The sequence below is a fragment of the Caloenas nicobarica genome, chromosome 2 (genome assembly GCF_036013445.1).
Source record: "Caloenas nicobarica isolate bCalNic1 chromosome 2, bCalNic1.hap1, whole genome shotgun sequence".
Classification (NCBI taxonomy): domain Eukaryota; kingdom Metazoa; phylum Chordata; class Aves; order Columbiformes; family Columbidae; genus Caloenas; species Caloenas nicobarica.
Window position 1 is genome coordinate 161,189,510 of NC_088246.1, and position 71,691 is coordinate 161,261,200.

The window sequence follows — 71,691 nt, forward strand, 5'->3', positions numbered from 1 at the left end:
TCATCCAGTGCCACCCCTGCCATGAGCAGGGACATCTTCAACAGCTCAGGTTGCTCAGAGCCCCATCCAGCCTGGCCTGGGATGTCTCCAGGGATGGGGCATCCACCACCTCTCTGGGCAACTTGTTCTCTAATGATAGAGAAAAGCTGAGTTTTAATATTTCTGAAAGATATTTTTTGAATCTGTGGTTTGAGAAGACTGTTTCTAACTTGTGAAATAATGGTGTTTTAAGACAAAGTCAGCACCTCAAAACTGAACCTCAAAGAGAAAAAAAGAAATCCCCCTTCCATCCTGCTCTATGTGACCTGCCACATAATTTTCTTCTGTGGGAAAAAAACCCCAAACCCAAAACTTTTGGGGTACTGTTTGGATGTGGAACAAAGCCAGATTCTGAAACCAAAAACTTCAAAGCAACAGCAGGTCCTGTCCACGTGGGTTTCTGGGATGGCAGGCCCAGTCTGGCCCAGGCCTCAGTGTTCCCCTGGTTTGCAGTATGGATGATGTTCCTTGTTTCGCAGAAGCACAGACAGAGGTGGAGAGCTATTATAGCAGGGATGTGGCAATGGGCAAATTTACCCACAGGTGGGTCATGCATTGTGCAGGGTAGTCACTGCTGCTGTTTACCACTCTGCTGAATGTTCTGTCACCAGTAATTAATATCCTGGGTGCTTTGGAAACTGAGCGCTCAAGATCCATTTTTATTTGTTTGGGGATTATGCCAGCTCTGGGACTGCATCAGAAGCTCGGCAACGTTGCAGCTTGCAAGTTGCTCTGCTGACATCTGCCGCTTGCTGCTTTGTTTCCTGAATGGGCTTCGGCTGGCACTGTGCGAAGGACTAGATGTGAAGGGGAATGGTCTCAATTCTGATGACCCTGCTGGTGCTTGAGCACTCCTTATTGCCAGGATGATTGCTTGCAGTGGCTAATTCATCACTACAGCTTAAGGATGCTCCTACCATGCCCCTGCTGCACATGCTGACCTTGGCAGGTTGGACCAGTGGTGCCACATGCTGGGCCACAAAAATGCCCAAGGGCTGGAACAGCTCTGCTGTGACGAAAGGCTGAGAGAGTCAGGGTTGTTCAGTCTGAAGAAGAGAAGGCTCCGGGGAGACCTTATTGTGGCCTTCTAGTACACAAAAGAGGCCAATAAGAAAGATGGAGACAAGACTTTTTAGCAGGGTCTGTTGTGATATGACAGGGTGTGATGGTTTTAAACTAAAAGACGGGAGATTCAGGCTAGACATGAGGAAGAAATTTTTACAATGAGGGTGGTAAAACACTGGCCCAGGTTGGCCAGAGAGGTGGTGGATGCCCCATCCCTGGAGACATCCCAGGCCAGGCTGGACGGGGCTCTGAGCAACCTGAGCTGGTGCAGATGTCCCTGCCCACGGCAGCAGAGTTGGACTAGTTGAGCTTTGAAGATCCCTTCCAACCCAAACTATTCTATGATTCTATGACATGCTGCCTCCTCTGAGGTGGCATGCAGGAGGCAAACATCTACCTCTGGTGATGAAACAGAAACTTGTTTCCAAAGGGAGCAAAGGCTAGTTGAGCTTTCGTGGCGTGGAAGAAATAGTATCATGGCAGGGCTGCATGTGACTGTGGGGCTGACAGGAGGAGAAATCATGTTACAGACCTCTCCAGGATGGGGCACAGAGAGCTTGTGCTCTGCTGAATGGTACTAGATGGGAAGAAGAAAGAGTTGCTGTCGTCTTAGCCCTCCTTGAGATAAATCCACACCAATGCAGTGCCAGCGAGGAGAAACAATCCCCTACACACAGCTTGGTGTGAACATACAACCCACATTTTAGTTGGTTGGTGAGAGGCACAGGAGCGTGTGTTGGTCCCAGATTTGCTCTTTGTGGGCCTGCAAGGACAAGGGACAAGGTTCAGACCGCATTGGTTCAGTTGCGGTCTGTGTGTGCCGATTCCTGTGTGGCAACATCTTTCCCCATTATGAAGATGTCGCGATGCTGTCAGCGGGAGAAGGGATTTTGTGTGTGTTGGGCAGTTATTATACACTGAGACTGGCAAGAATGGAGATTTGATGAAGATTGGTGTAGAAACACCAGAAGGGACAAACACCAGAAGGGCTGCAAAAATGGTGAGTGTAAATGTCTCCTAGATGAGGAAACTGGCAAGATTTGCATCTACATGCAGTGTCTCAGGACACCCAGGCTGGGGGACAAAAGCCATTGACTAAATCCTGGTGACTCACAAAGGTAGGACAGGATGGAGAGACCCATCACTGGCAACTCGTCCACAGGAGAAAAAAAAAAGGTACATCCAAACCCAGCACACTGTCACCAACCTGGGAGAAACCCAAGAAATGTGCTGAGGACTTGATAGTCATTGTCCTTTGTGCCTGGAGCAGAGAAAAGCTGAAGGGCAACAGACTGCCCATGGCTTAAGATGTGACATTCTGCAATATCCCAAGAGGATGCCGGAGTGGGAATGAGCCTCATTCGTTCATATTTCTATAACCAGCGAAAATCTGTCCTTGGATTTAAAATTGGATGTGAAATTGGCTTTGCCTCTGAGTCATTCCCGACATCTCTCCCATTGCTATTTGTCAGATGCAATCACTCCAGAAATAGCAAGTAGTGGCAGAAGCAGCAGCTGTGGCCCAGGGAATACACTGTAGACTTCAGGAAAATGGTGTCTGTAATGTGCCCAACTGATGCAGAATTAATCAGGTTTGAAAAAAGAACACGGCTCTCGCACCCTGGGGGACTGTAGCTAAAAATTCCTGCCTATGCGGATCTTCCCCGTGTTGTGCTCCTTGACATAACTTCTAAGAGAAATAAATGAGTTTATCTCCCACATTGCCTGGAGACCTTTCACATGGAAATAGTGGGATTAAAGAGATTAAGGTTTAGCTTCAACTTGGCTAAAGAACAACAAAGAAGGATGATTAACACTTGAAATGCTTCCCAGTCATTAGATCTGAAGTCCAGTCTCCATATATTTCCTCTAGTGAGAGTTTTTCTGTTGTGTTCATTGCTGTCACATCTGATCCCATAAGAGAGCAGGACTAAACCAAATGGTTCCCTACGCTGTGATGAGCTGGCTCTGAAACACCCATGTTTGCGTCATGGAGGATGTAGAAGGCATGGAAGAGAAAAAGTAGCTGGTGAGGTTTACAGGTTGGATGTAGGGAAGACTCTTCTTGAGGAGGACAGGGAGAACAGGGTCACATAGATGGACAGGAGAGGCTGAGGGTCAGGGCCTTGGTTTGAGGTGAGCAAGAAGAAGAAGGTAGGAGGCCATAGGCTTGGAGAGGATCTGACTTGAGATGGAAGACAAGACCACAGGAGTCTGGTGTGAGGTCAGCTGCACCTCAGTATTGGTGGGCAACACATGGGGGCTAGAAGTGGCCACAGACCATGTGCCTTGTTATCAGGCTGGTTCAGAGAGTAGATGGGAGGTTGGAGTTAAGGAGAAGAAGGGTGTGAGTCTGTAGTGATGCTGGGGAGAGGGTGTGTGTTGGGAAAGACAGTGGTGCAATGTCCAAGAAGGCTGTGTGAAACTTTGGGCAGCAGTTGTGTGACAGAGAGGGACAGAGGGAAGGACATTTCTCTGTGACCCCTGATTTTTTGTTCAAGTTCTTTTACCTTAGTTTTGATGTCAGGGGAGAATCTGAACACACAAATTTGATTTAGATGAAAGATCAACTCTTCTGAACTGTTCTCAGTGTATCTGAAACTGAACAAGGGGTTTTGCAGTGATATCTGAGACGTTTGGGTCATTTTCTGACTTTAAGAACGCACTTTCAGTACATGTGGCCGGGTGTTTGGACATCCCAGGCTGAAGACTCCAAAGCAAGGTTGTCAGAAGCAGCAGCTGGGAGTTGAGGCTGAAATGCTGTCTGGGTTTTTGGAACCCTTAAGTTCCCCAGGGCCATGAGTCTTAATACCAAACCAAATCCAACCACCAGCAGTCTGGGGAGCTTTCTACTTTTCTCACTTGAAGCACGCCACATAATTTGGGCCTTGCTAGTGCTGGAAAGATGTTCCTTTCCCCCTCAGTGTCCATCAAACTGCCTGAGGGAGACCCTTGGCTATGTTTTGCCTGTTTGCATCCATGTTGACTTGCATGTGAAGAACAAAAGCCACGACATGACACCTGTGTGTGAAACACAACATTTTGGTTGGACTCAATGATCTTAAGAGTCTCTTCCAACCAAAATGTTTCTCTGATTCTAAATAACCATGTTTAGCATGATATCCAGGCTCCCTGACTCCAAAGAGGCTCATCTGTCCCCCAGCATGGCATTTTGCTGTTAGCTGGGCCATAACCAAGCCCAGTTTCCAGGCTCACTCCCAAAGCTGGTGTGATTGAAGCCTTGCTGGAGGCTGGGAGTTCATGGCCAGCACGAGACAGCTGGATTGTGTACAGGGTTCTTATGAATTACACCCCACAGTGCAATTGCTCAAACCATGTCTCAAGGCAGATGGAGTCCTCACTACCACCAGTGGCTTTCTGAGGACAGCCCTTCCTAGTGTGACCTACGCTGTCACTTAGCTCTAAGGACATGGAGCAGGATCTCAGTGTGCTATGGTAACTCTGCCCGCTCCTCCTGCTTTCTCCATCTGAGAGAGCAAACACACGATTCTGCACACATCCAACATGTGTCGCTGCTATTTCTACTGGTAGGTTAAAAGTGGAAGATGTTCTTGCTGGCAGAATTAGGTGTGCAGAGCTTCCTGGCCTCCTTGCAGGCTTGTTACAGTGATTGTTGGGAATTCTGCCTTTCAGAGGAGAGCCTACTCCTGTCTTGCAGGATTCAATCCTTCCTACTGAATCAGGCTTGCTTCCCAACCAGCTGGCTGCTCACAAGTTGTAGCGCTCAGGATCTCTAACTTCGATGCAGCATATGAGGTCAGAAAAGGGCTTGTGATCCCTGTCCAGGTCTTGTAAATTTTAATAGTACTCTAGAGACTACAGAGCAGTGCAAACCAGATCGAAGCCTTCCTCTTCTTGACCTGATCAACAGGTCATTGTTGGTTTCTTTACAGAATAACTTGGCCCTTTTTTCTGCTGCACCATATGTGAGATGAGACACAGATGTTTGCTCTGACAATGAGTCATTACCACAGTTGTAGCTGTCAAGAAAGCTGGTGTTTTTTGCAGCTGGATCAGGGAAAGTCAATGCCTTCACCATACTCAAACCCACAGAAGTTAATGTGCTTTTTTTGGGAGTCTGAGGCCAGCCCGATCAGTCCCAGCGAAGGAATCCCTCTCTGTGGCCAGTGCAACAGTAAATTTATAGTGAAGGGGCTTTGAATCTTTTCTTCTCCTGCCCAGCTGCTCTGTCCTCTGCCCTGCCTGTTTATCCTACTTGAGGTCACGGACTTACCATGTGTCTCCATACGACAGCACAACAGGGCCTTGCTCACTTCTGAGCTCTCCAGGTGTCACTGCAATAGTGGTTCCAGGTTCACCCCTTGTGTGTGTGAGTTGTATTTTCAAATATATGGGGGGAAAGGGACTGGGATTCCCACTAGAAAAACCAGTTGTGCTTATGGCTTTTGAGATATGGTGCCTTATCTGCAGGACTTCACTTTCACAAAGGTCCCTGGATACACTTCTTGCTCACTCTCAACCTGGCTGGATTCTCATATTCCATTCCTATCTCCTCTGACACTCACTGTGGTTCTGGAGTTTACAACTGTATGTCAAAAAAAAAATAGCTTTTGCAGACAACAAGAGATTATTCATGAGCTTTTTAGCAGAGTAGATCCTGCCAGTGCAGAGAGAGTCTCTGCATTCACCACTCAGAACCAGGCGAAGCCATCAGAGAACACATGTGAAGAAATGGAAAAAGTGGTGGGAAGAAATGGGAAAAGTGGTAGGAAGAAGCAAAAAAATTGCTTGAGTAGAAGTAATTCTCCTGGTCCACTGCTGTCACACTGTTTAGCAGTTGCAGATGTGGTTGTTCCTAGGGAAAAAATGGAGCTCCTGGAGCACTTTTTCCTTCTTTTGCCCTGAAAACAACAAGCAAAGAGCCTCTGGGACTTTCAGGGGTTGTGTGTTTTTCATTTAGAAGAAAAACAGAGGACAAAAGCAATGTTGCTGCTCTCCACTATGGGCATGCACTGATTGCTCACACTCTCATATGAGTATTTAGAGCCCATTAGTAAGAAGATAAGGCTGAAGATGTTAGAAAACACAAAGAAAGGGAGAAATATTGAGTTAAAGCTGTGTACCCATAAGTAGGAATCAGAGAAAGTGAGGGAGAGTGATTTTCTGCCCTTGTAAGGAGGGCACAGAGATCTCCAGGGTGAGAGCACTTCTGCAGAGGGCAGAGGAAAATGTGACATGCTCCCAAAGGATATTTATGTTCGGTTCTCCCAGAGAAACAGCCATCATAAACCTAAAGAAGAGAAGTTATCCATAACCCAGAAAATACAGGGAAGTACTTTCCAGGCCAGTCTGGGAGACCAGGAAGTTATTTTTGGTTTCTGCAGTGCAGTGAGTGTCACTGGGAGTATGTGCAACCACAGAGTTTTCAGCAGCTCCCATTGTATTTGCTCCCATTGACCTTATCGCTAATAAGTGCAGGATGTGAATTATAACGGCAAAGATGTAATCGGAGAGGCCTGGAGACAGCTCGTCTGCCAGGAACGAGCAGTTGCCATGACAGAGGCTCTCGCGTTGCTCCTTCTTGAGTGGAACATCAGGTAAAACAAGGACTCCGCTGCTTCTGTTGACTTCAGTATAATTTAGGGGATAAGTGACTTCACTGTTTCCCTGGATGTGGGAAGTGAGGACATTTTTATGATTGTGAAGGACAGAGAAAGTAATGTTATTGCACTCCTGGTGAAATACTTCGGTATTCTGCACAGCATTCAGGCTGGGAGACTAAATGTTATTCTTAGTTATCGCTTATTAAGTCGTAACACGTGCGGTGATGCACCAGAGCCAAAAGATCCAGATCCTTCCCGATTTACAGCAGTTTAAACAACTTTGGTGGTGTTATACCCATTTATACTGCATCAGAGTCTGCCCCAGAGTTTCCATGAGCTGTAGTACCAGGAGTTTAAACCCTACAGATATTATTTCAGCTGATATCATGCTGGTTTTGTAGGGGTTAAATAAGCAGCCTACATGAGCAATGACACAAAACCTGCATTTTCCCTGTGCTGAGCAGCGCATCCAAAGTGCGATGGGAGAACTCGACCAGTTGCAGAGGGCTTCCAAAGGGCTTGGAGACACAGATCTCTTCCAGATGCCTCTGCTCGATTCTTATGCTGGTCCTAAGTGCTGTGGTCTGGGAAGGTTAGAGAAAGGAGTCTCTACATATTTCTATGAGAGTGTCTTTTTCTTCCATCCTCCTGTTTTGTCCTTGCTGCGAAATCATGTCTGGAACCGGGACTGCCACTGGCTGTGGGGCTGCACAGCAGGCTAAGGGAACGCATAATCATAGAATTGTTTTGGCTGGAAAAGACACTTAAAGTCATCGAGTCCAACCATTAACCTAACACTGTGATGTCCACCTCTAAACCGTGTCCCTAAGAAACTTGTCTGTAGGTCCTTTAAATACCTCCAGGGATAGTGACTCCACCACTGCCCTGGGCAGCCTGTTCCAATGCCTGACAACACTTTCCGGGAAGATATTGTTCCAAATATCTAATCTAAATCTCCCCTGGTGCAACTTGAGGCCATTTCCTCTTGTCCTGTCACTTGTTACCTGGGAGAAGAGACCAACCCCCTCCATGCTCTAAGCTCCTTTCAGGCAGTTCAGAGATCAGAAGGTCTCACCTCAGCTCCTGTTCTCCAGCTGAACCCCCAGCTCCCTCAGCCGCTCCCATCACACTTGTGCTCCAGCCCCTTCCCCAGCTCCGTTCCCTTCTCTCAACTCGCTCCAGCACCTCAAGGCCTTTCTTGTTGTGAGAGGCCCAAAACTGACCCCAGCATTCGAAGTTTGGCCTCCCCAGTGCCTGGGCTGGTGGCAATCTCTGGCCTCTAGAGACAGTTGAATAAGATGGTCTGAAATTTAGCAGCAGTGATGGATGCAGAAACTGTTCCCGGTCATAATGGTTTCAAAATAAAAAGGCAGAAAGCATCCCTTGCAATGATCTATGTGGCTAACTAACTGTCTGTGGGACGAATGATCAGAAGATTGGAAATCAGCATTACAATCCGCAAATGTCTGTGTGTCCAGAAGGACAGTGGGAAAGGGGACATGTTAAAGGGGATGGGACCAGCAGGCAGTAATATAATTATTGTCAAAAGTATCAACAGCAATAAGTCTTGTTTGAAAATAAGGGACACGTTGTTTTTAACAGGACAGATTGTTATTCCTTGACAGTACCTGATTCACGGCACCTGGATCCAAGAGTCAAGACTTTCAGATAGAAATGGGAATCAGGACAGAGGAGGATTTTTCCAAAGGGCTAAAGCAATGATAAAGGGATCTGGGGATTCCAGGCCTCGTACACTTAAAAAACCCACAACACAACTCTAGCCTCTCCTTTTGACCTGAGAAATGCAGTTCAACTACCAGATGTGTGGACCAGGTAAGCAAATCCCAGGCATCTCACTGTGTCTTTTGCCAAGACCCCACAGTATTTCACAAGCATCACAAGAGCTTGAAGTGGATCTGACTGCTGTTTCGTAAGGGGAAAGACAAAAGAGGATTTTGTCTGGCTGGTGACTAAGCAGACATCTGCTACAGGTCAGCCTGTGCTCCCCTCTGAGCCAGATTTCTGCCACCTCCTCCAGCCATTGTTCAGTTTGTCTTGCTTTTTTGGGCTACTCAAATTTGCACAGTGGGTATTATCCCCAAAAGAGGTCAGCAGAACTTGTTCTCCATGTAAACAACCTTCCACTTTTGGCCCGTGTCTGAATTCCTCTAGCCGGATCGCAAGGACCCCTGCCCCTTTTAGAAGTTTTGTAACACATCCCTGGTGATACCAAGTCTGTCCTTCTGCAGAGCTTCGTGGGATGAAGCACCATGTGTTGCATAGAAGAACAAAGCAAAGTCCTGGAGATACGGGGAGGCACATGGCACATGTCTATCTCTGGGTGTGTTATGGCTCTCTGTGTTTTCTTACATCTTCGCATCCCAACAAAGTATTGCTGCCAGTTTTAGGGCACTGTGGAAGATATTTGGCCATGATCTACCCATAGCTATGTTTTGCAAGAATAAAAAGTTATCGACATTGCTATTTACACAAAACCCTCCTGAAAGTTAACCATTAATTAATTTCTTTGCATGATCTGTCCTCTCCAATTCATCCAATGCCAGAAACACCATCAGGCCAGTGTTTGTGGTGCTTTATCGCTCATGATAACAGGATGGTTCATGGCCTGTGGAACATAAAAGGTCTCATCATAGTCAAGTAATGAATATAAGGATGGATGACCTGCTGGATGGGTTCTCATTCCCCATTTCCCCTGAGAAGGGATGTTCTTTCACAGCCACAGTGACAACGGCCATTATTTAATTCATGGTCTTTAGCACTGGAAACAGGCACTTAGACAACTCTTTTTCCTTTAATGAAGGCAGAGTTGACAGAGCAAACCCTAGTGATCTAGTGACCTTCAGCAGCCCTCCATACTTTGCAGCACAGAGCAAGACTAGTCCTAGTTGTTTCTATGGACCTCCTGCTGGGTCAGGCTGTGCAACTTTGAGAGGGGTTTGCACCTGCTAATACAATGAACATGCTCCTCGCAGAGCCCAACTCATTCTCAAGCACCAAAAAATACCTTAAAATGGCTTGTGTTGATCTGCACAAAACTCAAGGTCTTTGCAAACTTCAGTGTGGGAGATCTGATGTAGCAGGTCAGATGGGTCATCAGGCTCTCCTCAGCATCATGGTGCAACATGGGACAATTCCAGGAGAAAAGTTTGTATGAACAAACTGCATCATCAGCTCATGCCCTGCACCTGGTCTCAATGAGCCCAACTCCCAGGTTCTTCAGAGTACCACTGATTTTTCCATCCACCTGTTTCTCACAGTGGGGAAGGCAATGGGACTCAGTGGCTGAGGTTAGATCCAGGAACGCAGCCCCAGTGACCTCTGTGCCTCAAAATGCTGAGAATGGTGAGGGTGAAGGGGACAATTTGCAAATATTGTAACTCTTCACCTATAGTGACCATGTGTCACATGTGAATACAATCTCTATGCGCTGATAAGGTCTTGTGCTGTGAGTAGAGGGGCTCGTGAGCAGCATGATTTAATGTAGACTGGATCTGAGCTTTGCAGCAAAGCTGCAGGCTCTTATTTTTATTCCTATAGCTTTAGTAGTCTATAAATTCTGTACCTACATATTTTGACCATTTGTGCTTCCAAAGGCTGTCGGAAACACTCCTAGGCAATTTGCTGTGGAAACAGGAAGAAGAGAGGGAAGCTGATCACAAATGCTCATATATGCTTGTTCTCTGGATAGATTTTATGTGCAGTATGAGCTAAAACTCAAATGCAAATTCATGGTGCTTGATCCAGTGCCAAGGGACAGCTGGAGTTCAATTGCTTCAAGGCGCGTCTGTGTAGACACAGGGAATTTGACGTGAACTGAGATGAAGCCAGTGCTAATTTCACTTATTGTTTATAACCTTGGGTAGACTTGAACCTTCTCCCAGGACCAGAATGTCAGCTGAAACACAGTGGCTGCCTCTACTGCAGCGGGTGAACTCTCCAAGCAAATTGCCCCAGCCAAGGGGATTGAGGACAATCACAGAATCATCAAATAGTTTGGGTTGGAAGGGTCCTTCAAAGCTCATCCAATGCCCCCCCTGCCATGAGCAGGGACATCTTCACCAGCTCAGGTTGCTCAGAGCCCCGTCCAGCCTGGCCTGGGATGTCTCCAGGGATGGGGCATCCACCACTTCTCTGGGCAACCTGGGCTAGTGTTTTACCACCCTCATTGTGAAACATTTCTTCCTCATGTCTAGCATGAATCTCCTCTCTTTAATTTACTTTGTGTCTTGAGTGCACAAAGACTTCCTTCAAATGATGGAGTACTTGCTTGTTTTATTGAAGACTAGGGTTTTATGGAGATACGGATGAGCTTGGATGTTCCTGAGAATGCAAAGTTCCAAATCCATGGGAAATCTGATCTATGAGTACAAGCAGAGGCATAATTTCTGCTTAAAAAAATACAGTAGCTCCTTTCATCTTACTGGAGCTTCCCTTCACATGCTTGATAGCTCTCCTGAAGACACCCATTGTGTTCTTGTTTTGATTGTGATCTATATGCAACAGAGCCAAGCTTTCTGGCTCCTGTACTGTCAGCAAGAAAGATTATTTGGGATGTAGCTGTGCTTCTTCACAAAAGCCGCTCATGCCTTTTCCTCTTCCTTGTCTTTGGCTGGGGTCATCCTCTGCTGATGAGGTTGACTTGAATGCTGCTTCCTCTGGGAGTGAAGGAGGGCTCCCTCCCACCCTATATCTGTGTGTAGAAATAGAATCTTGGAATTGTAGAACCATACCATCATTTTGGTTGGAAGAGACCCTCAAGATCATCGAGTCCAGTCGTTAACCTAATGCTGGCACTAAACCATGTCCCTAAGAACCTTGTCTGTGCGATTTTTAAACACCTCCAGGGATGTTGACTCCACCACTTCCCTGGGCAGCCTGTTCCAATGCCTGACAACCCTTTCTGTGAAGAAATTGTTTCTAGTATCCAATCTGAACCTCCCCTGGCACAACTTGAGGCCATTTCCTCTCATCCTGTCACTTGCTACTTGGGAGAAGATGGGAAATGATGGGCTAAGAGTTTCGAATGAAGTCTGAGCTGGGATGTCCTACGCTATTGCTATCTGAGCTGTTAGTACTCCCCTCTTTTCAACCGTCAATGGTCTGAGACTTGTCAACAAACCCATAGCCTCAGGTGGACGCCCTGTCTACCTATCACCCCTGCGTCATTCATCCTGTGCCTGCCAGCTTGTGCCAGTTCCTCCGTATTTGTTCTGCTCTGCATGTCTTTCTGCCCTCCCATCCTACGTCTTTGGTATTAACTCAGATCTAAAGGGTTAGGCTCAGCTCACCACATGGGCATGACTGGGAAGAGGATTAGGTAGATCCTAGGTTAGCAAATGCAAGGGAGAGTAGGCACAGTCAACATTCATGTTGAAATCACCTCCAGCTAGGATGTAGATAGCACCCTATCAATACTAGACAGGTTAATCCTTCCTGCTGGGGATTTCAGAGCTTCCACTTCCAAAACCAGACTAAACTGAAGTGCAGAGAAGCCTGTGATGTGTAACAAAGAAATATTATGGAGCAATTATGGGGGAGCTCTTCTCTGCAGATACATGTTTGCAAGTTAAACTGCACAATCCAAAGGGGTGAATTTAAAGCGTGCTCGTTAAACCAGGTCAAAGTGAATGAAGCTACATAGAAATAAAGTTGCTTCGATCCTCATGGTGTCAACACAGAGGTTTAATGTGATTTAAGCAAGAATGTGGTAGTATACTGATAAAACTGTAAGATCTATAAGGGTAGGGTTAATGTTTTAGGGCAGAGGGTATAAACGGCACCAGGGTCCTGATGGGTGACAGTGACAAGTTGATATCGTTTCTCCATATAGGCGTTTAGCCAGATGCAGCCACTCACTGTGCTTCCTCTATGGAGTCAAAAATTCATCTGCAAGGCTGGGGACTCTCCTACCTCTGAAACAGTAGCAGCCCCTGGGATACAACCCTGCTTTGCTAAAAGGGAAAAGGGGAAAGAAGGCAGTTTCTGGAGTTGTGTGGCTGCTGCGTGAAACTCTTTCTGCCTGTGATGCATCACCACATTTTTCTGCATTGACTTGTCACTCAGAAACAGATTGAATCACCAGCCAGGTGAGCTTTCCACCTCAGTAGGCTGGGTTGTAGAAGATGCTGCTTATGTCAGAGCCTTGCTCTGTTTTGGGCTTGTGCGAACTGCTGTGTCACCGTCTCATCGTGGCTCTGTGTTTTCAAACAGGCTCTGCAGCTGCCGTTCCTTCTCCTGTTTTATTTGGAGCGAAGCAGCGGAGAGTCATCGTGGGCCATTTTGAATGTTCTTCCTTTGTGGCAGCTCGCCCGAGAACGAGATGAGTCACAGGCAGGTTACATGCTCTGTCCGCGTGAGTGTGAATTAGAGGGAAGGCTCCAGGATTACTGGTGATTGTCTCCCCGAGCCGCCCACAGAATTGTGCATTTCACAGGGCTGGAGGCTGCGATGGCCTCCTCGTCCTTTGGGTCCTGCTTAAAGGGGATGAACTATTCTGTTCTGCTTTGCCAGCTGGTAGCAAAACCTGTTAGGTCTGCCTGACCTGTCAAATTGTTAGGGTTCAAACAGATTAGGAAAGGAACATCAAAAAATGTTCCCAGCATATGGATGTCTCATGGCCTTGCAGCCATGGGCTGTGTGTCATGGAGAGAGGTATGTGCAACCAGGGATAGCAGGTGGATAAGAGAAATATTGGCTGCCTTGCTGCATTTTGAGCCATGAATGTTTCTAGGTATTATAAAACCAAGGAGAAATTAAGTATTTTGGGTTAGAAGCCAGTCCCCAGAGGGGTGCACGCAGCCTTCAGGATGTTCAGATTTTGGATGATCAGAGAAAGGGGGAGTGTATTTCATGAGAAGAGCAGATGGATCCCTTAGTCAACCAAAGGTGAAAGATGCTCTTCGTAAGCAAAGCAAAAGAAATTTTGGGGCAAAAGAAGTGTTAATGTTAAATATATTGGGGCAAAAGAGGTATTTATGTTAAAAGATAGTATTAATGGAGAATCAAATGGGAATAAATTGGACATGGGCTTCTTCAGCTTGGGAAGGAGAATAATATTTCTAAGCCTCAGAGACATTTTAGGAAACCTTTCCAAAGAAAGCCACCAAATCTGTTCTGGTGTGCAAGAGGTGAAGTTAAGGAAAGGACTGCACAGGAGAGGTGTCATCCTGTAGGCAGAGGTGACAAGCGTGTGGGATTTGTTGATATCCTCAGGACGGCATTGAAAGGAGGTGGCCATTGCTGTTCTCAGTTTGTTACATGCCATTTTGACTGTGTTGAATTATCCCTATGTGTCAGGGTTTCTGCCAGGAGGAAGGAAACTTTTCTTCCTTGATGCAGAACTTGGGTTTGGGTTTGATTTGTTCTGGGGGCTTTTTTCTCCCCTTTCCCAGTTAGCACTGGGCTGGATCAAGTAAAAATCAGCTTGGGGAGGCGGAGGGCACTCCACTTGTGCTTTTAGAAGGAGAAAGAAATGTTTTGTGTGCCCATCTCATCCACGCACCCAAAATTTATCCCAGAGTCAGACCTAACGTCAGAGAGGAACTGGGTTGGGTCCTTCCTTCTCTGTAATGCAGAGGGTGGGTGACATCATTTGATGCGTACCCATGACTTCAGCTGGCTGTCTCTTGCCTTTTTGCAATGGCACATTGTCCTTGGATGATTTTAAAGTCCTTAGTATTTCAAGTCTCTCCTTGATTGTGAACTGCTTGTGATGCACATGGAGGGTGGTGGTTGAGCAAGACTCTTTTTGGGCACTTTTTCAGACACGCAGCTAATGCTTGGGAAAATGGATAAGGTGACCATGCTGGTGTGGTCTGGAGCTCTGCACTCCAAATGAAGTGGTTCACAAGACTGATGTGTGGTGACTTATTTCCATTAGGACCTTTTCCTTCCGTAGTGACTTGGTAACCCAAAGGAAATTCCTGATGCAGGCATTGCCTAACCAGGAGCACTTTGTGTTTGAGAATGGAAGGGATAAGTCATAGCTTTTTTTTTTGCCTATGAAGTACTAGAAATCCGAGAAGGTGACAAATAAAACAGCTTCAGACAGGAAACTGTTAGAATCTAGAGCAGTGTGTGAGTGTGCAGGTTTGTACTGGAGCTGAAGCATTCCCACACGTGTTGTCTGTGATATGACCGACCCAGAGCATTTCAAAGTCCTGGATCCAGCAGTGCACCCAGGCCAGATACTAACTGCATAGAATCATAGAATTGTTTGGTTGGAAGAGACCCTTAAGATCACCCAGTCCAACCATAACGTAACTATAGCACTAAACCATGTCCCTAAGAGCCTCATCTATACATCTTTTAAACACCTTCAGGGATGGTGACTCTATCACTGCCCTGGGCAGCCTGTTCCAGTGCTTCATAACCCTTTCTGTGAAGAAATGTTTCCTAATGTCCAATCTGAACTTTCCCTGGTGCAACTTGAGGCCATTTCCTGCAGTTCATTTGGAGGCCTGGGCTTGGACCAGTTGTCCCTGGAGTGGACGAGTTGCAGACCATCACAGCAGCTCTAGCCAGGTGTTTCTAGGACACTAAATACAGCCTGGAAAACAAGTCAAGACACAGACAGTGACTCCCTCCATGTATCTACAGGATGGCAGGGGTCATTTAGACTGAACCAGGGCTACAGCAAGTACAGAGGAGGGACCTGGAGTGAGAAAGGTTATCCCAGAGTGATTCATACAACTGTTTGCCAGGGCAAGAACAGGGGAACCCTTCTTATAAAGATGCCAGCATCACCCAAAGATGAGCAGGGTCTGTATCAGGCCGATAACCCTTCCACGTGCTTAGCTAGAGAAGCTGCCCCTGCACAGCATCATAACAGAATCACAGACTGGTTGGGGTTAGAAGGGACCTCTGGAGATCATCCAGTCCAACCCACCTGCTAAAGCAGGTTCACCTGAGCAGATCACACAGGAATGTGTCCAGGTGGGTTTGAATGTCTCCAGAGAAGGAGACTCCACAACCTCTCTGGGCAGCCTGTTCCAGGGCTCTGGCACCTCAAAGGAAAGAAGTTTCTCCTCATGTTCAGATGGAACCTCCTGTGCTTCAGTCTGTGCCCATTGCCCCTCATCCTGTCATTGGGCACCACTGAACAGAGTCTGGTCCATCCTCTTGACACCCACCCTGGAGATATTTATAAACATCGATGAGATCCCCTCTCAGCTTCTCTTCTCCAGGCTGGACAGCCCCAGCTCTCTCAGTCTCTCCTCCTAAGAAAGATGCTCTAGGCCCTTCCAAAGACAATTTCCAGCAGTGACCTTGTCCCATGCCTGGTCACTGCTGGCTTTGGGAGCATTTGGGCAGTTCAGTGCCTGGAACGGCTATGCAGATGGGGCCAAACCTTGGCTACGTTACATGTTGGGGTGGGCGAAAGAGAGGAGCATGTCCCCTTTCCCCACCTCGCAGACTGAGGGAAGCAGGGGGATACCTGGAGCAATCTTTGGGCTCCCTCCGTTGCTGAACCCGAGTCTCTTTCTACAGCCATATGGAGGGTACGGGTTCTGCCTGCGAGGAGACGAGGTCAGAGCCCCGCCACCGAAGCGCCGGGGGTCCTGTCGCTGAGGGGACGCTGAGCTCCCGCTGCCACCGCAGCCCCGGGCCGGCCGGGCGCCATGGCGGCCTTTCCCGCAGCGACATCTGGCGGCGGCACGCGGGGCGGCCATGGCGGGCGGCGGCGCAAATCCCCTCTCTCCCTTCTGTTTCCTCTCTGCCTTCTGTTTCCTCTCTCCTCTCTCTCTCCACTTTCTCCTCTCTCCTCTCTCTCTTCTATTAGGACAGGGAACTGCTGGAGAGAGTCCAGCGCAGCCACGGAGATGCTGCAGGGAGTGGAGCATCTCCCGTGTGAGGAAAGGCTGAGGAGCTGGGGCTCTGGAGCTGGAGAAGAGGAGACTGAGGGGCGACCTCATTAATGGTTATAAATGTGTAAAGGGTGAGTGTCAGGAGGATGGAGCCAGGCTCTTCTCAGTGACAACCAGTGATAGGACAAGGGGCAATGGGTGCAAACTGGAACACAGGAGGTTCCACTTAAATTTGAGAAGAAACTTGTTCCCGGTGAGGGTGGCAGAGCCTGGCCCAGGCTGCCCAGGGAGGTTGTGGAGTCTCCTTCTCTGCAGACATTCCAACCCGCCTGGACACCTTCCTGTGTAACCTCATCTGGGTGTTCCTGCTCCGGCGGGGGGATCGGACTGGGTGAGCTTGCGAGGTCCCTTCCAACCCCTGACATTCTGTGATTTTGTGATTCTGTGATTCTTCTATCCTCTTTTCTCTCCTCTCAGCCTCTTCAGCGGCCGCCGGGCTTGAGGTGGCCGCCCAGTGCGGCCCAGAGGTGGAGCCAGAAATGAGATCTGAGCTCACAGCTCGGGCAAGGGCTGAGGAGAATAAAGAGGGAGGATGGTGTTTGTGGCCCTGACAAGGGTGCTGAGGAGACCCAGGGGAGGACATGCAGGTCTCTGCTACTGCCCTCATAGAATCAGAGAATTGTTTTGGTTGGAAAATGCCTTTAAGATCATGGAGTCCAACCATTAACCTGTCACTGCCAAGTCTACCTCTAAACTGTGTCCCTAAGAACCTCATCTATGCATCTTTTAAACACCTCCAGGGATGGTGACTCCACCACTGCCCTGGGCAGCCTGTTCCAATGCCCGACAACCCTTTCTGGGAAGAAATTTTTTCTAATATCCAATCTAAACCTCCCCTGGTGCAACTTGAGGCCATTTCCTCCCATCCTGTCACTTGTTACCTGGGAGCAGAGACCAACCCCCTCCATGCTCCAGGCTCCTCTCAGGCAGGTCAGAGATCAGAAGGTCTCCCCTCAGCTCCTGTTCTCCAGCTGAACCCCCAGCTCCCTCAGCCGCTCCCATCACACTTGTGCTCCAGCCCCTTCCCCAGCTCCGTTCCCTCCTCTCAACTCGCTCCAGCACCTCAAGGCCTTTCTTGGTGTGAGGGGCCCAAAACTGACCCCAGCATTCGAGGTTTGGCCTCCCCAGGCCCAGCACAGGGGGACGGTCACTGCCCTGGCACTGCTGGCCACACTATTCCTGACACCAGCCAGGATGCTGGTGGCCTCTTGGCCACCTGGGCACACACTGGCTCATGTTCAGCCGCTGTCACCAACACCCCCAGGTCCTTTTCCCCCAGGCCCTTTCCAGCCACTCTTCCCCAGCCTGTAGCGCTGCCTGGGGTTGTTGATCCATCCAGTCCAGATCCCCCTGTATGGCCTTCCTACCCTCCAGCAGATCAACATTCCCGCCCAATTTGGTGTCATCTGCAAACTTACTGAGGGTGCGCTCGATCCCCTCATCCAGATCACCGATAAAGAGACGAAACAGAACTGGCCCCAATGCCGAGCCCTGGGGACACCACTGGTGACCGGCCGCCAGCTGGATTTGGCTCCATTCACCACAACTCTTGGGGCCCAGCCCTCCAGCCAGTTCTGTATCCACGGCAGAGAACACCCATCCAGGCCATGAGCAACCAGTTTCCTCAGGAGAATGCTGTGGGAAACAGTGTCAAAGGCTTTACTGAAGACTAAGTAGACAACGTCCACAGCCTTTCTCCCTCATCCAGTAAATGGATGGCCTTGTCCTAGAAGAAGATCACGTTAGTCAAGCAGGACTTGCCTTTCATAAGCCCATGCTGACTGGGCCTGATCACCTGGTTGTCCTGTACGTGCCACATGATGTCACTCAGGATAATCTGCTCCATAACCTTCCCTGGCACCCAGATCAGGCTGACAGGCCTGTAATTACCCGGATCATCTTTCTGGCCATTTTTGTAGATGAGTGTCATGTTTTCCAGCTTCCAGTCAACTGGCACCTCCCCGTTTAGCCAGGACTGCTGATAAATGATTGAAAGTGGCTTAGTGACCGCTTCTGCCAGCTCCCTCACAACCCTTGGGTAGCTACTCTGAGACAAGGGCAAACATCAATTCCCTCCACCAGTGCTGCCCTAAAGATGCTTTGCCATGAGTTCCGACACAGTGTTTTCCTCATCTTCAGCTAAAAGCAGCACCAGGGACCATCTTCAACCATCTTGTGTATGTGAAGCTCCAGGACCAGATGGTCTGAAACAGGGGCTGCCCTGCCAGTACCCCCACACTGGCCTTCAGAGATTTGGGGACAGGTGTACAACAAGCTCTGGAGGAGACAAGAAATCCTTGCTGTCCTGGGCCACGCACAAGCTACGCTGCCTGTGGCCAGCATTGGGCTGGAGCTCAGGGCAAGGAGACCCCACGAGGGATTTCTGTGGGGTCCAGGACACCAAGGTGTACATGAAGTAACCCTCAAGACTCCTCAGGTTCTCCCAGTGAGGGAAACTGATCCCAAACTGTGTTAGTCAAGAGAGCAGTTAATATTCTGAGGTTGAAGGAGGAGTGTAATTACCTAGTCTGACCATCACCCAAACAGGGGAGAGAGACTTCACCTCCTGCCCATGTCTGGATGTTGGTGTGCCTCTGAGAAGGGCACCCATGCTTGTTTTCTTGTGATGGAGACTCCATGATGTCCCTTAGAAATCAATTTCCATGGGTGATTCCCTTCAAATGCAATACATTTCCCATGTCTTTGCCTGTTTGGCTGTGATCCTGTGATAATTCTCATCAGAAACAGGCCCCTCTTTCTTAAACATTAGCCAAATTCCTTAAACAAGGTGGCTGGTGAACTAGCCAGATATAAACACAAAGCGTGCTCGATGGTTAGCACCAAATAGAGGTATTGTGTAGCCATGCATACCTAAATGTACTGTAGAGATGCAACCGTGTAGCAGGGATGCCACAAAATACAGGACTTTGGCAGCTGACCTGATGGAGAGATTCACAATCTAGGATAGTTTTCCCAGTCTCCCAGCAAAACAAGATTTCAACCATAATTTTCTGGATCCCTGGGAGCTCCGTTGGGATTTCGGGCTGTGTTCAGCAGAGGGCAGTGGTTGGTTTGGTCACTACTTGGCTGGCAGCATCAGACCTTGTAAAACACGGCCACGAACTTTGCTGTTTGCTGAAATCATTCTGCTGCAGAATATAAAAAAAAGGTGTAGAAATGGATGGTGCAAGCAGATCTTTCCTACCTTGCATCAGTGCAATGCAGAGATGATTGTGGGTCAGTGAAGTCTCTTGGGAAAATTCAGCAAACCTCCCTCTTCTCACTCTGTGCCAGTATGTGAAACTTAAAAAGAGTTTTTGAGGGGAAAAAATATGATTGCTTGACATGGTTTAAATCTACTGATTTACTACTGGTTTTCAAGAACTTTTGCACTTTGTTACTGCAGGTATTTAACTGAGATAAACAAACAAACAGAAACTTCAACCTGCTCTCTGTGTTTATAAAATTTCCCTAGAGATTATATGTGACCAGTACTGCTCATGTGAGCGAAGAATATCGTGCAGCATCTCATCATCCAGGCATCCTGTTCCTGTGGGAAGTGAAGAGATGCGGGAAAATGGAAAAATTCCTGCAATACAAGGATACCAGCCACCTGGACCAAGCAATGTCTCCTAGGTGGCCTTGGGAAAGTTACTTAAACATAGAAAAATTGGTGTGGAGCTGCTCTGAGCTGCTCCAGAAAGCCTGGGAAGGGAACCATGGGGGACAACTCCTGTGAGAGTCTCCCTGTGGCTGCTGCCGCAGCAGATGCTGCTGCGGGAAGGAAGCCAAGGCTGGGGATTCCCATCTAGTTGCTCTGTACAGGGCTGGTGACAGCTGACGTGACATCGAACTTGACAGTGCAGAGCAGCCTTGGGGTTGCTGGAGTAGCCCAGCTTTAGGATCCCACCTTGGTGCAGGAAGAGCTGGATTCCTGTTCGCTGAGACTGGGTGCACTGGTGTGAGTAATGGTGGATGAGAGGAGAGGGGAGAATGGAAGTGACACAAGTATAAAGGTAGAACAAAGCTTGTGAGGAATTGGACAGCACTTAGCCATGACCTCTGAGGTTGTTGAAGGGTCTGGAGCACAAGGGTGATGGGGAGTGGCTGAGGGACCTGGGGGGTTCAGGCTGCAGAATAGGAGGCTGAGGGGAGACCTTCTGATCTCTGCAACTCCCTGAAAGGAGGTTGGAGCATAGAGGGGGTTGGTCTCTTCTCCCAAGCAGCAAGTGATAGGACAAGAGGAAATGGCCTCAAGTTGCACCAGGGGAGGTTTAGATTGGATATTAGGAAAAATGTTTTCCTGGAAAGGGTTGTCAGGCATTGGAACAGGCTGCCCAGGGAAGTGGTGGCATCATCATCCCTGGAGATGTTTAAAAGATGTCTAGATGAGGCTCTTAGGGACATAGCTTAGTGCTAGAGCCAGATTATGGTTGGACTCGATGATCTTAAGGGTCTCTTCCAACAAAAATGATTCTATCATTCTGTGACCTGTCTGCCCAGCTTGGCCCCTTCATCTCACCATGTCCCTGCCATGGCCCTGTGACCTTCTCCACATAGATGTATGTTTTTTTTAAATGTGAAATGTAGGTCAAAATCCTGCTTCCCATTCAGGGCTGAGTGCTCTGGGACCAGGCACAGACCTGGCCTACTCTTAGGGCACAGAGGGGATATGTCCTGATGGCATGAGTGACAATCTCACTTTGGCTTACAGGAACAAACCAGAAAATAGCAACAGTTTGAGCACTTCCTTGCTCCCGCACTTCGGCTGGCAGGATTGATCTTTGGAGAGACAGGTCAGGGCTGATGAATGATGCAGGAAATATTAATTGTATAAGTTAATAATAATCAATATATTATATTTTATATATATTCCAGCTGGGAAGAACTGGGAAGGAAGGGAGGAAGGGAGGGAGGGAGGGAGGGAGGGAGGAAGGAAGGAAGGGAGGGAGGGAGGAAGGGAGGGAGGGAGGGAGGGAGAAAGGAAGGAAGGAAGGAAGGAAGGAAGGAAGGAAGGAAGGAAGGAAGGAAGGAAGGAAGGAGGGAAGGGAGGGAGGAGGTGCCCAGGGCAAATGGTGTAGTGACCAGAACTGGTCAAATGCCAATGCTGTCTGATGCTGAGCATCCTATGTTCCTGCTGCAGGCAGAAGGGATGAGCCACTTCTTAGGATGAGGTCCAAGTCTAAAAAGAGCCAGTAGGATATTTACACCTGCATCCCAACAGCTTTATCTTTTCTCCAGTTTCTAGGAAGACCTCAGGCAGGCTGTTTCCTGTGATTTTATGCACTGCTGGCTGGGCAAAGAGGCCTCCCTGGAGAGCCATTAAAACATATTTAATCTGTGAAAGATTTTTCCTGATAGTGGGGGAAAAAAAATTGCACCTTGCCTTGTATGGAAAAGAAATTTCGTTCTTGAAGGGACTGGAGAGAGAATGAAGGGATCTCCTTCTGTTTTGAGCTTGGATTACAAAGCTAACCCTCCCAAAATTTCTGTTGTGCTTTTCGATCTGCTCAGGTCATCTCGTAGTGCCCACACTGCTGGCTGCTCTCCCACCACAAACATGGCTCATGGGAAGGGGAAACTCCACAAACCCCTTGAGATGACCCTTGGATGTGGCGTAAATAAGCTCGTGACATCTTTCACTAGCAACCGCAGGCAGAGATTGTTCCTCAGTTTCCCTCTCCCTTTCACCCCACACTTGCTTGCTGTACCTGGGGTCTCTCTCTTGTCTCCCTGTCTGTTCAGGGTTTATACCTTCATGGTAAGGATCTGCAAGTCCTCTCCCCAGCCACATTGAAGCATTCCTTTCTCTTTTCACATGCACTCACACATAAACACATAATAGCACAGACTTGTCCCTTTTGCATTTATGTTGCATTTGTTTTCACTGCTTCTCAGAGTGTTTATGTCCTCAAGTGTTCAGGTGGGTGCTCTGCTCTCTCACACCCCAGGGATCAAGAGTGCTTTTTCCTACCAAGTCACCAACTGCACCACACCACTGGAGCTGCAAGTGAGAAGAACTTCCAGGAACAGCCCAGAACAGACATCAAACCCTCCACTGAAATCCTCCCTGGCTGCTAGTGGGTGCTGGATTGGGATTTGATTGATCTCTGACTTGCATCACATAGCAGGAATACTCTTGACAGAATCAATTGATTTTTCTTGCCCCTGCCCCGGAACTTTCAGGACAAACAGCTGCTCTATTGATCGTGGATGTTAAGTTGTAAGTATAATAGCACATCCGCATCCTCTGTCCTGGCAGCTGCTGCAGAGACATCATGCAGAGAACATCCTTCCCCTCCTCCAGTCCTCATGGACTTGGAAGAGCTACACACGTGGCTGCCAAATGCAGAATATGTGGGCTTTGCTAAGCAGGTTTGGCCAGCGTAGGAGCTGAAAAGAAGCTAAAAATGTGAAGGATACATATTGGTGCTGGCAGAGCTGGAGCTCTGGGTGGTAAGTAGAGAAGCACCATGGTCCCATGGTCCTTGAGCATCAGCCGTGTCCCTCAGTCCATCTGTATCCCCCACTATCTGTCCCAGTGTAAAGAAGGGGTTTAACCTACCTTAAATTGATTCATGGACTAACACGCCCTCTGTCCCCCATCCCCATATTTCTCTGATGCCCCTACCTGAAAAAAGCAGCTGAAACATCTGAAGAACCTCAGCAAATAACCACCAGAAAGCCTGATCCTGGAAGCATTCCTTGTAAGAATAGACAGAGTAATTTAATTTTTTATGAGTGCAGGAATGGAGTGTTGTTTACAAATACCTTTGCTGGGAGAAAAAAAATCTGGCATCTAGGGATGCAGTAATATGTTAGACAAAGACAGAGCAAAGATCTGTGGCTTGGAATGTAACCTGCAAAGACAAAGAAGGTGCTTTATCTTCTCTAAACCTCAAAGAGACATTAGAGCAGAACTGCAGGCTTTTCTGAGAACGAGGCTCCAGTTTAAATGGGTTGGTGCTGGGATGACTGGGTGAGGCTTTCTCGTCTCTGTTAGGCGTGCTGTTAGTCCTGCCGGCTTCCAAGTCCTTATAGCCTTGGGAAACAGCACGGTTTTTACACCTGATTTGGTATTGCACAGGTTAATACACCCTACCTCAGCTTGCTGAAACCTCTGCAGGCCAGGTAATGCGCTAGCAGTGGCAGAACTGTTAGGATTGTATAGCTAAACCACCCAATAGTTTGCTTTAATTATGACAATACCAATCTGTTCGCTTTATGCACTGTTTGTCGTAAGATGAAGCATGGTTACCAAAATTATCGTGTAGACTAGTCTGTATATAATAGCAGGCCAAGAGGTTAGAAGAGGAAGGGTTTCCGGGTTGGGTAGGAGGCACAAAGTAAAGCTACCAGATAAACAAGCCATAACTTCTGTCAAGAACCTATCAACAGATTCCCACCACATACACTACGAATGGGCAGCTGTGCAGAGAAGTCTGTCTGAACCGGCGTCGCGAACGCCGCTGTGTTTTCCAAGCAATGTTGGCAGGATGGCATTTCCAACTCTAAATAACATCAATCAAGAGAGGCCTCCCCTGGGAAGTCAGGGTGTGGGCAGTCTATGAGCTCTCCAAAATGTCAGGGGGTTGAATACTGGGCTTTGGTCTACGCTTCTGTCTTTTGAGCTTCATGGATGAATTTATAGGGGTCCTTCTCTGGCTGGAGAGATGCCACCTGTGAGATCAAAGGAAGGATGAGCCCATGGCTTGGCTCTGGCCCAAGGCTTTCATGCCATGACCTACTCCATCATGGATTTCCCCTGGGCAAGTCTCTTGGGGGAATCTGTTTAACTGACCTGCAGCAATCTCCACTTTTCTCCATCTGCAGACACAAACAAGCACTTGTAGGCCTGTTTTAGAGGCCTCTTTTGGAGGAGAGGGAAGTAAAGCTGCTCTGAGTAAAATCTTGGCTGTTATTTTGCTCTTGGGTGTTCCAGCCACGCAGAGAGAGTTTTGTTTGGTTGTTTTAAGGTCATGTCAGAAAAGTCCCGTTAGGGTCTGCTGAGGGATGAAAGAGAAGCCAAGGGGTCTTCTGCAAGGGAGAGAGGCAAAGCTTTCAGAGCATCCCCAATAATACCACTTTTGGGGATGTAGCTCAGACTAGTACTTGCTCTTTGGCTGTTGCTACTGAGAAGAGCAAAGGTGACAAAGTTGGAGAACATATGTTTGGATCAGAGTTCTTGACTGATATTTTGACAAAATAAAACCCGTTCTGGTAAATCTACATATTCATAGAGCATTGTTCATCTCTACATGGCTGTCTGAGGGTCAGCTGGTTCTTGAATATATTTCCCACCATGACTCACACAAGAACAAAACTCTGGATCGCATTGGCCCACTGAGGCATGGCACTGCAGCCCATTCTGACCTCACCCACATTTGTCTTTCAATGAGCAGCTTCAAGTCAGTTCACCAGGAAGCTCTTCTGAAGTGACCCCTTTCCCTCCTTACAAGAGATCTACATGCTGTACCACACCTGCTCAATCACGTCTTGTAGTCAAGAGCAGAGCGCTCAGGGAAAATCAGCTCTTCACATTCCATTCAGCCCTTTTTACAGCAGCTGCAAGTCAGGTGTGTTACCTGGGAGAACTGGTCTGAGTGGGTGGTGGGGCTGGAAGGAGACAGGTAAAGAGATTTCTTTTTCTAGCTCAAACTGAGACAAAAGGATGTAACATCAAGAGTGACACATAACATGCTTGTCCACATTATCCCTTTGTTTCTTCTCTCCTTGTGGTCCTAAGCACGTTTCATTTTTTTCTGGAGGGCTGCTGCCAAGATGGGCTTATATTGTCAAGTCAATGAGGAAAGCAGACCAGCAAAGGCTGCCAGTTGTTTAATTTCCTGCTATTAATGGAGTTTAAACTAAACATCTATGGTAAGTATTTCCCTTTGCTTTTCTGTGGCCCAGTGTTGACAGGTGATGGACAGCAGTCTGCCCTCCCCAGTATGAAGACTTGGGTTGGTTAAGGCAAATACAAGAAGGGGAATGGAGCTTGGGAGAGGGCTACTCACCTTCTTGCTGGGATGGCAGAAGCTCTTCTCTGCAAGCTTTCACTGAGATTGCCATGAAGTGAACAAGGAATTTCTACTACACATAAACTCAACTTTATCTCATCTGACAGACTCTTTCTTGTTGCAAATGCAGCTGGAAAGGAGAACCTCAGTCCTGAGTGGGGCTGTTAGTTCTGTAATACATAGAACCATGAAGGAAAAGCAAAATCCCTTGTGTTCAAACTCAAACCCATACCTAAATGAATCTGATCTCTGATGCTATGGTCAAGCATCCTGAGGAAGGATAGTTTCATGAAATAAGATCTTGATATCATGTCAGCACTTGTAGATTATAAAAACACTCTGCGAATCTCACATCTTTGCCAGGAAAGTTTTGTTGCTTTTTGCAGCATCTTATGAGTTTACAGGAGGGATGGAGCAGGGTCTAAGCAAAGCTAGTTCTTTGCCAAGGGTTAGGCACTCTGCTGGACCAATGTCCTCTTCTCAGCTTGATATGGCACTGTTGTGTAGATGATTATATGGACAGCCAGCAGTCAGAAGAGGAAAACATCAGCCTGTGTATCCCAGAGAGCAGCTGACTTGTGGCTACACACCCTGTGATGGCAAAAAAACCCCAGCAGGATGGCAGGACTTGGGACTTCTCTTCAGATAAGGCCTGGAGACCTGTGAACAGAGGGTCAGGGTCTTGCAGTAAAGGGAACGGGGGTGTAGCAGATTGGGGACATGAGGAAAAGGAATTGCATGTGGGAAAGAAGGGATCAGAGAGATGGGGAGTGAGTATTACAGTGGGTATTCCCTCCTGCATCCCTATTACAAAATCACAGAATCACAGAATGTTAGGGATTGGAAGAGACCTCGAAAGATCATCTAGTCCAATCCCCTCATTGGTTCCAATAGCTGACCAGTGCCCACTACAAAGCACTGCAGGGAAGTACTCAGTCATTTCTTATGCTTGGGGACATGCTGCAATCTCCCAGCCTGCCTAGGGTGCTCTGCAGATCATGGGTCATGTGCTGTGATGTGACATCTCAGGTGGCACCATCTAGCATAAGCATCATCCAGGACTTCCCGTGATGATCCTGCTCACACAATCACAGAATGTGATGGGTTGGAGGGGACCCACAAGGATCATCGAGTCCAACTCCTGTCCCTGCACAGGACAACCCCACAGTTCACACCGTGTGTCTGAGAACGTTGTTCAGTCTCTTCTTGAACATTGTCAGGCTTGGGGCTGTGACACCTCCCTGGGGAGCCTGTTCCAGTGCTCCAACACTCTCTGAGTGAAGAATATTTTCCTGATGTCCAACCTAAACCTCCCCTGGCACATCTTCCTGCCATTCCCTTGGGTTCTGTCATTGGTCACCGAAAAGAAGACATCAGCACCTGCCCCTCCTCCTCCCCTTGTGAGGAAGCTGCAACCGCCATGAGCTCTCCCCTCAGTCTCCTCCAGGCTGAACAAACCAAGTGACTTCAGCCGCTCCTCATACGGCTTCCCCTCCAAACCCTTCGCCAACTTCGTAGCCTCTTCTGGACACTCTCCAGTAGCTTTGTGTCCTGGCATCACATAGCCAACATGCACAATGGATGCTGCTGCTGGCCCATGAGCACACATCGCGTCTTCTCCAGCATCCCCTGCACCTTCTACCCAAGGGTGCCTGGATGAAGGGCCTCTTCCTCTTCCCCAGCACAGAGGAGACCTTCCTGTTTTCTACTCCAAGAACACAAAAGCTCACTTGGTTACTGGGAGATCACTCTTGTCCCTTTCCTGGGCCTCACCATGGGAAGGGGATAAAGTGCTTTGCTTTTAGGCTTTTTCTTCCTAAAATGGGAGTCTTCCAGCTCTGATCCAAGCACTGGAATCCTCCCCAGAGCTTCTGTTTTGGGACTAATGATGCCCAGAAGGGGAAAAACAAGCCGAGCTCTCACTTGTTTTTCTGTGTCATCCTTTGCTGGATATCAGGTCCCTATGTTCCCTGGCCACTTTCCCCTGTATTAGCTTACTCGTCCTTGTTCTCACCATCCCTCCCTCAGTGGAGCTCCACTTGTTGTTTAACCAGTTGACTCTCTCTCCTTTCCTTCCTTGTTATTACTTCGTCTGGGTCTGATTCTGCGACATTTTCTTCATCTTCCCCCACCTCAGAGTGGCTGTGGGGATCAGACCTGCCTTCTCCTCCCAAATCCTTGCCCAGATCTACTCCTGCCCTCACCTGGAAGGAGGCAGCTGACAGGTACAGAACAAGCAAGGTGTCAGACCCGTGTTTATTCAGTGCTAATGCAGATGGCTTGTCCTAATAGCCCTAACATGGGCAATCCCACTTTCCTCAGACTTTCCAAAAGCCAAGCCTGCTAGCAGTAATTATTAAAGCTGATTAGACTGACTAACGAGACTCGTGCACACATCTGAAGGGGCAGCAAACCCCAGAGGGACAAGGAAGGAAGAAATTGCCTTTGCACAGAGCTTTGCTGTTTCTTCTTTGCAGTTATCAAGAGGGTTGTGGAGGGAGGGCAGAGCTTGCTCAGAGCCCAGGAGGAAGCCAGTCTGGCAGATAACCCCATGTGCGGACCCAAGGGCTCCTTTTCTGGTGCAGAATTGCAGATTTTTGGCTTTGCTGGGCCCAGAGAAGTGTGCAGTATGACTGAGGGCCGGCTATTCTGCACCTCTGCCTCGCTACAGGTTTCTGGGCTGTAATAAATGTCTTGCAAAGATGGAAGTGCTTTGAAACATGGGCTGTGCTGCATGCAACACAGGTAAAATGCAGCAGGGAGAGAAAAAGGTTAAACTTTATTCCTGGATACCCGTTACCTGGCATGCCAAAAACTACAGATATCTGTGTGTTGTTACTCAGGCAGGCGAGCACATGGTTAGCAGGGATTTCTTGTCACAGCAATCACTGACACCCCAAGAAGCACATGTGAAATTTTTCACAGTGTTTTTTTTTTTTTTTTTCTTTTTTTTCTTTCTAGCCTCTGGGCTGCTGGTAAAAGAGGATATTTCTAATTCACTTTATAGGATTTTAGATGCACAGGAGAACCACAGCACATCAAAGAGGAGTGAATGCTGTAATTCCCCTGAAAGGTCAGGGCTTTTTACAGAGCTCTTTATTGCTGTTAAGCTCTTTAGGGAATGCTGTATTCTGTCTACCACAGACTTGGTAGTGGTAGTATGATACGCAATGCTCATCCATCCCTATTACTATTCCAGCCTCTAGATAATGATCCAGATCCTCAAAGGCTGTTAAGCCTCAAAGGCTGATTTTGTTTGAAACCATTGGGAATTTGGCATCTAAATCTTTAAATACTCTGCATAAAAGCCTGCCCTGAAAAAGCTGACTTGTATGTGCTTTACCTTAGCAGTTTTTGCATGTATTTAATGATGCATGGAGTTACTCATATTGCCGCTGGAGGCTACCCCGTTGTGTTGTGCGTGGCTTTGGTTGTGACGTTCTCATCGGAGAAAGGGCAGGTTGGAGTAGGAACAGGTCTATTGCGATCCCTGTTGGTGATCACTAAAGGGCAACCCAAGGAGATAACCTGAGCAGAGGGATGGTGAAGACTGAGGGGTAAGAGACCTCACCCCAACCTCCAGAAACACAGAGAACGGAGGGACGCTCACGCAGCGATGAGAACTGGGAAGTGGAAGGTGCCCACCAAAACTGTGCCATTTGGAAGAGTATTTCTGATGATAGCTGAGTTTTTTGGCACTGATTTTCAATGCTGTGCTCCGAGCAGAAAGGGCTGACTTTAAATAGGACAGAAATTTAGTAAGTGCTGCACCCTGAAGGTAAAGCAAGATGTGTCAACAATATGGATTAAACAAAGAGCAGAAAATGTCAGTGAAATTAGGCTAGTTTGTGAATGATTTAGCCTCTTTCTAATTTTTGGAGACTGTGTTCTTGATAAGAGACCAGACTCTGCTTTGGGGCTGGTATAAAATGAAGAAGGACAACTGAAATCCCTGGATAAGGCAATAGGCATTATCAAATAAAGAGATTTTTCCATTCTCGGGTGGCCTTTATGGGGACTGAATAATACATTGACAGTAAAGAGAATTCAGACTACTACAAGTTACATTTACAGTAGAAAGACAGAGCTCCAATTGAAACCCTGTTTAGAAATTCAAAAATCTAAGCAAATAATCTTAGAGATTTTTACTCACCTCAAATGAGCAACTGCACTGAGGAAGATGTTAAGACATTTCTGTATATGGCAAAAATACTGTTGATAGCAAAAGAAAGGGAGATGTGAAGTTGTAACTTGTTGGAACAAAGAAACTAAAACAAGCTATGCACGGAGCTTGCACTTTCCCTCCTGTTTCTCTGAAGCAGCCCTGGCAAAAGACAGTACTGTTAACAGGTCTGTATACCTGACACACATTTTCATTAAAAACAGCTTAGATGGCATAGAAAGTTCTGAGAGTGTGTTGTGGATTGATGGGCATGAGTTTTTGGGGTTTCCAGGGAAGTGCAGACCTTTGAAGCATAAAATATTTTTCTCCAAATGAGGTGCTGGTGGAAAACGGTGGCAGAGATAAGAAGTGCCGAGCTTGGCCAAGAAGTCAGAGCCTAATCCGTGTGCGCTGATCTATCATTTAACTGAGAGCGGCCAAGAAGGTGATGTTGGCTGGTAGGTGCCTACGTCAGTGATTTGCAGATGAGTAAGGGAAGAGATGAGGCAGACAGAAAACACAGCACAGTTGGGCCCTGGGAAGGCTCCCCATGTTCATGGCCATGTCTAGAATGGGAAACAATGACCAGGACAACAGTCTTACATCCCATAGAGTAGTGCCACAGTGTTGGTGGCCCTCATCACAACCTCTTGTAAGGAGAATCCTCTCCAAAGCAATAGAGCTCCCAGCAAAAGGACACTAAGTCAGCTGTGTTGCTTGGGAAAGCCTCAAAGATGTCACATATCCAGCAATGGCAATTGCTGTGCCCCAGGACAATCAAGAGCCAGAGTTAATGGACCAGCTGCCACTGACAGCATCATGCTGATGTTCTGGGTGGGACGTGCAGGTCTCTGCACCAGCTGACTGACACTGCCCATTTGTAGATTTCAGATACATAATTTTATTTCAGGCACAGGACTCAGCCACCCAAGCAAGAGTAAGCGCTCTGGGATACTTGAGGATGGGGCCGTTGGGACAGTACCTGCCTTGCAGGAGAACCAGAAACTCATGCAGTGGGAGCTAAAGGTGTGCTGACATCCCATCTTGCCCACCATGCCACTAGGCACTGGTCTATCGGCAACTGAATCCTTCCCTTGGGGGACTGGTGCTGGATGAAGATGCATTAAAGTGTCTCCATGTGCAAGTGGTGTCTGGGGTCCTGCTAAACCCTGCAGATCTAGGCAATGTGGAGACCTGGGTCACTCAATTGGGACTTTTCTTCCATGAGCTGCATCACTCTCTATGGACTCCACTGCCTGGAACAGGAACTGGGACAGCCAGTGCTCCTAGGGACAGCTATACTCATAGAATCATAGAATCATTTTGGTTGGAAGAGACCTTCAGGATCATTGAGTCCAACCATAACCTGACTCTAGCACTAAACCATGTCCCTAAGAACCTCGTCTAAATGCCTTTTAAACCCCTCCAGGGATGGTAACTCCACCACTGCCCTGGGCAGCCTATTCCAATGCCTGACAACCCTTATAGATCCCTGTATTGTGGTGATGTTGACTCTTGAATTTTTATTACCATTGGATTGGTCAGGAAAACAGGTTAGGGGAAACGCAGATGTGTTGCAAGAGGCAAACTCTTGCAAATTTAGTTGCAAGAGGTGGTTTGAAGTATTGGTTATGTCGTGTTCCTGTGAAATGGAGACAGCTGTCCCATGGTCAGACCTCATGGAAGCAGGGTAGAATCACAGAATCATTTTGATTGGAAGAGACCCTTGAGATCGTCGAGTCCAGCCATTAACCTAATGCTGGCACTAACCCATGTCCCTGAGAACCTCATCTATGCATCTTTTAAACACCTGCAGGGTTGGTGACTCCACCACTGCCATGGGCAGTGTGTTCCAATGCCTGACAACCTTTTCTGTGAAGAAATGTTTCCTAATATCCAATCTAAACCTTCCCTGGCACAACTTGAAGCCATTTCCTCTGGTCTTATCACTTGTTACTTGGGAGAAGAGATCAACGCCCTCCATGCTCCAACCTCCTTTCAGGCAATTGTAGAGAGTGGTGTACACTGGGATGCCTTCGCTTGAACCATAAATAACTAAAGCCTGCTGTTCTGGATGGTGACACCAGTGAGTGCCAGGAAAAGCTTTTCAATAGACTTGTTGAATTCATAGTAACCTTCCAGCTGGAGGGGCAGTGGACATGTGAGTGAAGAGACATGGAGCAATAACAGCAGTTATTGCAGTTCATGCTGCAGATTTTACTGTTTTCCTAGAACATTTTTTTTCTATTTGCATTGCTTAATTGGTACAATGTAATGTAAAACATTTACCCACCATTGTGGACAGAATTTTATGGCAGCCTTAGCCTCACATACCTTTTAAACATGACTCTTAAATCATCCTAGTGACTTTGTACTGGGGTGAATTTCAAACTAGATGCCTGAGAAGGATTCTTTTTCTGTCCTTGGAAGCATCATCATTTAAGGGACTGAGTGTATGGATTGATAATGGGAATTAGGACAGCAAGCCCTGATTTTACAACATGCCAGGAAGAAAAATCAAACAAGAGCAGTATAGCATTGTAGTCTGGTTCTGTTTTTCATCTTGGCCATTCTTCAGGGAGAGAGAGCACAACAGCAGAGTTTGCTGGAAAGCGTGTTCATTTTCACAGCTTTTTTATATGCTTATCTGCAGTTTAGGAGATTTAGCGATTCAAATGAAGGTGGAACATATCCTTAACCTCTCCCCAAGCCCAGACAATGTGTATGAAAACATATACACCCACATATATTTTTTTCTTATAGCTGGAATAGTGACAGGAGACTTTACTGCTTGACTTCATCTTCTCTTCCCTGAGAAGCTCCAGACTTTTTCAGAAACAAATGAGTATTTACTAGTGAAAGGTGAGTTAGAATACTTTCTTTCCCACTCTGTTGCCCTCTAACATCTTTGTAGTGAACAGCTCTGGAAACATCTCTCTTATCCTTTACTCTTAAGCACATGCCCAAGGCTCAAAATCTTTCATATAAAATGGATTTCCTGCTAAGTCATCCTAGGAGTGTCACATTACGATGTCAAATACAAAAAGAAAACCACAGTAAAGAATTTGTTGCTAGCAAAATGTCTGTATTAAAATACAAAGAAAACTTTCCTGTTTGGAACAGTAATTAAAAGACTGTCTTTTGTATTGGTAGTAACAGCATTGCAAGTTAAATTTTCCAAACAGACAACAGAGTTCCACCTCTGTCATTCTGAACCTTGGCCTAAAAAAAAAGAGGTCAAAGAATAGTATTGTGCATCCTAGAAATGTCCCAGCATCATTACACTGGCTTACTGCAGCGTGTCCCCTCAGATGTGGGTTATATCTGGACACTGCTTGGTGAAGGCAAGCTCACAGGGCTTGCTATTGTGTTTGAGAAGGCGATGATTGCATTGGAGTTCTTATTCGTACCCAGGATGTCCACACTGGTTTGCTGTGGCTCGGTTTTCCTGAAGATGTTTTTCATGGTTGACTGGAAGTTATTGGTGACGAAGCAGTAGACAATGGGGTCCATGCAGCTGTTGAGGCTACTCAGAGTCACTGTCACATGGTAGACAAGGAGGCTGACATCGTGGGGCATGTCTGGGTTGATGGCGATCGCTACCTGTCGCACGTGAAAAGGAGTGAAGCAGATCATGAAGATGATGAGGACGGTGATAAGGAGTTGCACAGCCCTCATTCTCCTCTCCCGACTCTGGTGCATGAGGCTGGGCTTGGACAGGGCACACATAATCCTGGTGGTGAAGAAGATGATTATGATGAGGGGGAAGAAGTACTCACAGACCATCAGGACCAGGATCTTGGAGAGGCAGCACGCAGCAAACTGTATAGCTGTGGTCAGGATGGAGAAAGTCACCACAGTGGCAAAGATCCAAATGAAGACACAGATGCCCTTGGCACAGGTGGGATTCCTCCATTTACGTGAGGCCTCCACCTGTACAATTGCCAGGTAGCGGTCAACGCAGATGCACGTCAAGAAGAGAATGCTGCAGTACATGTTCACAAAGTAGCCAAAGATGTGAACCAGGGAACAATTCAGGCAGTCCCCTGCACTGTAGAACATGATGATCCGGACAGGCAAGGAAAAGCCCACCAAGAGATCAGTAACAATCAAGTTGATGGTGTAAATAACAGAGGTGGTTTTTGTCTTAGTACGGAAGCAGAAGACATACAGCGCCAAACTGTTCAGCACGACACCCACCAGGAAAATGATGGTGTTGACCACCATCAGGGCAATCCACAGGCTGTAAAATTCTGTGTACAGTTCATTATCAGGGTGGATGAACTTGGAAAACAAGTAGATGTTGGAGCTGGGTTGCTGGGTAGAGTTGATAGAGTCAAGGGCTGGCAGTTGGGTTGAGGAGGTCGGCATGGTCACTGACTTCCCGGTGATCTGGAAGAAAAGAAACAGAGGTATATTGATGTCAGCATTCCTCAGGACTCAAAATATTGTCACCTAAGAAGATCTTAACCAATGTATTTGTACATCCTCAGTAGTTATATATATTGCTGTACTCTCTGAGTGTCTCATCTGCCACTATGGGATTACCATTAATTGTTAGGAAATTACCTGAGTTTATAATTGCTGTCTTCCAAAACAGATGCATGTTTTGGAGAAGACACACACAATCCCCACGTCAAGTTTCTCTTTCTCTGCCCTGTGCAAAAGTGTTTTTTAAGGCCTGAGCAAGAACAGAGATGTGAACTATGCTGAGGGCAGCAAAAGATAAGGGAAATTCGGGGGACCTACACATGGTCATGCTTGTGCCAGCCACATGGCAAATGGCCCAGAGAAGTAGACGGGGTTGCTGAGGCCAAGCAGGGTGCGTTGGTGCTCATGGAGGGCACAGGCCATTTTCTGCTGTGGCAGGGAGGGTCAGGTCAATATGAGGCTCCTACCAAGTCTTTTTTCCTGAACATGGTGCTTATTCTTGTAAGTCCTTCCTCCATTGGAGCAGCTTCTTCCCAACTGGAGGCTCTTCCTGCCCTGCCATGGGAGCAGGATAGTGCTGGCAGCCAGAAGACATTTGCCCAACCTCTTGGCACAACCATAACCCCAGCATCTGACTCCTAAAATATTACATCCCTTCCCTTGGCCAGGTGATCCCATTAGAGAGTTACATACAGCAGCATTTTCAGGAACTGTAAGACTTTCCTGAAGTCAAAGGATGGCTGAATTTTCCAGGAAAGCGCAAGCAGGTTGTATGGCATCTTCTAGCGATCTGCACTCACTGCAACAGCAGCTGGGAGATTTCAAACCAAGGATGTCAGCCGCTACTCCTGCCAGGATTTGACAGTTTAATTTGCAAATCACTCGTGACTTATACACTATTTTAAACTGATTTGTGTATTAAAAAGATATCTATAAAAAAAAGCCCAATATATACAGAGACTTGTCTGGTTTCAATAAAAATAAATGGTTGAAAAATGTCTGGAATATCTCAAAGCGGCTGGGCAGGACTTCGAGGTTAAAAAAAAACCCAGCTTGAATCAGCAGAGACTGATGCTGAAAGACTTGAGTTATGAGAGTTTGAAATCGCTGCTACGAAAGAGCCAAGTGTGGAAGTGTAGGAGACGAGGAGCTGCAAACACATCTTGCAGCACTCCCAGGAACTGCAGCTTGCCCGGGCTGTGTGTGTCAATGAGGGAGGCTTGAACTGCTGAAGGACTCTGGAGATCCAGCTGCTCCAAGCATGCCCCATCCTCTGGCAGCTGGCTTTCTGCCTGCACTAATCCTTTTTGCTGCTTACGGGGATCGGGAGGATGGACCGAAGGTGTCTCATTGCCTGTGAGATGCTTCAAGCTGTTGGTGGCCATGTATGAAGTGGAGGAGGAAGCTCTCTAGGTCAGAAAACTTCCAGTGCAAAGTGGGTCCTCAGGAGAGTTCCTGCTGGCCAAAAGCAAATCTTTTGCAGGCACAGTCCTAACTGGGTCCAGAGAACATCACAACAGCTCTGAGCCTGCCTGGCAAGAACCAAAGCCTTTTCCTGCCCAGCCACCAAACTTGTTGGGTTAATGAACTACAAATCCCTGCTAGCTGTAATTCTCAAGCTCTTGAACTCCTCTGCACCTCCTGACAAAAACAGAAGGCTTCCAGCTCTCTGAAATAAAGATCTGGGGAACCGAGATTTGGGAGAAGAGATTCCCAAGTCTCTGTGCATTCACTGGATGCAACACTTCTGATACATCTCACCAGTGCTGAGCAGAGGGGAAGGATCAGTTCCATCGACTTGCTGTCAATGCTCCTCCTAAGGCAACCCAGAATGCTGTTGGCCACCTTTCTCACAAGGGTGCATTGCTGGCTCATGTGCAACTTGGTGTCCACCAGGACCCCCAAGTCCTCTGAAGAGCCACTTTCGAGCTGTTTGGCCTCAGGTTGTACTGGTGCATTCTTCCCATCCTTGTAAAGCCTCTGCTGGATCCTCTTCTCTCTTTCAAGGTTCCCCTGAATGGAGCGCTCCCAAACCGGACACCTCACCAGTGATGAATTGGTAGAGACAATAACTCCTCTCCATCTGCTGACCATGAACCTTCTAATGTGTCACAGTATGTACTTTGCCTTGTCTGCAATAAGTGCACACTGCTTGTTGCTTCTTTTTCAGGCCAAGGTCCACCATAACACCCATGTCCTTTTCAGTAGAGCAGTTCCCAGCCTGTACTGGTGAATAGGGTCATAGGATATGGCCAGGCAGGCTTCTGTGGAGGACTGAGTGACCTAAGTGTGGGTGCTTTCCTGCTTCTTCTCACTTTGGAGAGGTCTAGGAATGAAGTATGTTTGATAAATGGTCAACATTCAAGATCCAGCGTCTTCATGGGATGTTACAGTCTAGTCATGGTTACTCTACATGGTTAATTCAAGCCAGGAGAGCTCAAAGCAGAACATTTGTTGGGTGAAAGCAGAGATTAGGTCTGAGAATTTAGAACATTTGGTGTGACGTTCCCTCTGGAAATTCTTGGTGAAGTGACTTTGCCATCATGTTGGAGCTTAGGTCGGTTGGCCTGGAGTCTGGTGATTGCTCTAGTTTCTTCCTGACTCCCATCTATTCTATGGAAGTGGTGTGAAAGAAAAAGATGTTTTCAATATCCTTGAACTTGGAAGGATGTTTATACTGAAATGGCAATTTGTTCTGTTTAGGTAGCCACTCGAGCTCAAGTAATTGAATTGACCATTAAAATGGCCAGTGTTCAACCATAATGCCCTCCTTAGATCAAACCCAGTGCCAGATTATGCTGCAGGTCTGCAGTTCCAAAGCCTGGGATCAGACCACCTGTAATGTCCCAAAGAACTGTTGGGCAAAGAAGAGCAATTCTAATTTCTGTCATCTTTTGCACTTGGGCGATCTCCAGCAGCAACCGGACCTTGGAACATCTTGTGTTTCAGGAATGACCAGATTACCACCCCCTGGACTGTACTCTGGTGGCAGCCAAAGTAGCACACGTGTTCATATTATTTTGTCTGGGTCTGGATGAGCCTGCAGACTCTTGGGAGAGATTTTTGTCTCTACATTTGTGCCAAGAACGTGATCAGTGAATAACAGGAAAAACTAGACCCAAGACTGTCTGAAGGTAGTGGAATTGCAAAGTTTGGCAGCCGAGAAAGATGCATGAAGAGGATGCAGAATGCTGGCCCATTTTCTAATGATTTTCTGATATTCTCTCCATCTGATCTTCTCTATTTGTTTGTATCACTCTTTAATTACAAAAACAAACAGAAATGAGCAGATGCCTGGATCTGCTCCCAGATTCTCTTTGCAGATGCTTTCAAGAGGAGCACTACATAAGTCACTGCACCAGTGAGAACCAAGAAATAAAGACTTGGTTGCTCCTTGAATGCAGTGTAAGCTTTTATATCTATGTTCATTCAGATAGTCGAGCAAGGGGACAAGACAAAATCACCCATGCCACCCCTTAATGTGCCCTAGAGTGTATTGAGTTGTGTATGCATTTGTCTTTTTTTTGTAATTCTAATGTATTGGCTGTTTTCTCTGATTTTACATCTTGTTAGTAGCTTGCCTCCTCTGGGAGATTTTTCTTCAGGCTCAGATCCTTCATCATGAACACCTGATATTCATCTTTTATTTTTCCCTTCCTTCCTCAGTGAAATCAGTAACTCAAAATGCATTCAGACGTTCCTCATCCTCACAATGCTACTGAGGCACTTTACAGACTAACAGAAGGAGGATCCCCTGAGTACAGTCCATATAGAGAAATTAAAATCATCAGCATATACAGTGTGATGGCTCACACAGTCACCTCTTCCACTGAGCACCATGTGCAGTGAAATAAACTCCAGATATAGTAAACAGCTAAAAACCATTTTGTTTGTCAGATCGATTATGCAAGGGAGGAGCTGAGTTAGAGTTTGTGTCTTTTCCCAGTCCATCGCTGCCCCGTCTGAACTCAAAATCCAAGCAAATACATGAAAGAAGTCCCAACAAATTTAATTAATTTTGGAGATTTCCTCACTGACAGGCTGTGGAAAAGCTGCCTCTTGGGCTGCAGTGCAAAAGGTCTTCTCCTAATCAAATTGTTACTGATGGATATTCGGGTGAGTGGCCTTTTCCTGTCTTTGTGGGACTGCCCTCATCTCATGTCTCACAAGCAGAAGGGATGGAGAGCTGGACTGGCAAAGCAACAACATTCCTCTGAGTTCTTTTAATGAGATGGAGCTGGACCAAACCCCCCAGTTAACAGCTACTAAGTGTTTTTCCATTGTGGGTCTCCAAGCACTCGACAGAGGTGCGTTGCCCCATTTCGCAGAGGGCTGAACAAGGCACAGAATGGCAGCATGACCTTGCGTCTGAGGAAAAGCAAATGTTTCCAAAGATTTCCAATTCTGCCACCCCCCATCACAAAAGTTATGCCAAGTTTCTCTCTCTGCCATCAGAAATACTCATGCAGGTGTTAAAATGAGTCAGTTCAGCTGCGTGTAGCTGCATATAACAGCTGGCAGAGGTCATGGTTAAATACATGAGAAGTTTTGCAGCCTCTGCAAACCTTTATTTTCTTATTTTTAATGCAATTTATTGCTTGCATCTCTGTCACGAAGTCCTGCAGAGCTACAAGAGCCACAATCACCTTTGCTTACAGAGTAAGCAACCCTTGTTCTAACCCCCTTCCTAAAATCTTCAAAGAGTTTGGAGCTCAGCCCTCTTCTTGCCTATTTTAGCGCTCAGCCCCACAGATTTTCATGCAATCCCTGTTTCCTGGAGCTGGCAGTCTCCAAAGCCCAAGATGGGTAAACATGCATCCTTCTGAGCGCCGTCTGACCGTGCCAATTGGCTTATGCTGTTATATTATACCTCTCAGGCTGCATTTTGTCTGTCTGGCTGTGAGACTGTGGGTAGTATTTCCTTAAAAGTACAGCAGGCATCTGGGTAGAAATGGGATAAGGGGAGGGACGGGGACTGGGAGTTGACCTGGTTTCTGATAAAGGTCCCTGCTGAGCACTGAGAGAGGGGGACTTTCTCTGAAATATTTTCTCATTGTTGCCTGACACAACCAATTCCATCATTCTTGGGCCAAATAGGAAACAGATGGTCGCTGTGCTGAAAACAGGTCGTGCAGCCTCTTCCCTCGCTTGCTCGCTGCTCGGCATCACTTGTTCATTTACCATGGGCAGCTCAGTGCTACATCTGCCCAAGCAAGGTATCCGTAACCATCCCGTATTTCATTCCACCCAAATTTTTGCTTGGTGTCATCCTTAAGCCTCACCCTCCACTTGCTGAAGTTAACAGGGTTCATTTCCTTAACCCAGGGCACTTTTGGATCTGGCTCAGCAGTTCAACTAGTGAGATACAAAACAAAAGGCAGGTCAGGCAACTGAACTTTGTCCTAACTGCTCTCCAAAAGGGTTATTTATTGGTGTGCAGATAGGATCTCGGTGTGCAGACCCAGAGAAAAAGAGAGCCACGTACCACAACTGGAAAGATGAAAAGGAGATTAACAAGTGAGAGTGAGCGTTATTTAGTATAAACAGCTTCAGCTTTTCTCATCTCCCTGTCCTGAATCAGAATATCTGATACGGCAACCTGGCTCCTCTATCGTCCCCCCATCTCCCTTACCACGTCCTACCTGCTGGTGTTACTTTGCTGCCTGAGATGGTAGCAGCATATGTTTAGTTTTGCAGCCTTTCTGTGTTTAAAGTTCCCTGGGTGATTTATCCTCGTATTTATAAATGAAGGGTTAAACCCACTCTCTTTTCAATTTAAATTGTATGATTCTCCTTCTGGCAAGCTCTCGCTCAACTCCGGCTCAAACTGGCCAAATATGGTGTTTTTGTGCATGTCGAGGACCTTGCCCTATACGTGGTAGAGCTTGATCTGTGTTCCTCATGCTCAGCCTAGGGAGGGTGGGTTTGCTGGCAGTGGGAACTGAGGGAGAAAGGGAGAGAAAAAGAATTAATACAGCTGCTGAAGGTGAAAACCTGGCTCCCATCTAGCCCTCAGACACTGAGATGGGAGCTAGTGTCCGGAGAAGAAATATCCCACTCTGAAGCAGAAATTGAGCTATTCCCAGGGTGGGAAAGATCCCATGTTTTTGGGAATCAGATCTCTGCTCTCACTTGATTCCTAAGCATTGATGTCCCCTAGAAGCCTCAAGATCTGAGGGTGGCTGGACAGAGTTGGAGTATTCCTCCCCCTCCAATACTACGGGAAAAAAAAAAGGTGATTTGGAGACAAAAACCACATAGTTCTGTGAGTGTCAGATTAAATGACACCTGCTTGCTTATGGTTTCGTGGCTTGCAGCGGCTTGCAGGGTTGAATGAATACTTTGCCCTGGTCGAGATGCTTATTATAACTTTTTCCCATGTGGACACTCGGCTGCCTTAATGAGCACTCACGTTCCAGCTCTTCCCTTGGCTCTGACACTTGTTTGACTTTCTCCTCTCTTTGCTGCCTAATTTCCTGAAAACTGAGGTGATCTTTCCCTCCTGCCAAATTTTGATTGAAATTAGCCAACAGACTGAAAAACATTAGGAGGATGGAGGAAATCAGAGCTGACAAACACACAAATAAGCACAGAGAGTGATCCTTGTTTCCTCTAATTGAACCTGCAAGGAGTTTGCAGCACTCACCACCACACGTCTTTTCATTTTGGTCTTATTCCCTGCAAATTCACAATTGCTTTGGCATTGAAACACTGCAAACAGGGCTGGATGGCCTTTTTTTTTTTTTTTTTTTTTTTTTAAAGAGGGAGCATTGTCTGCCTCTCATTGTTTTCCTGAAGTGAAATAAGTTCAGATTTACACCAAATAATGTCTTTCTCATGGCAGAATCAGCCTGACTGGGGACAGTTGATAGCTAATTGCCTGGTGTCTGCACTGGTCAGCCATGGCACGCTTGCCCACATGTAACGAAGAGCACAATGGCCAGCAACTCCTGCTTTATCCAGTGGTTTGAATGGTCACATGCTGAATTACAGCCTTTGTCTGGAAGGAGAAAGGTGTGAACTTACTTTGCACAACAGCAAGAAGGATGATGCCTCCCTACTGAATTTTTAATCTCTACAGTTCCCATCTGGCCAGAGGAAAAACTTGGATCTCCAGTCCCTGGCATAGCCAGGGGTTGTCCTTCAAGTCTTGTAGGCAATCACAGGACAAGGATGTGTGGAGATTAATGCAATATTGGTTGTTGGGCTGGTGTTGGTGATGTGCTCTTGAGCCATTTGCCCCCTGCCTCATGTGCCCAACTAGCCTACATGTGCTCCTTCATCTCCAGTGCCCTCCTGTGGATGGGCAATGGGTATTGCTGTGGCACCTTGTTCCGTTTGGGGTGAGCAATTGCTTGTTGGTGCCCAAGCAATGATTTAGTCCAACAGATCATCCTAGGCTGTGAGGGATCACTGCCAGATAGAAGAGGGAGAGCACAGCTCTCCAACCTGCATTCCTCTTCTTTGCAGAGCAAAATGACCCAGATGGAAGGGAGGCCACTTGGCTTGGCCCAGATGCCCACTCTCTGTATCTAGGCTTGAACCTGCTGCTTCAAATGAGGTGATGGATCATCAGCCCTGGATGCCCCAGAAACAATCTATTTAAAACTTGGAAAGATCTGCATGGTCCTCCCACAGCCCTGTCCTGAGCACGCGTGGAAAATACAGAATGAAGCTCCCAAAGATACACAGAGCAGGGGATTCATGTGCTGGCAGATTTCTTATGAGCTTATAACTTCTCTATGTCTGTTTGCAGCAGTAATGCCACAACCTGTGAAAGGAGGAGCACAGATACACCCGTACAAGCAAACAAGAAGTGAGATTGTACATTCATTGCCTCTCTGTACCTGAAAATGTGCACCCAAGCAGCTGTGGGCACCCAGAGGTCCTCCAGTACATCTCTAATGATGCTTGCTAGTACTGGTCAACTTAAAGTGCTAATAAAGGGCTTACACCTCCACTTTCTTGTTTATACCACACTGAAAAGTCCCCCCGCAAAGTTTAACCATCTACAATGCCTTATTGATACCACCACTTTTTTCCTGTCCCTCTTTTCTGCATTGCCAGATCTTGGCCTTGGAGCGACAGAAATATTAAATGTCTTGGTGAACGGTCTATAAATCATGCTATTAGCATTTAAAAGACTAATATCTCATAGCCTATCAGGGCTAGTCCCAAATGTCATTTGTCACAAGGGAGCACAGAGTGACATCTCTGCAGTAGCTGCTGTGTATTTCTAGCTCTGATACTTTAAGAGAAATCAGAGCGTGACCTCCTGTGTGTATCCCTCTCTGTCCTTTATGTATAAGTATAACATTAAGGGGAAGCTTATATTGTCAGGAGAAATTTTTTTCCAAGAGGTTTTAAATTTTTTTAAAGGCTGGATCTGGAAAGAAACATGTGGATTTGAAGTTTTATAGGTCCAGCCAGTAGAGACAGATTTGTGGCTGTCTTCTTGGGAGGGTGTAACAGTAGAAGAGAAATGCATTTGATTTTATTTGGGTTACAGTAATCTGTCTAGCACTTCAAGGGTGCCTGGGACCAAGTGCTAGAAATGTCAGTTTGGAATAGCAGCTATTGTGGCTGTGTACAAGGAGAACCCTGCAGTAAAAATTACCATATAGGTACATAAAGGAACTTTACAGGCAAGTGCAAAAAACATTGTGGGACATTAAACTGAGCAACGTTTGGCCTGTGCATTGCCACTTGTTTTTGAAAAGGAATTTTTAAATTGCAAATCTAGCAATCTTTGAGGATTTTTCTCTCTTTCTGCCTTCAGCTGCCAGCTGGCTCTGTCCGTTGACAAAAAGCCTGAAAAGGACAGTGGGGGAAGAGCAGCGGCAGAGGTTTGTTGTTAAGGAACACCTGGGGTCCTGCATGGCCCAGGGATGCAGGACAGGAGAGGCAGTGCTCACACCTCAAGGAGCACAGAGAACAAAGGTAACACAAATGCCGGAAGGGATGAGAGGGTGATGCATTGAGGAGAGGGCTCAGGTGCCCCATGAGCATCAGAGCAGCCCACTATGGATGCAGCTTTGCAGCCCAGAGCTCACTTCAACTTTTGCTGCTCTGTTGGCTTCAGGGAGAAACTGAGGCACGGAGCTATTCCTGGGCTTGGCCCAGGGAATGCAGTGCGATGGGAGACCCGGTCAGGGAGCAGACTTTTTTTGAGGCGTCCAAGGATGGAAAACCAGATCTTAACCCTTTGGGAGACTGGTTTCTGTGGTTTCCTTTGCTAAGCACTGTTCTACCAGTGCTTTCAGGAATTTGCAAGTTTTGGATTTTCCAGGTTAACTTGGAAGAACTTTGAACGGTTAGTGGATGTGTCACTATGAAAGCAGGAGGCTTTTCTGAAGGAGCCTGGTTAAGGACCTTGGAAAGGTTCTGTTTCTCCTTAGACTGACCCAGCAAGCGGATTCAGAGAAAGAAAACAGCATCTTTTTCCTAGAGCTCTGTTTGCACACTGCCGCACAGCCAGAGGTAAAACATCCCCAGTGGCAGCTGACCCTGTGCCAGGCAGTGCCCTGTCTCTTCTCCTGGCTTCTGAAACCTGCTTGAAAGCATTTCCCCAGAATCCCATTATGCCTGGGAATACACAGAAACAAACAAAACATCACTCCACACCTCACAAGAGCTGGAATAGTGCTTTTCAATGGGGGAAAGCCAGCATCTTCACACACTTTTCATCACCCTTCATCTCCTCGGGAAACAACCAAATGTCGCGACACTGCCCCAAAACCCAAGAGCAGAGAAGCTCACAACCTGGATCTCCAGGTCGGGCACCTGATGAACTTCCACACCTGCTGCATGGGCAGAGACAGGGGCTTCCCGAGCTGCTCATCCAAGTGTTTGGAGCAGGACCCTCTCACCACCATCCCTGCCAGGGCTCTCTGCTTTCCACTCCAGATTTAGGGTCTGGTCACCCGCTGTCACCTCTCCCATCCCATGCCCCCCGTTTCTCTGTGACCAATATCCCAAAGCATTCACTGCAACGGTCCCTTTATTCCTCCACGACAGACTGACTTACCTCTGGCCCGATCTCCCTTCTATGTTAGAGGAGCTGCCGGTAAGAAAATTTCCTCGTGGATCTGAATGCTATCGCCCCAGGAAAGAGACATCTGTTCCTACAAGCAGAACAACTGGAGTGACTACAGAATAAGAAGAAATGCCTAATCTCTCTCTCGCGTGCTCTCTCTCCCCTCCTCTCTTCTAAATATAGCCTTGCAACTAATGGGAAAAAATACACACTACCCAAAAAAAAAAAAAAAATTTCCACTTGTCTTTAGTGTTCAGAATTTCTCCTCAAACATCTGGCTCCTTGCCCTAAATCTCTCTGAAATTTATGAAGTGCTGGAAACGCTAAAGAAGCCTTCAGCCTTCCTCACGGTGCTAATGCCCGAACTTCTCTAGTAAACTAAAACTGATGTTACTGTGCTGAGAACTCACCAGCTCAAGGCCACCGCAACGCCACTATGTGACACAAGAGGAAAACACCTCTTTTTTCATCTCCTGATATGAATTAGGATTACACAGAAGCATCCCTGGCAGTTGCAAGGTGCTGGACCAAATGCTGCAAAGCCTGTGACATGCTTTGAGCCAATCCAGATGTCCAGACCCTGAGAAGAAACCTGGCACTGGGGGACAAAGGGTGACCCTGCAACTTCAGTGATGCTCTGGCTGCAGTCATTTGGGAGAGGGGTCAACAAGATCTGTCCAAGGACTGGGCTGAAGTGGCTGAGCATAGATGAGTCAAAGGTGGAAACAGAGAGTCTGAGGTTTCACGAAGGAGGCCTCCAACATGTTCCTCCATCCTCACACTGCCCTTCCCTACTGGTGGTGGAGTCGTTGCGGGTATCAAGTCCATCTCAGAGTAGAGATTTGAGTGTCCCATCACCCTTGACTGCATGAGAAGAAATTGAGATTGAGTGAAGCATAATAAACTATCACATAGTTGAGGTGGGTTCAAAACACACGACCAGATCAACTTTCAAGTTGTCTCTGCTGATGAATGCTGTAAAGACTCAGATATCCCAAATCCCCCGAAGTCCTACCTCATGACGGGATATTTCCTGCTCTAAACTGGGTACAAAAAAGCCATCTTTTGTGGGGCTTGCACAGATGTTCTCTCCAGGAGAGCTTACAGTAGCTTTAGAGGTCCCTTCTGGGAATAAAGGCAGAAAAAAATAAAATGAGGAGTTGCATCAAATGTAGTTGTTTAGATGGACAAGGAGGATGGATGCTGGGTTAGTATCAGCCCTGGACTGCTCTGTTCCCTCACCCTTTAGATAAAGACAACACCGGTGCCAATGCAACAAACATGCAGAATATAGCCCGTCACAACACAACAGGATCAACTGAGAGGCATTGAATTCCAGGTCAAAAGGCCAAATCCATAAATAGAGGAGAGGTAAACTCCACACATGCATGTCTCACTGGAGCACAAACAGTAGCTATGGTTATTAGAGAAGGTTGACCTCATTTTCTGGAATTAGTTTTTCACCCTTGGATCTTTCCCAGGAAGACTGAGCTGATCTTTTTTGTCTGGTTAATTTATTGATTTTCTATTTTGAGTTTCTGTACATTGAGGGGCAGATTCTTCCCCCAATCTTGGGAACATCCTTCTTGACTTTATGTGTCCCCTGATCCAGGCATCCAGCCTTACACCACTGACCTCCAGCTCAGGCACGTGCCTGGGCTCTCATCTGCTTTTCCTTATGACTTGGAAAGCAAGTGTGATTGGAAAGTCTCCATGAGTCCTGTCTGCCTAATAACTTTGCCTTCACTTCCTTCCAACTTGGGAGTTGAACAGGGGAAAGAACAAAAGAGAAGAAACCAACCTATGGTCCAATGTTGGGTGGGGTAGATGAACTTGGACCCAGGACGCATTCCTGCGTGATCTACTCTAGGTGAACCTGCTTTAGCAGGTGGGTTTGAATAGATGAACTCCAGAGGTCCCTTCCAACCCCAACCATTCTGTGATTCTTGTTGTCTATGGTGGCAAATGCTTAAGTTCTCCCCAGCCCGTCAACAAAACTTTTGTACTTAGAGAATAGTTCTTTGGAGTTGCAAACACAAGACTGAAAGAAAGAGGAGACTTTTCTCCAGGATGAGATATTGGTACCTACGCTCTGTTCACCTGCTCAGAGACTGCCTGGCCCTTCTTATCAAGGACTGACTTGGGTTCGTTCTTCCGCGTGATGCACGAGAGCTTTGTTCCCATCCCTGTGCACAGGATAATGAGCGCCCTGCACTCCCCCACTATCCCAGCCTCTCCCTCTTTGCTGGATTTAGAGCTAGACTCAGAGTGGCAACAGCTGCAAAGTTTCAAGTTGTGCCTGAGAGAGCGCAGAACAGGCCATTTTGGGAAGCAGATGCTGCTGTTAAGGTGGAGAAGGCACGTCCGGGCTTGGGGCCATGCTTTGTCCCAGACGCGGTTCCCACACTCGACTTCAGGAGGAGTTGCAACTGTAGCTGATGAATGAAGAGCTTCTATCATCTCTGGATTTTCAGTCATTTATCACCCTCCCAGAGGCAGGAGGAAAGGATGGAAAAAAAAAAAAAAGTGAAGCTTTAGTAAGTGGAAAATTTTCAAGCTTGTTCGCTGGATATGCAACAGGATTAAATATTGCAGTGAATGTCTTGAAACTGTAGGTGGAAGAAAGTATTGACTCAGCTGGAATTAGCACATAGGGGAAAGAATCATAGTCACGGCAGGGAAGGGTGCTACTGGTCCATACTAATTCCTAGCGATCCTTTAACCGTGCCATGTAAAACAGGGATGGGACAGGGCTCCATTTAAAAGTCTTCTGTGGCACAGTGTAGCAAAGCAGGATGGCAGATGGCTCTGAAGGAGGTTGGCAGAAGTCTGATACCACATGCCACCCTGGGGGAGATGTTTTCTCAGTTTTTGTCAGGAGAATGGTATACTTTTCCAGTCCTATTCAAAAATTGTCGAATCGCAGAGCAGTTTGGGTTGGAAGGGACATTTAAAGCTCATCTAGTCCAACCCCCTGCAATGAGTAGGAACATTTTGACCCAGCTCAGGTTGCTCAGAGCCCCGTCCAGCCTGGCCTGGGATGTCTCCAGGGATGGGGCATCCACCACCTCTCTGGGCAACCCGGGCCAGTGTTTCACCACCCCCATTGTAAAAAATTTCTTTCTCATGTCTAGACTGAATTTCCCCTCCTTTAGTTTAAAACCATCACCCCTTGTCCTATCGCAACAAGCTGGGCTAAAAAGTCTGTCCCCATCTTTCTTGTGGGCCCCTTTTAAATACAGAAAGTCTGCAATAAGGTCTCCCCGGAGCCTTCTCTTCTCCAAGCTGAACACCCCAACTCTCTCTGCCTGTCCTCACAGCAGAGCTGTTCCATGCCTCTCATCATTTTATGGCCTAAAAAGGGAAACTGAGTGTCCTTTCATCCCCTGATGTAGGGGAGGAGATTGAGATTGGGCACTGTGTAACAAACTATTGTACTGCTGAGATGGGCTTTCAAGATGTCTTTGTTGACCAACTCTGTAAGGGTCTAAACCAGTCTAAAAATGCATTTTTTTAGGAAATTGAATGTAGGCTCTGTTATACCGAATGGCTCCTCATGAATGAATTGTCTTCTTCAGTGGTGAAGGAGAGCTTCAACCCAAGGTCTTGGACCCAGACCCAACGGAATCAGGACTCGGAAAACTGAGGAGCTTTTACCGTGACTGCATGGAGGATACTGAAGAGTGGAATCCTCACTACATGGAGGACAATAAAGGGTGGATCTTCACTGAGCTGTCTGGGAAACCTTTTTTTTTTTTATCAGTGGCTTCAGAGGAAGTGAACTCACATGCCCTTAGAACACCTCAGTTGAACATTCTTCCATTTTCCCTCCAACACACGTGTTTCTGAGACATTTTTCCACTACCTTGCTCCTGCACCAGGAAGCAGAATAACCAGAAGGAAAAATGGGAGCAAGTGATGCCCACAGTCATAACAAACACACAGGAACACAAGCCTGTCCTCAGAAGACTGCTTGAAGGGAAGGTTGCCCAGCTGATGTAGGGTCGATGGAGAGGCAACAGTAGGTGGGCTCTGCTCCCTGCTCTCTGAGTAAACCCTTTGCCGTGGCAAATTAAATTAATAGCATGGAGGAGAGTCTACATCCATTTTACCCACCCCAACTAGTCTTCCTTCTAGAAAAATCTACTCCAGAAGATCTCCAGGCCTTAATAAGTTCTAGAAAACACTCACGTATGTCCTTGTGATATTCACTGCCCATGAACCCTAAATTCTTGATTCTCTACAGTCTCAAGGACTATCATGGGATACTGTGAATCAGACGCAGAACTGACTCAGAGAATTGGGTTGGTTCTTATAGACAGAGCAAGGGTGGAGAAGTTGCTGTGCTGGACCCCCCTTTTACAGAAAATAACTGCCAGGAAAGCACCACATAGCATTTGGTTTAGGGAGAAATCTGCCGACACTGAAACTCTCCCCAAATGTGTAGGAATTTGGGGCTTGTGCTTCAATCCCATCACGCTTCCTCATCATTAATGAGTGGGACGCACTTTGCTGTCCCCTGGAAGGAAAGCCTTGGACAGCAGTGTGGGAACGTTTTCAAAGGACGAGGAACAAAACACTGGCTTCTGTCCCAGCCCTGCTGCAGACGGTAATGGAGCAGAGCAGGGATCTGGCAGGTGATGCCTGATGGATGAAATCACCTGCCCGAACTTTTACAGCCCCCTGACAACAGTGAGAAGATGATATTTGGTGGGAACGACTTGTAGCTATTCTGATTTGGTGCAGCTGAGAAGGGCCAGGGAAAACCCCTGACTCCTTGTCCTACATCCAGCTTGGGTCCTGCTCATGCTGTGAGTGGCAATTTCCTTGCCAGTGAGGCACCAGGACCTGTGGACAAGCATGGGAAGGAGCTCAAGGGCTGGATTTGACCCTGCAGAACTCCATTTACTCAAGCTGAGTTAAAATTGGCCTCTTTGGGGATGCTGCTTCTGCTTGGAGAAGGAGAGCTTGGACCATGGCCACTGGTCATGTTCAACACTCCCAGGGCTGGTTGCCTGACCCTCAGCATGGGCAAGAGAGGCTGTGATGAGCCATAAAAGATGGTTCAGCTGCCTCTGTAATGGCATCTCAGCAGGGCCCAGAGGCAGCTGCACCTACCCAGGGACGGGCTTTTTAGCAGGGCCTGTTGTGATAGGACAAGGTGTGATGGTCTTGAGCTAAAAGAGAGGAGACTCAGAGTAGGCATGAGGAAGAAATTTTTTACACTGAGGGCGGTGAAACACTGGCCCAGGTTGGCCAGAGAGGTGGCGGATGAACCATCCCTGGAGACATCCCAGGCCAGGCTGGACGGGGCTCTGAGCAACCTGAGCTGGTGCAGATGTCCCTGCTCATGGCAGGGGTGGCACTGGATGAGCTTTGAAGGTCCCTTCAACCCAAACTATCCTACGATTCTATGATTCTACACCTGACATAAGAAGCTCAGCAGAGAGCAGTTGATGTCCCCTGCCAACTGCTCAAGATCACAGGTGCTTCCCAGTCCTCGCTGGGCTGTCACTTTACTGTCCTCAGAGGACTGCAAAGGGCAGAGGCCACCATGAGCATGTGGCCTTGCCTCTGAACAGGCTCCCCATCTGCATGTTTGTAAAAGGAGGGAGATCAGACATCTGCCATATGGGAGTCTCTGCTGATAGGATCCAGCTGCGATTTGTCTGTTTGATGAGGGACAGGGAGAGACAAGTGGTTCCCAAATGACAGTCGTGGCTCCTGTTGGGTGACTCAGGGACGGGGGAGAAAATGTGCAAGAACCAGTTTCCTGCCTGCCCACCGCATATTTGGGAATTGATTTTTCTGACTGTTGCCTCCCCCTCCATTTTTCTCCCTGGGCCATGGCATTTTTGCTGACAGACCTGCTGAGCTGCAAAAAAAAAAAAAAAAAAGAAGATGTCTGCAGGACACAAAGAGCAGGCCGGTCCTCTGGGTGAACCATGAGGTCTCTCCTGGGTGACTGGTTTGGAGTGCATTGGTCCTGCCTGTCTCCAGTTCTTGTATGGCAAAGGGTGTGAAGTTGGATGTGCCCTGTCCTGCTATGAATGTACCTTGTGGGGGTGTCAGGAACCCTCTTTCCATCCCAGTCTGCCCAGTTCACCACAGCTGGCACAATGGTGAGGTTTCTGAGAAGGTTCCTCAGTCAAGGCACCAACAAAATAGGCCGAAGAGGCCCTTTAGCGACCCAACAAGGCATGTCGTGTCTTGACTGCCCCTTGTGACCCAACCCATGTTGGGATCCCTTGCAAGGTCCCACTCTGACCTTTCTGGCCCCCAACCCCTGATCTGGCCAGCAGCCACCTCTCATTCTTTTCTTGATTTTTTTTTTCAAAGCTTCAGGAGCTAATTGCCAAGAACACAATGTCCAGTGTCACAACCTCACCATGGAGCTCTCCACATTCCCAGAAAAGTATTTCCTGCCCGATTTGTTTCTTACTGGGCACATAGGGACACTGGTGCTTGGAGGGGAAAGCTGTGCAGGCTTTGGCATCGCTTGGGCACACGCACCCTGGGGAGGTCAGAGCTGGGCAGAGCAGGAGGGCAACGTAGGAACTGGCAGGATGCTTGGTGTGGCTGCACTGGGATGTGGCTCCAGGGTGGTCCCAGGCAGGTCTCAGCACTCTGCTCTTGCCTTTGGGGAGGTTGGATGCGCAACGTGGCAAGGCTGAGCTGGAAAACCTCCAACGCGATATTCGCTGCACCCTGTGAGGCTGCAGAGGACAGAAGGGGTATCCGTGAACGCAGGGCTAGGAGGTGGTGGGGACCTCAGGGGACCAGTCTGGTACCTCCACCTGCTCTGATTTAGCAGTGAGCACAGACCTAGTAAGGGGCAGCAGGGTGCTTCCAGGGCCATCTGTTCCATGCCCAGTGTCATTTGCCATATGAGCAGCCTAGCCTGGAAGGAAGGACGTCTGTATCTCAGAAAATCTGGTCTTTGGACCCATGATCCTCAAATGGCTTCAAAGAAAGACATCCCCTCCCTACTCTCGGCAAACATGCTAATCCTCCTCTCCATCCCCTTTGTTCGCCTGGTTTGTAGAGATTGTGAACGGCTCAGGGCAGAGCTGTCTTTTGTTAGACACGCACAGAGCTCAGCAATCCTCTGATCTGGAACAGGGCAGCATAAATCTGATGGATTATAGTAGGAAATGCCACAGTGATGAAAAACCCTATAGGAACAGGAAGAAAAGAAAAGGGCCCCATTGGGGGAGAAAAAAACCCCTGCAAACACCCTGCTGCTGCTGCCCGGTTACAAATGATTCCTAATATTGCTGCCTCTGGAACAAGCTGGTACATTTGCTAACTTTTTTCGCCTGTTATTTTAGAGGGGGTGTTTTGCTTTGTGTTTTCAGCTGTTTGGAATTACAGCTCCTGTCCTTGCAGGCAGTCCCTGCTCCTGCGGCGAGCTCTGTGCAAGGGGCCTCATCGGGGACAAAGAGCCACTTTCTCGGGAGGTGCCTCCGTTTTCCTATTGCTGAAATGACCCCTCTAAGCACAAGGTACAGACATGCCTTGGGAAATTTTCAGGAAGGGAAGGAGGGAATTATGCACATGATTTAATGTGGTTACTTACTGGAAACTGGAGTAGCAGAGTAATCAGTTTTCTCTTGAAGACAAATGGGTGGGCAGCAGAATCCAGCAGGCACCCTTGATGGTGTTGGTGGGTTTTGCTATAGGATCATGGACACTTTTGTCTCTAACATGGGGCAGAGTGAACCTGCTGTGGACCTAAGTCAGGTGGAAATGCGATGGTTCAGAAATCCCAGGGGATATTTTCTCTGCCTGGGATGAGGTTATAAACAGGAATAGATTGTCACCATTGATGGTTACCAGTGTGGTCTGGATGATCAGGTAGTGAGGTGGACTGGGAACTGGCTGAAGGAAAGAAGCCAGAGAGTCGTGGTCAATGGGGCAGGGTCTAGTTGGAGCCCTGTATCTAGTGGAGTCCCTCAAGGGTCAGTACTGGGACCAGTATTATTCAATATATTCATCAACGACTTGGATGAGGGAATAGAGTGCACTGTCAGCAAGTTTGCTGATGACACCAAGCTGGGAGGAGTGGCTGACACGCCAGAGGCTGTGCTGCCATCCAGAGACCGGGACAGGCTGGAGAGTTGGGCGGGGAAAAATTTAATGAAATATAACAAGGGCAAGCGTAGAGTCTTACATCTGGGCAGGAACAACCCCAGGTTCCAGTATAGGTTGGGGAACGAGCTGTCAGAGAGCAGTGTAGGGGAAAGGGAGCTGGGGGTCCTGGGGACAGCAGGGTGACCATGAGCCAGCACTGGGCCCTTGTGGCCAGGAAGGGCAATGGGACCTGGGGGGGATTAGAAGGGGGGTGGTCAGTAGGTCAGAGAGGTTCTCCTGCCCCTCTGCTCTGCCCTGGTGAGACCGCATCTGGAATATTGTGTCCAGTTCTGGGCCCCTCAGTTCCAGAAGGACAGGGAACTGCTGGAGAGAGCCCAGCGCAGCCACGGAGATGCTGGAGGGAGTGGAGCATCTCCCGTGTGAGGAAAGGCTGAGGAGCTGGGGCTCTGGAGCTGGAGAAGAGGAGACTGAGGGGCGACCTCATTAATGGTTATCAATATGGAAAGGCTGAGTGTCAGGAGGATGGAGCCAGGCTCTTCTCGGTGACAACCAATGATAGGACAAAGGGCAATGGGTACAAACTGGAACACAAGAGGTTCCACTTAAAGATGAGAAGAAACTTCTTCATGGTGAGGGTGCCAGAGCCTGGCCCAGGCTGCCCAGGGAGGTTGTGGAGTCTCCTTCTCTGCAGACATTCCAACCCGCCTGGACACCTTTCTGTGTAACCTCATCTGGGTGTTCCTGCTCCGGCGGGGGGGTTGGAGTGGGTGAGCTTTCGAGGTCCCTTCCAGTCCCTGACATTCTGTGATTCTGTGATTGGTTATCAAGGAAGCATTGAACTTGTTGAGGTGTGGGCAATGAATGACATAATGGAGAGAAGATCAAGGCCCTGCTCCACATTGTGTTTATGGTCTCAAAGCAAACTTTTATCAGGAGAAAAAGCTCAGCCTGTCACTGCTGAATCATTCCTTTCCGTAACTTCATCTTGTTACTGATAGCTTCAGTCTTTCTTATGTCAGGAGGTGCTATAAGGTGCTATTTGACATGCCTTTTACATTGTCTGGAGGGATTTTTTTCTACAAAAGCGCTATTAGATGTAATAAATAGCGTTAAATGGGCTAAAGAAAGAGGCATGTGTCTCTGTCTTGGAAAAGGTCCAAACCAAAGCAATGACAATGACCTGAGGTCCAGCGAACGTGACCCACTAGAACAGACCAGGAAAACTGGGCTTGTTTAGCCTGGAGAAGAGCTGACCGAAGGCAGACCTGATAACAGGTCCAGAGACATCTGTGGCAGCTTCTCTGGGAATGGTGCAAGATGGGTTCATGTCACAGGGCTTAGTTCATTAATACAAATCTGTACTAAATGGCCAGCCCCGTTTGCGGTGGTCCAAGTGTAGAGACCTCCTTTGGGTAAGAGAAATCCTATTGCTCACGTCTTCTACAGCAGGAATGTGTGAATCACATCTTTGTCCACTGTAATACAGAGTTAGAGATCCAGCAGCAGCTGGGGCAGATGGAGGATCCCCCCGTGGTGCTAGAGCTGCAGGTTAATCCAATGTTGCAACACAACCTAAGTGGCACCTTCTTTTGGGCAAATTCTGCTGGCTTCTTTAAAGCAAAAATCCGGCCTGCTGTGGTTGCTAAACTGGGCTCTGCTTCTTTGAGTGTCTCTCCATTTTCCAAGAAAAATAAACCACAGGCTCTGTATTTTTAGATATGCCATCCGATCACAGCTAGTCATATATCAGTCGCAATACTGCGAGTCAAGATGCTGAGCTCCACTGCTGAACTCCCTTGGGCACGAACTAGTGGTTTGAGCCATCCTGAGTGAATTAATAAATCAGTGCGTTCAAAATAATAGTGCACTTTCCCAGGTAAGCTGCTCACGAGGAATCCCACCTTTGGGTTTTTTACTGCTAGTGTCTTAGCAGCTCTGATTCTCTGGCTGAACTTAATACTGTTGTGAGTGAGAGATGAATATCCCTGGTATGAGATAGACATAATCTAGTCAGGGGCCAGAGGCAGCACAACTCCCTTTCCTTTCCCTCTCCTGCCAGTGATGATGATTCCTGACATCTGCCCATTGCTATTTCAGTCCCGAGTATCCTCTGAGGTGGCTGCTGGTTGGAGTGAACTTTATGGTGGCTTCATGCAACAGTGGGGTGTAACAACTCTTTGTGCTGCTGACCTGAATCCATGTGGCTGAGACAGCAGTGGGAAATGCCTGTGCACTGCTCCCAACATTGCCAAACCCCTTTGTGGGTGGTGGAAGAAGGGGTGGCTTGGGGGCAGCATGTTTGCCTTGTGCAACCCTGCCCTGGGCAACTCTATCGTATTGCAACCCTGCTCCACAACTCAGCCCTGGACCCGTTTGGATAGTATCCGCTCTACCTGCCTTGCACAACAGTGCAAAAATGTGCAGTTATTGGTCTATTAGAAATTTCTGTCCCTCACTGGCTTGCTCCAACCTTCACAAGTCTGTATCTCTAACACCAGCGCAGCCTGGAGACAATTTTCTCTGCATTTGATCAAAGCAGCAGGAAGCCTTGAGGCTGATGTGTGAAAAATGGGCCGCCTTGTTCCTGAAAGTTTATTTTGTTGAGATACTTCATCACTCTAATGACAATCGATTTATCTACATAATTGGTAGCTGGAGACAGCGTAACACAGCTTGGCAGCCTGGATTTTTCTCAGAGATGTATTGCTTGGCATATTCAACCAACAGGAGCCAGCCTGACTGCTGGGGGATTGCGACTCTGCAAGTGCCAAGCAGGTGAAACCCAGCATGACAACCCCAGTTTTCCCTCTCCATCCTGCCAGAAGAGAACCCTTGGGATGAGGATGGAATTGTACCCAGCTAAATGTCCTGCTAATAAGCCTCCCAGTTGAGATGGGTAATGACAAAGGCCATGCTGGTTACAGGGGAAGGCATGCCCTGTGGGTTCAGTTTGCACTGCTCCTTGACTAGCTCTTGGAGAGCGGACAGACCAGCAAGACGATGCTCAAACACCCCACGGAGAGCCCAGGTACCCACTTTACTATATCTTTCTGGGTTCATCACTCTGAGAGGACCCTGGTAGGTTATGAACGCCTGACGTGGTTGTAGGATAGAATAACAGAATCATAGAATCATTTTCATTGCAAGAAACCCTCAAGATCATTGAGTCCAACTGTGAACCTAACATTGGCACTAAACCATGTCCCTAAGAACCTCATCTATGCATCTTTTAAGCACCTCCAGGGATGGTGACTCCACCATTGCCCTGGGCAGCCTGTTCCAATGCCTGACAACCCTTTCCATGAAGAATTTTTACCTAATATCCAGTCTAAACCTCTCCTGGTACAACTTGAGGCCATTTTCTCTTGTCCTATCACTTGTTACTTGGGAGATACTCTGGGTGGGTCCACATGCTCAGAGCTTGGTGCTATTTCCTCTTGCCAATGTCCACCTGCAGCGAACGAACTACTCTAATGTAGGTGTTTGCAGCTGTTTGTAACCCTAGATAAAACAGAATTTTGGCAAACCTCCACAGTATCCCCACCTCATCCATGAGGCCAAAGCCTACTTGTGATAGCTTCACTATGGGGCACCTCTCCAATGAGACCCAAATCCATCTCTCCAGGTGTCCCATGGAGAGGGCTGATATCCTCAGTGCATGTGAGGAAGGGGATCCACACCGGGATCCACACTCCGTGTTTGTTCACCTTAGGGCTATTTCCCAGAGCCCTGTCTTTTTGGCAGGAATTTGTACAAAAGGTGGGAGTCACGAAGAGAAGGGGGCATTTGACAGTAAATCTTTTGGCACCGAGGTGGGAGAAGTCATCCTTTCTGCTGTGTGATAATGGCTCCAGTGGTGCTTTTGAGGCTGTGATAGATGAGATACACATCCTTTATGGATTATACATAAAAGATAATAAAGAATTCAGTTCCTCTGTGTCTATACACTAATGGCGTATCGACCCCAGTAAATATCACGCTGAGATTGAACAGCAGCATTCCTGGTTAGTGTCATCTTGATGGGTGACATCCTTTCTTTGAGTGTCACAGCCAGCTCAGCTGGCCCATCTGACCCACACAGCTTTACTGACCTACTTCGCTCTGGCCCTGGGCTTCGCTTTTCTATTCCCCTGGTTCACTCTTCACCTCAGCACAACTACTGCTGTCTCTGGACTTCATCATGCTTAGCTGGACTCTGCCGTGCCTCTCTAGGGCTTACTGGATGGGAAATGTTTCCCTGCAAAGTTGTCAAGAGAGTTTGCTCAGGTGTCCTTAATCAGTCGTTTTGAGTGGGAGCAAAATCTCGAGCTAAAAGCTGCAAATTAAAATGCAAGTGTGAAAACTGGAGGAGAGGTAAAAGAGAGAGCAAGAAGGGATGTCAGGGTCCTTATGGTATTTACAGATGGGCTTGCTAAGAAAAAGCAGATCCTCAGAAGGGGCTGTAGACTTTACCTTAGATGTCGCAGGATGTTTGCTAACAGGCACGTTTAGGTAATATATTGTCTCACCTCCTCCTAAACCTAGCAACTGGGCATTAATAGAAACCTACTATAACAGTCTGTGGTATAAAGGAAAGTCCAAACAATGTGTGCTTTGTGTGTTTGTTAGAGCGTTACTCCCATGGGGGATTTTTGGCTCCCACCTTAGAAAAGGGCTCAGGAATCTGGATGTCTCTGTTTTTACACGTCGAGACTCACGTCTCCTTAAAGGGTGAGATTTCCCTGAATGTGCCGAGCACCTGCCTGCTAAACACCCCTGTTTACGTGTCTCCAGCCTGTGCAAATACGGATAGCCAAGATCCCACAGCCCTTCTGACAAGGTGGAGTGCGGGGTTCGGTCTTCCAAAGGGGGACATGAGGGCAGGACAGCCCACGTCCCTGCGGGAACCACGTCATCCCCAGGGCACGATGCACGCAAGGGGGAGCAGAGCTGCGACGGTGCTGTACGTGCACATGGTGGGATTTATTGCTCTGTTCAGCAGCCTCCCCTGTTCTGCTTGCTCTGTTTCCAGGAGAACGTGCTGTGAGAGATGTTTCATGTACAATTCCTTTCTTGGCCTTTGCCTGCTTCTTCAAAACAGGGCAAGGAAGACTTGTAGGGTGCTTTTGGCACCTTTACGCTCTGCAGGGAGGGAAGCAACGGCTCCCTGTCTGTGTTTAATCTCAATGCACTGAGGAGATGGGGATGGAAGCTCGAGCAGAGTGAAGCAAAATGCACTGAAATCGATTGATTAATGAACTAGCTGCTCAATTGCATTGCTAAGTTGCCATGTGTCCTTATAAGAAAGGAGGTGGGAAGAAGGGGATTTTCTTTCTAATTGTGGGTTAGCAGAGATTTCTGTGCACAAAGGAGATACAGAAAAGTTTCTTAGTAAAGAGGTTTCCACCACAGGCAGGCTTCTGTCCTCACTTGTGCCAGTACATGCTATGACATGGAGGTGGTGGGCATTTCTGCCTCCTTTTTTCCATGTCTGCCCAGCTTTCCTCTGCTCAGGGAGGGATTTACAGAACAAGCTGAGATGCAGAATTGCGTCTAATCGTGGAGGACAGAAGCATTTGCCCTGCTGGTTTTCAATTGAGACTGCCATGCACATATAATAGGGATTAAACTTTACTACCGCTCTCTTTTCTTCCCGAATGGGGGAGTTTTAGCTTTGCTGAAGGAGCTGCCATTTCAGGAAAAGGGCTATTTTTTTGCTGAAGAAGAGAAATCAGCCCTGGCATGTGAGAAATATTAGAAGAAAAGGCTCCTCGTGTTACCAAAACACAACTGCAATGAGTGCGAAGAGATGCATTGCCAATTTGTCACGCTCTGCCACTGAGTAAAATTTGTGTAAATGATGGGAGATAGTCTCTATATGATGTACTGTGGCTGGACATGTCTCAGCTGGCAGCAACTCGCTCATGGAGCTGCAGGGCCATTCATCCCTCTCACCCACCCCAGCTCTGCCCTGGCTGCTCTCCCCATTCACATAGCACCCAAAGTAGGGACATTTCCATACTGTTTCCCTGGTGAAAGTTTTCTGCTTCCTAACCCTATATTATAAAGTTCATTTTGAGCCTTCTCAGAACAGTTTGTTGTGACCTGAGTCTAAAAGCTTTGTGTATATCTCTGCATCTCTGTACAGGGACACTTGCAGGATGTGTATATGAATATATATATATAGCTGGACTTGACAGAGGTAGTCAGTATGTGGAAGTATATCAGAAATACTCAATTTTTCGTGCAGAATCCCTCAGACGGCTCTGCCCGCAGCCTGCTTTTTACATACAGACATGTATGTGTACCTCACACATGCGTTGCTGACTGAGATAACAGGCCAGCACAAAGGCACTTTGGCATCCAGTTCCCTATTTAGAAACATCCACATTTCCCTCAATGAGATGTTCTCTTCCTTTGCACCAGCCCTAAACTCCCCGACCCTCCTCTACCTCTGCAGCACCCGGCACAGGAGATCCCCCCTCTCCAGCGCTGTTCCCATCTGTATGGACCCAAACCACATCCAAACCCACGTGCTTCGCTCTCAAGTTCTCCCATCCCCATCCGCATCCCTCCAGTCTCTCAGCCCAGCCAGGACCGGAGCACGCTGCCTTCCCCAGCTGCAGCTGGTGAACCTCTCTCCCTCTCCCCCCTTCTCCCAGCCCGAAACGTGCCGCAGCCAGTTACTTACACAGCCTGAATGAGAAATCTCAGCTGCCGATCCCCGAGCCCTCTCCCAGATTCCTCGACCGAGCGACCGTGCGCTCGCTCCCCAGTGCTCAGCCCAGCGCAGTGATGATACAGGAACCAGACCTCTTCGGTTTACTTTTACATTGACGTCAGTGTCTTTTCTAGCCTCCACGGCTCGTTTTGGTCAAAGGATGTCTTCAGGGTGGAGGGGAGGGGTCGGAAAGGGAGAGGAGTGAGGATGAGCTGGAGATGAGTTTTTGTGATGTGGGCAGCCCGCCATGGGAGATTTTAGGGGATAATGCTGAAAGAAGGGGTGCTTATGGAGACCACATTGACCCTGGGTGTAGATCATCACCTGGACATGCCCCATCCCTGGAGACATTCAAGGCCAGGCTGGACGGGGCTCTGAGCAACCTGATCTGGGCGAAGATGTCCCTGCTCATGGCAGGGGGTTGGACTAGATGAAATTTGAAGGTCCCTTTCAACCCAAACTATTCCATGATTCTATGATTCTGTGATTCTATGATGTTATGTTGGAGGCCTGACCCTCATATCAGCACAGAGAACTGCTTTCCCGCCTGCACCAGCACCCCAGCTGGGAGCACGAGCCTTGTCTTCCCCCACATTTGGCGGCTGTTTGCACCTCGATGCCGGTTCAAGGGGAGCAGGAAGGAGGGAATGTTGAGGGACCAAGGGAGGTCTAGTGCCCCTACACAACAACACGTGGACACAGCTGCCCAGTTGTACTGCCTCTGTGTGCATGCCAGGCCTGTGCCTATCTCCAAGGGAATAGGAGGTGACGATTTGGATTGCTTTTACTGTCAGAAAGAATGGCCTTGAAGACATGGGCTCCATGGGCCCGTGTAGATGAGTGTGTACATGAATGTGCCTATATACGCGTACAGATCAACCTTTTACAGGATTACAGAGGTGGCAGGATCTACTATTCAGATTCAAGCACCTGAATAACTCACCGCTCCCTAGACCCTAGTGAGGTTGGAGAGTACTCGTCTCCTGTGGAGATCCTGCTGTGTCAGGTTAAGGCTGAGGTTTTATACTGGGATTTAAAGGAGAGGAGATTCAGGCTAGATATGAGGAAGAAATTTTTTGCACTGAGGGTGGTGAAACACCGACCCAGGTTGGCCAGAGGGGTGGTGGATGCCCCATCCCTGGAGACATCCCAGGCCAGGCTGGACGGGGCTCTGAGCAACCTGAGCTGGTGCAGATGTCCCTGCTCATGGCAGGGGGGGCACTGGGTGAGCTTTGAAGGTCCCTTCCAACCCAAACTATTCTATGATTCTACTATTCTATGGTATTTACATTTATCCCTTAGCTGTGTGTACCCACTCTGCAGGGACACATTTTTGGGGCATGCACAGGTTTGATGCTTCCGCGGGATTTGGAGAACACCGTCAGAAATTGGAACCTGCTTGTGCTTTTGTTAACACTGACTTATTCACAGTAGATGAATCACACCTATGTTTAGGGCTTCTTTCTGGCTGGGAATGAAGCCAGGTTTCTTTGTGTGGCAAAAAAAATTCCAGCAATTCCAGTGTAAGGCTTTCATGCCCTAAATACTGATAGTTTTCTATTAGGTTGGTGAGTGTGATGGGTAGTGTGATGCAAACACCTGAGGACTCAGATGTTAAAGCCTCATCTAAGGGCAAATATGGACCTTGCCCCAGTGCTGTTCCGCAACAGCAATGAAACTTGTGCTCTCTCTGAGTCATGGATTGCCTTTCTATGACGCTTTGTCCAGCTCTTAACACAGTCGATCTGTCATTCATTATTAGGCCATCTGTATGATTCCTTGATGCAAACCATTCGTGGTAAGCTCTTAGGAGCAAGTATTGAGGTTAGTCTGTATGAATCTAAGCACCAGCACTCATTAACAGCCCCAACTATCTGGTGATATCAATGTAATTGGGTTGGTCAACCCTTGGAAACTGTAGTATTAAAATCTTGCAGGAAGCAGGGATTATTGACAAAGAAGCATCGTCTGGTACCACAAAAATGACTGGGCTGTATTGGTTTATTTGGAAACCAGTAGAGAGGAAAAAGTTTTTGGCTTCAGTGTACCATCACTAAAGAGAAGAAGAGACACAGGAAGGGAAAGTTCTTAGGTTGTTCAACATGTCCGTGGCAGAGCCAAGTAATAAGTCCAGTTTCTTGGCCACTGGATTGCACACACTCCATCATAAATAAACCTAAAGTCTCAAAGATTCCCGGAGTCCTTGTCAGAACCCATACATTGTTCTTGGCTGAAAAAAGACAGAATCCTCGTAAATCACCATGTCTATACTTAGAAATGTGTTAAACCTTCTAAGCTCCATTTCGGAGCACATAAAATGTTTTTTTTTCCTCTTTCCGAGTTGAAAAATCCATCCAAAGGTCAGTCAGAAACAGGAATAAAACTGTCTTTGAAATCTCAAGCTGCCGTAATAGCATTTTTGGCAGTGAGTGATAAACTTGAACAGTTGAGGTTTACAAGGCAGATGAAGTGAATATGTATTTTTCTATACATTAAATGACCCAGCAGCGGCCCTTTTTTATTTCTTCTCCCAACCATCAGACTATTTATAGTTTTTTTACTACAAATGGACCTCCTAGACAGAAGAAGACAGACCAACTAGTTCTGAAGAAACCATCACAGTGGAGCTGTGCCCATAAGTTGTCATTGCTGTGCAGGAGTCCCATTTCAGTGATAACCTCCCAGGTAGCAGGAATATTAACTCTTCATCTACCTGGCAGGAATTTTTACAGTCTTTCACAGCTTTTGGAAGGTGTGAAGGGTGGTTCAGGGGATCTTATGATCATGAAGGTGTTAAATTGGAAGGGAATTATGGTTTATATACAGTCTGCATGAGCAGGTCTTCATCCTTTGGTTACTCTGGTAAGGGATGGTTGCACTGTGGTGCCTCCTGAGCTGAACTGCCACTGATGTCAGCAAGGCTCCGTGCTGAGATGGGTCTGGTGAGCAGACTAGATCTGAAAACACAGGTACTTCTTGGCTTGAGCAGATATCTTCAGGCTCCCACGAAAAAGATTGCCAAAACCACCCTGGATACACTGGGGACTTCAGGCTCCAGTGTAGCTGGTGGAGGAGAGGTTTGGGTCCACAGTTTTAGACAGGTGTGCTTGAGGTAGGAGCTAGGGAGGCTGTAGGCTCTCAGAACCTCAATGACGATAGAGTCTCATGGGTCCTCTGCTGGGTGGCTGAAGCCTATGGGACATTTTCTTCTTCAAAGCTGAACAGCAGCTCTCCAGGCCCTGCAGGGTGGACTTGGCTGTTCCCTGCATTTAGAATGTCCTGGTGTGTATTCAGCTGCTCATGGCTCCAAGCGAGATGCTCCTTTCCCCAGCGGGGACCATCTCCAGCCAGATGTCCTTCTCCCAGGGCTGGGACCCCAGGCAGTGTCAGACTCAAGGCTTCAAGCTTCTGGGAAGTGTTTTTGGGTACTTAGACGAGCCAATGCACTGGCTTTCCAAGCCCACACTGTGTAGAGGAGCACAGAGCAGCTGGGACAATGTAGATTCTATCTTTGCACATATCTGAGGAGCTTTCTAGGGTGGAAGAAAGTATTGCCTGCCGTTCCCACTGGTGGGAATGAAGGTGGTTCTTGAAGGCTTCAGAAGCATGACTCTGTGCTTTCAAGACATGAATCACAGAATCACAGACTGGTTGGGGTTGGAAGGGACCTCTGGAGATCATCCAGTCCAACCCACCTGCTAAAGCAGGTTCACCAGAGCAGATCACACAGGAAGGTGTCCAGGTGGGTTTGAATGTCTCCAGAGAAGGAGACTCCACAGCCTCTCTGGGCAGCCTGTTCCAGGGCTCTGGCACCTCAAAGGAAAGAAGTTTCTCCTCATGTTCAGATGGAACCTCCTGTGCTTCAGTCTGTGCCCGTTGCCCCTCATCCTGTCGTTGGGCACCACTGAACAGAGTCTGGTCCATCCTCTTGACACCCACCCTGGAGATATTTATAAACACTGATGAGATCCCCTCTCAGCTTCTCTTCTCCAGGCTGAACAGCCCCAGCTCTCTCAGTCTCTCCTCATAAAGATGCTCCAGACCCCTCAGCATCTTCGTAGCCGCTGGACTCCCTCCAGTAATTCCTTGTCCTTCTTAAACTGGGGAGCCCAGAACCGGACACAGAACTCCAGATGTGGCCTCACCAGGGCAGAGCAGAAGGGGAGGAACAGCCTCCCTCGACCTGCTGGTCACTCTTCTTAATGCACACCAGGTACCATTGACCTTCTTGGCCACAAGGGCACATTTTTGGCTCATGGTCACCCTGTTGTCCACCAGAACTCCCAGGTCCTTCTCTGCAGAGCTGCTTTCCAGCAGGTCCACCCCAACCTGTACTGGTTCCTGGGGTTGTTCCTCCCCAGGTGCAAGACCCTACACCTGCCCTTGTCGAATTTCGGTAGGTTATTTTCATTCAAAGTGTCCTGGAGTGAGAGAGCAAAGCGGGATCTCTCCACTCTAACAGCTGCTTCCAAACCACCTCTGCAGCCAGGTAAATCAGCATCACTCTAGAAACAGCAGAGGACTCTCCAAAAGTGAACATGCAGAGGTGGAGTCCAATAAGGGTACAGCACTTCATGCTGCCAAAAATAAATCCCTCTCATCCAGCACAGGAGGACACACCACCCTCAGACTCCTTGTGAGCATGGTGGGAGCTCTGCTACAGTAGCATTTGCAAAAGACATCTTAAGATGCAAAAGCATCTCTTTCCCAGCCAGCCTGCTGTGTCCTTCTGCAGGGCCAGGCTGGGCTGCAAGAGGCAATGGCATGAGAGCCAGCTGTGGTACACAGATTGTGAGGAAATGTCTCCATGACTGGTCCCTTTGGCGGCATGCCTGTAGGTAGCTCTGCCTGACACCATGAGCCCTGCACAGAAGTGCTTTTCATGGCATGGATCTGCATGGCTTGGCTCAGAGGAGGAAGGAAGGAAGGAAGGAAGGAAGAAAAGCTTGGAGCTGGACTCAAGCTGTCTGTATGAAGGTGTCTGGTGACAGCTGGAGCACAGCTACTTAGCTCACAGGTCTCCAGTAGGACCTGTGTCAGAGAACAGGAGTCTGAGGGGAGACCTTCTCACTCTTTGCAACTGCCTGAAGGGAGCTTGGAGCACGGAGGGGGTTGGTCTCTTCTCGCAAGTAGCAAGTGACAGGACGAGAGGAAATGGCCTCGAGTTGCACCAGGGAAAGCTCAGATTGGATATTAGGAAAAAATTCTTTTTGGAAAGGGTTGTGAGGCATTGGAACAGGCTGCCCAGGGCAGTGGTGGAGTCACCATCCCTGGAGGTGTTTGAAAGACGCATAAATGAGATTCTTAGGGACACGGTTTAGTGCTAGAGTTAAGTTATGGTTTGGCTTGATGATCTTAAGGGTGTCTTCCAACCAACACGATTCTATGATTCTATTCCATATCTCCCAGCCCTGTGAGGAGCACAGGTTTTACTAAAGCATCTCAGACATCACTAGACATCTGACACTGACATAGCACAAATGGCTGGATTCAGTCCAATATGAAGACTCTTAAATATTGGTATTTCCCTGTCCTCTACATGTCCAGATTCCTGCTCCAGTCACTTGGACATCTAATCAATATAGCTGGGTAATCTAGACAGAGGCTCAGTCACAAGCCAGGAGGGTCTCTAGGTCTGTTGCCCACATGCAGATGTCATTTTAGAAGTGCTGACCTTGCCTCTGCTTGCTATTCTTTAATTGCATGAGCTCCCACAGGGCATAGTTGGGTGCCCGTGGACAACTCCAATGGCTCAAGGTGCTGCCAAGTGCACAAACAAATTGAGCCTCAGCACCCTCTCCCAAGCCAGATGGCCAGCGGTCTTCTCAGTTGGCTAAATGATCAACTGACGGATGAAACAGGTCAGATTTCAGCCTTTTTCACCTTCACATAAGCCCTATTTGTGTGACCAGTGGGGTATGTGGTGGTGGTAGGAGTCAGGCAAGAGAAACTGCTTTAGTTCCTTTAGCTGCAGCGCTGCCCCAAACATCAGCCCCGTAAAGAAAACTTCACAGCAAGGTTCACAGACACAAGAGACTGAAGCAGACATCAAGCAGATTTGTCCATGAAGACATTTCAACACTGTCCATCCAGCTGTCCAGGGTAAATAACAGCTGGACTCCCACAACGCAGGGTCTCACTTCTGTGTTTTCCAATGTGTTTTTCCTCTTGCCTTGCAAAAGCATTTTTTTTTTTTTTTTCTTTTGGTGAATCAGAGCTGGTCCATCAAGAAGGGAAACAATGGCTCATAAAGACATTATAGCTCATTTGGGGCCCTGCCAGGGGTTATTATTTCTCCCAGTGCATGTTCGCCTGAGCTGAAGGTTGCATCCAGAAGCTGCATTTTCCTTGTTTTGCTGCTCATAGACCTCTGTGAAAGGGCCTTCAGGGTGAGGATGGTGGGAACTTGGGCTGAGCTTTTCCTTTCCCTCCTTTCCCATTTTGCAGAAATTTAGGTATTAGACCGAAGGAAATGCAAAACCATACCCAAGGTGTTTACTTACAAAATGAATGTGTGGCAGCAGTTACCTGGATTTTTTTTCCCCTTTCTCAGTGACCAAGTGAAGAAGCAGGTTACAACTGATCTGCATCTTTAGCCTTCCTCTCCTCAAAGCAGTAAGCCTGTGATCTGAGCAATATGTATCTACAGAAGTGTTTTGGTATATGAACATACAGGAATGAAATGCCACTATGTAAACAGCATGTATGGTGGAGCAGCCTTGTCTCGTGTGCTATCTGGCTGTGTAATGGCACGTCTCCTGCTTTCTGTTTTGTAGGAATACATATTCCCTCCCTTTTAGGCTTGCCATAGTAAATAAGAACCCTGAGAAACCACCCTTCTAACACCAATAAAATCTGTTACTTTAAATTTTTTAAAGCAGTTTGTTTTGGAGCTATTTCTTGGAGCTCTGTCCTGTGTAAAATTCCATGCCCATTTCAAATACTCTTACTACATTTCTTCCATCATCTTGGTCTTCCATTCTGGCTAAAATTAAGATGAAAAATAAAAATAAAAACCCAGTGACAGTGTCCTGTACTGCCCAAAGTGTCTCAGACAAACTGGTAAAGCACATCAGTTTTAAGGCTCAGTGGCCCAACCTTCAGAGACCTTAAGGCTCAACTTTCCATTAGTCAACAGGACAACTCATATAGGTCCTAGTTCAATTGGTCAAAGAAGCACACACAGAACTAACTGCCTGATTTGCAAATGGCAGATCATCTGGTACTTGGGAATTTTCCATGGTTTAACCTTTGATGGAGGAGGTTGGGTTCTTGAGGGAACCACCTTCTCCCATCCTTGCAGTGCAACAGCATGAGTGCCCTGAAACACAGCAGTGATGCCAGTACTGGCTGTGCTGGTGTGCAGAGCTATTCCTGACCTTGACAAGAGTTGGTGTAAGCTGTGGACCATGGGAACACCAGTGCGATGCAAAGGTGGCCATTTGTGCACTTGCACCTTGGCTACTTAAAGTGATTTTGACAGATAAAATACATTTATATGGGTATGTAATTGGTGATGACCATCTCTGGTAATATATGAACTTTGACATTAGAGGGATTTATCTATCCCAGAGCAGAAAAAAAGGAGAGAAAAATAACCATTCCCTTTAATTTCCAGCTTCACTGACTCAAGCACTGCCTGCTCTGCTCTCATTTAGTGTGTCCTCACTGTCTCTTGGCCAGTTTGCTCCAAGGCTGTAGTGAACTCAAAGATTTGTGCCGGGAATGAGCTGAGATGTTTGGAAAGAAAATAACATGCTCATTTTATGTAAAGTAGTACAGCCAATAGAGGAATAGCCAGGGCTTTATTCGACCAAAGTTAGCCTGCTGGTGTTAGCTAGACTTCCAGGCAATCTCACCATGTTGATGAGGAACAATGTAAGCAATTTGGACATTAATGATGCAATCAAAGGAAAGAATATTTTGTAGGTAATTCTACTCCTGTTGAAATAATTGAGACTTCTGCATTTGAGTCCTTTGGCTTCTAGGCAGGACCTTCAACATGAGTTATGGTAGGCATCGTGTGATTCACTGTGACATGAAAACAGGAGCTGACACAGGACTTTATGTGTCTTTGCATGAGATGTAGTATCATTTCCTTGGCTTCTCCGGAAGAGTCATTTTGGGGTAATAGAGTTCCCCAAAACAATTTGTGAAAAAACAACCTAAGGTCTAGCTCAAATGATTTTGATTCATCTTCTGCATAAGCACTAGATTGCTCATGGCTGAGTGCTCCTCTTCCCATGAGTAGGGATATGTGTATCTAATGAGTAGCCTTTTCTACACCCAAATCAAGGGGTGCCAGCAACCTGCCTTGGAAAAGAAGCTTTCTGGGCTGTCCTCAAACTGAAATTTAAAATGATCTGTCAAGCTCTTGTATGGATATGCCAAACCATTAACATACTATGTGATATGTGCAAGTGATACGCTCCTAGAGACAAAGTCACTTTTGAGCCTGATCCTGAATCATGAAAAGGTTCCTCTGATGATGCAAAGGACCCTAAAAGAGAATGCAAATGTATTTTGTTATCATGTCTGCTCTGGCACGGAGCAAATAAATATATGAACAGAGAAGGCCGAAAGGATCTTATAGTGATGCCAAAGTTACCACTCTCAGGAGATTGTTCTCCAAGCTGGAGGCCACATCCTCCAGAGGAAACCTGGCAGAACCCACTTTTGCTAGATTTTGAGCTGAGGTGCAGGATCTTGCACTGAAATGGATGGGACAGGTTGCCATGCTGCTGCATGGGAGCACCTTGCAGAGGGTGGTGACGAACACCCATCCTCTCTGAAATTGCCTCTTCTGTCTATGGGTGAGCAGGAGTCATTCTTGAGGATGAGACGCTGTTGGTTCCCTCTGCTTTGGTCAGAGATCTGCAGTCATTGCACCTTCCCCGCCAACCGTGCAAACGCTGGAGTCACTTCCTGGGAACTGAATCAGAAAAGTGATGTGAAAGGGTCTTGGAAAAATGAAATATTGCTTAATCCCATGCTGGACCCTGACCAGCCTTGCTGCACAAAAGGAGCGTGGGAGCTGATGTGTGCTAGGAAGGTCATGGTGGGTGAAGCAGGACTGGTCCTTGCTGCAGCAGCATGGACTTAGCGCTGATTGGAGATGACCTCAATGCTACACTCAGTCAATTGTTGACAAGGACACAGTCCCATGAGTCATTACCCTTTCTGGTCTCAGAAAATGCTACTTTTCTGGTGTATGCTTGGCCTCTAACATCACCATCTGTGCCATTGCACCAGCCTGTTGGAGGAGCTGTGTTATATTAATATAAGCTTGGCTGATGTGCACTCAAGAGACAGTGCCAAGCTCCCTCCGTCTACTTACATCACTGATGGTGCCCATCAAACTGCCTTCAGCCTCAAGCCCACCAAGAAGATGTATTAACACAAAAAAAGCAGTAAAATATTTAAGGAATAACTAGTTCATTTGTATATTTTAACTTGTTGATTTGCACCCTATGAAGCCTTTATGTGTGCTTGAGCAATGAGGCCAAGGTCTTTTCTTTAGGACCTTACTAGAAATAGGCACACATTTCGTTCCTGGAAGTGATTACAGGCCTGTTATTGATTTGTTCTTATTGATGGCTTTGGGTGCTTTTGGCAAAGGACAACGGATGTAAAAACAGGGGAAAGAAGTAGATCTCAGCAACGTCATGTTTTGCTTCCATGCACCAATGGCTGTGTGGGCCACGGATTAATGGGAAAGTGATGTTGTTAATTATCTTTGGCTGCCAGAACAGCTCTGAGGCAAAGCCACATCAAGCGTTGACAAACAAGCGCGGGTTGTGCGGCTGCTCTGTGCTGTTATCAGAAATGGCCTCTGGTTCTGAGGTTTTCCAAGGTTAATTCTGACCACTTTGGGTGGGACATGATGACATAAGCATGCCCTCCCATTTAGATTATGTTTGCTATGACCTGCTTTCTATGTCTCCCCTGATCTAATTAGGATTATTTCCATTGCTTCAAAAGAGTCTGCATTTGGAAGTGATGTTCTTATCTGCTTTGTTCTTAGTTTCAGTTCATTACTCAGTCAAAAGGACTCCTAAATCTTCTTCCGAGATATTCTTAGTCTTAAGTGCTATAATTACATGTGTGATCCCTGCTTGTGACAGTTTAGTAAGTGCATCTGGCAAGTGAACCAGCAGGTCTCCTCCAAACAGCTGCCTCCTTGGCAGCTCCTGGAGACACAGCCACCTGAAGAGATGCATCTTTCATCCAAGAGGTGTGCATGTGTGGAGGGATGTGGATGGACAGGCATGTAGTAGGTTGCTTGATAGAGCTATATCCATGTGGGCCCTATCGAAACTCACCTTCCGTCCTGGAGAGCAGAGACCATAGGCAATTTCTTTTTGTCATGAAATTTTTGTTGTTCTTCTGAAGAGTCAGCCAGCCTGCGGTGGACAGGATATGTGGGAATTATGAGGCATCTTCTGCCAGCCCTGGGCAAAAAGGTGGTGCATAGCAGGGCAAGGTGGAAGCTTTTCAGAGAAAGGAAAATCTCTGGAGACCTTTACCTGAAACAAGGCTGGAAAGACCAAGTGCTCGATGCACAGAATCTGAGCGGCCACTGGATCACCTTTTGAACAAGGACAAAAGACAGTAGGGTTTGAAGTACAATCTTCCTCAGGGTGTCTGCAAGGGTGGATGTAGGCTCAGTTGAAGAGGACACAGTCTGGAGACATAACCAGGTGTGGAATCTGTGGTGGTGGGTCTGTTTGCTGCAGAACAAGCTCGCCCTAGACCTTCCAGCTACTATTGCTCTTCCCCTCTTCCTCCTACATGGTCCCTATAATTATTTACCAATGTTGACATTTGCAGAAGACACACTGGCATGGCTGCATGACTGGTGAGAGACATCCTCCCCATCTAAGAGTGTACAAATGAAGAGCTTGATTGCTCCAAGGAAGGATGGAAAGAAGCAGTAGGTCTGCCTGTGGCTTGATGCTTACTGTGTCCTCTCCTGGCTTGGGTGGTTCAGCAAAGATGAGGCGTTCTCACTCAGATTCCTCCAAAGCCTCGAAAACAATATGACCTTGGGGGTGCCTGTGGAAAGGAGGGTGTGATGACCCCAGCTCTAAGTTGTTCTTGCACTGGGCATGCTGTTTCTTTGACTGGATTTCGTGGTTCAGCCAGTGCATTTGCTGCAGGGTGCTGCTGTAAGTGCAGAATACCAAGTATGTGACTCATCATTTGCTTTGCTTTCCACAAGGTCCCCATCCAGCAGATTGGGGGTCCATGGATAGCCCGAGGCCACCTCCTAAGGTAGTCAGATAGTGCAAAGAAGTGCAAAACCTCTTATTTCACACGTGAAAAGTGTATTTCTGTAGAGGGAAAACCAGCACAATGTCACATGTCTCTATTTGCCTCCCACAGATGAAGTCCCCCTCTCTGAAGAAGGCCCAGCGTGGTGTATGTTGCCTTCTCCCCCCACATCCATCAATCGTGCTCTGGCCTGAAGCAAGAAGACTGATAACCTTTTCCAAAGGACTAAAGGGAACAATCTGAATCGCTCGAGGATGAGTCAGGTTTGGATGGCTTCCCCACGGGCGGGCTTGGCAGTTGGCCTGGCACCCTTGCGAAAGGATTAACCAGCTCCGTCTGATCACAGATAGTGGGGGAAGAGCTCTTCTCAGAGCAGCTTGTGTTTTCATACTGGAGCCAACCATATTTTGCCCAGCTAAAGGTATTGGGGGAGTTCCATCAAGTGCCAAGCACGATGTCACTGGCACTTTCACTCGTGGATGCTGGTCCATGTGCTTGAGGAGAAGGCTGAGATGAAGGGAGCCATGACAGTGGCTTAGGGGAGCTTTGGGCAAGCTGTTTTCGGTTATTTGCCTCCTCATCACTTGTCCATGCATTTTCCACCACTGAGGGCTGTGACTTCTGGCCCCTTCTCTGAAGTCAGTAAGAATTATGCTATGGACAGCAAGGGAAGGAAGACCTGACCATTTCTGGACTCTGGACAACCAGGTGTCACAAGCTGAACCTGCAAATCAGATGGAGTTGCTGGGTTTGGGTGTATGAGATGATGGTCATGCACGGCAAGGCTACAGTTGCCTAAAGATAGGAATTTAGTGGTATTTGAGATGTGCTTGGGAATATTGCCTGATTGATTGGTTCAGAAGGTCACGGACCTCCTGTAGCTCCTGGAGGGTCAAATCTTCCATCCCCAGATGGACGTCTCAGACACTCCGGCATGAGACACTCTTGGAGCTTGGAACTTGCAATAGGCTGTGGGATGGAAGGCAGTGGTACAGTTAGAAGGAGACTGGTTTTGGATGGAAAGTAGATTTTGGCCCTGTTTGTGAAGGCTGAACTAATGCACAGACTCATCCTGAGAGACTGGGTGTCCTGATGTCTCAGCATGTCCCTCCTTGTCAATCCCTGTAGCTCTGCTAGGGAGTCTGGGGCAGAATACTCTAATTTTCCATGGGTAGGGGATCTATTTGTGGAATGCCAGATGTGTCTTTTCAGTATGTAATGTCCTCCAGCTTAACACCCCTGCTGACTGGAAGGCAAGTACTAGATGCTCACATCATGAGTCAATACTTGCTCATTCGATTCCTCTCTTCTCACTTAAGGTCTTTGACCTTCAAAAGGACTGAACCTTCAGGCTTAAAGGTGAACTTCCAGGAGCTGTGTCAGGTAGGACCTGCAGCA

At 47.5% G+C, this 71,691-nt stretch overlaps 1 protein-coding gene across 1 annotated transcript; it reads right to left on the reverse strand.

Moving 5' to 3' along the window:
* Positions 1-32,909: 32,909 nt before the first annotated feature.
* Positions 32,910-59,057, reverse strand: GPR20 (G protein-coupled receptor 20). Its single transcript, XM_065629644.1, has 3 exons — positions 58,990-59,057; positions 44,217-44,313; positions 32,910-34,150 (listed from the first exon to the last, which is right to left on the reverse strand). The coding sequence occupies exon 3, from the start codon at positions 34,127-34,129 to the stop codon at positions 33,077-33,079; it is 1,053 nt and encodes a 350-aa protein (XP_065485716.1). The 5' UTR covers positions 34,130-34,150; positions 44,217-44,313; positions 58,990-59,057; the 3' UTR covers positions 32,910-33,076.
* Between the last annotated feature and the right edge of the window lie 12,634 nt (positions 59,058-71,691).

What these genes read in the sequence shown, in the direction of transcription:
- GPR20 (XM_065629644.1), bottom strand. Translation starts at nt 34,129, where the DNA reads ATGCCGACCTCCTCAACCCAACTGCCAGCCCTTGACTCTATCAACTCT.